This window comes from Papio anubis, chromosome 18 (assembly GCF_008728515.1).
Source record: "Papio anubis isolate 15944 chromosome 18, Panubis1.0, whole genome shotgun sequence".
Lineage (NCBI taxonomy): Eukaryota > Metazoa > Chordata > Mammalia > Primates > Cercopithecidae > Papio > Papio anubis.
Window position 1 is genome coordinate 41,191,137 of NC_044993.1, and position 60,948 is coordinate 41,252,084.

Consider the following 60,948-nt stretch of genomic DNA (forward strand, 5'->3'; position numbering starts at 1 on the left):
TCGGTCGCTGCTCTCCAGCCTTCTTGCTGCTTCTGTGAGTACTCCATTACCCTTCCAGTGCGTCACTTTTCTGAAGTTTGAAAGAGTCAGTTTCTGTTGTTTGCACACCTGTAAGAGCACTGATTGCACACCCCTACTTGCCAGCCAATCCCACCTTGTTTAGTTACCTAAGGGCCCCTGGCAAAGACCAGACTTAATGGGGTGTGCAGAATTAGAAGATAAAGAATATGTTGAATGAGACTATCGCTCCACTACCCAGATAATAGAAATCAGTCTCCGCATACTAATTTTTTTAAACAGACAGGGATTAGAGACCATCTATCCCAAACCCTCCATTTGTGGATGAAACCCAGAGGAAGCAGGTGAGTTGTTCAAGGTCACCCAGCTACATAATAGCAGCTTCTATAAGACCCGCTCTCTCAGCTTCTTAATTGCATTATTTATGTGGGCACCATGATGATGCGGCTGGAGTCAAACAAAAGAGAGGCATTAATTCAGCTCACCAAGCTGTGCCTAAATGCTCACAGAATGCTTTGCTAAAATCAATTTTGCCTTCAAACTTTAATCCTGGCCCAGAAGCATAACCCTGATTTACGAAATCTTAAAAACAAAGTTGTGAGATTTAAACATTAAAAAAAAAAAAAATTCAGATCTGCAGGATGGAGATGCCTCTTCTTGTGGTTACTGGAGTAAAGCACTGAAGCTTCTGAAGTTGGACCCGGGACATGCGTGGGTGAGAGGCAGCAGTGAACTGCCACCAGGAGAGCCTTACATGTCCATCTCTTCTAGAGTGAAACTGAGTTTTCGTCTTGTAAATGCTACAGATGATGCAAAAGTGGAACGATGATGTGCCTAACAGAAGTGCCTAATTCAAGTTGTTTTGTTTCAGTGAATCACTTAATCTTTGTTCATAGCATAGAGAGCATCAAGGCAGAAATGAAGACATATTTTCTGCTTTCTCAATTATACGATATGTTTCTTAGTGAAAAAAATACAAAAATTCATTCAAAAAAATGTTCAACCAATATATCACACACAGCACTTTAAGACATAAAGAGTAGGAAATTTTAGCTCCGTTATAGATCTAGAAATAAAGCAATAGAAGCCCCTCTCCTCAGGCTTTGTTCCATAGACCACAGTGTATTTATAATCCAGAGGTCAGCAAATTTTTTCTATACAGAGACAGATGATAAATATTTCAGGCAGTTAAAATTACTCAACTCTGCCATGGTGGCAGTATGTAAACAAATAGGAGTAAAAGTGTTCCAATAAAACTTTATTTAAAAAAACAGACTGTAGGCCAAATTTAGCCCATGGGCCACAGTTTGCCCAGCCTTCTATAGGTGATCAGAGTGCACAGTCCTAATCCTCTAACACCCACACATTCTATCATCACAGACTCTAAACTCAGCCTTGAGCACCTTTCAATTGGTAATATCATATCTCAGATCCAGAGGTGGTAATTACTGCCATAAGAGGCAACATCTCAGTTTTTCATAAACTGTTACAGAAGGGTAAACCTTTCCAACACATCCAAGACAATCTTTACTTACCAGGAGGCCAAAACCTCCCTCATTGCCCCCCTGAGTCCCACTGTGTAACATTGCAATTCAATTCTCAGAATCAGTATGCAACCACTCATCATCTTTGCAAGCATTTTTGCCCGAAAAGCCAGGCAGTAGTCTCACAGTGACAACACGAGAATAACTTGTCATTCTGGTAATGGTCTAACTGCATATAAGTGTCTGTCATAATGAAAATTAGTCTCTTCCGTTTCAATTTATTTTGTCAACAATCCAAATGAAGCCCGAATATATCTTCCAACACCGTTTCACACAGACCAAATAGGGAAGAGAACTTTAAAATGAACCTCATCATCATATGACTAAATATTTACATTAAAAAAGATTTTCTCTTCTGGAAGACATCCCAGCTCTACTGTTCTCCCCTGCCAGTACACCTGCAGCTTTTTGTAACTAATTAAGGAACTCCAGAAAACACATTCAAAAGGGCCTCCGAAAACAGATGCACTCTCCATTAATTAAACAAGCCAGAGCAATCACCCAGGCTTGTAATTGGAAAATGTGCTTCTTTCCTGCATTTTAAGGCAATCACATTTATTTGCAAATGTTTTTGATGGTTTCTCAAAAGAGAAAGCCGGCTAGCAGCAGGCTCTGGCTCTCTCTAGCAGGCAAGGCAGATGTTTGGGAAAGGTTGGAGGTATGAGGCAAAGTCACCCAGGTTCTCTAATTAGTTCTTCTCCCTCCAGAAGACTGTGCTAATGAGATAAGGAAGTTTAAGTGCTAAAAAAAGAAAGAAAGCCTGCCAAGGCTGCTTAACAGTACAAAGATGGTCCCATGCCATATACTCTTTAGGGCTCTAATTGGTGTATGCATTGATCTAAGTGTGTGCAGAGTTAGCCCCCTCTTAGCTAAGCTTACACGGTCTGCAGAGGCAGCACTGGGAGCAGGAGGAAGGTGGAGAAAGCCATCAGTGGGCGATTTAAGAAAACACAATAGCCTGGAGTCTCTCCTATACTCTTGTCCTCGGGTTCCAAGCAGTGTTTTAGGGAAACCCCAGTCTTTTTTTATTCTTTAAGTTCTGGGGTACATGTGCAGAACGTGCAGGTTTGTTACATAGGTATACACGTGCCATGGTGGCTTGCTGCACCCAGCAACCCATCATCTACATTAGATATTTCTCCTAATGCTAGCCCTCCCCTGGCCCCCCACCCCCCGACAGGCCCCGGTGTGTGATGTTCTCCTCCCTGTGTCCATGTGTCCTCATTGTTCCCCTCCCACTTATGAGTGAGAACATGCGGTGTTTGGAAACCCCAGTCTTAAGTAAAATTCTCTTATGGTAGGGTTACCCTAGTACATCAGCATCCCGATTAGGGATTTCAGATGCCATGCCTCCAGTGGCCACTAGTAAGGTTGTTAAACAACTGCTTCTCAGCAACATGCCTACTCGTCTATACTTCCTTCTGTGATGTGGGGCTGAGACTCTACAAATGAATTCCCTCTTTGCCAGATGGCTTCCTGTTAGGAGCCGCTGATGTGGAGGGCACTTGAGGGAGATTGGAAAGTTGGAGGAGGGATAAAGAACTTGCTCTTTTCTGTTTTGCTCTGTCCTGTTGGCATCACTTTGGTGATGGCCCTCCACTGCAGCAGCAAGATATAACAGCACCAGCTGGCAGCATACCCTTCTGAGTTCTCAGTCCCACATCCATAGGGCCCCTTCTCCAAGAATCTAGGTTCCAAAAACCCCATCTTTGTAACTTTGTTTCTCAAGCCCTGTCTTAGTCTAATCAGGCTGCTATAACAAAATATCTTAGACTAGGTAATTTAGAAATAATATAAATGTATTTATGACAGTTCTGGAGACTGAGAAGTCCAACATCAAGATGCTGGTTGATTTGGTGTCTGGTGAGGGCTCACTCTCTGCTTCCAAGATGGCATCTTGTTGCTGTGTCTTCTGGAAGGGACAAACACTATGCCTTCATGTGGCAGAAGGCACAGAAAGGCAAAAAGGGATGAACTCTCTCCCTGAAGCCCTTTTATAAGGGCACTAATCCCATCTATAAGGGTGGAACCCTCTAACCTAATCATCCCCTAAGGGCCCCACCTCAGTATCATCACTTTGGGGGTTAAGTTCCAACATATGAATTTTGGAAGGACACATACGTTTAAACCATAGCAAGCACTAAGGATACTGTATCTTTCTGCAGATACTGCATTTTGTTTGTTTGTTTGTTTGTTTGTTTTTTGAGACGGAGTCTTGCTCTGTCGCCCAGGCTGGAGTGCAGTGGCGCAATCTCGGCTCACATACCTCCGTGTTCCCTTTTTGCCTTTAGGTCCCTTTGAAAGAGATAATTTAATTTAGAGAAAACTAATACAACCTTTTTTCCCTGACTTGACTCTGACCGATCCAATATTTAATATCAAGAGTGATCCCAGAAAATGGTCTTCAGATAGCATTCTGGGATTGCTTTTGTCATGAACTTGGCCTTAAATGCAGTTGTGGAGTGTTTGAGAAATGGGATGTTAGTAGTAGTAACCCATAGTAGGCAGTGACATCATGATTAATCAAATTATCACCCACAATTGATCATGATGGATTGCCTACTGAAGCAATTGCCTAGGAGACCAAGTGGCTGCTGCACTTGACTGTTAAAGGTATGACAATGACTTCAAGGACTGTATAGAGGGACAGCTATATCTACCTGCACTGAAGAGACTAAGAAAATGACAAATTCAAGGCTTTAATGCTCACCTGAAGTCATGGTCAGAGAACCAGAGAGCTTTAATTATTATTTTTTATAACTGCAGATACTATCTCGACAAAAACCGAATGCAAAACCTAATTGTGAGTTACTGAATCACAACTTAAGTTGAACTGTCAGTCTCATATGTTAAGGCATTGATTAGGAAAGAGTGGGACCCTGGATATAAAATAAGGATATGTGGGTGGACTCAGATGACGCTGAAAACCCTCAGCCCCTGTCTTTCTGAGCCTCTTTTTCATAGAAAGCAGGAGCACCTCCTTCTGTGTCTAGGAAACTAATCTTCCTTTGCTTGAGGATCTTGTAACATTTCACCAGGGACCATGCAAGGTATGTCTATTCTTCTCAACACCCACCCAGTATTAGTTATCTATTGCCACACAACTAATTCCTGTAAAATTTAGTGGCCTAAATAAACAATAAACTTTTATTATCTCTCACAGTTTCTGTGAGTCTGGAATTCAGGCACAGCTTAGTTGGGAAATTCTGGATCAGGGTCTCTCATGAGGTTGCAGTCAGGGTGAAGTTTTCAAGAAAACCTTCAGCTGGGGATAACCCAACTGAAGGTTTGACTATGGGCGGGAAGATCTACTTTCAAGATGTCACTCATGACTGGGAAGTTGGTTCTGGCTGTTGGCAGGAGACCTCAGTTCCTCATCACATGGATCTCTCCACAGAGAACTTGAGTGTCCTCATAACATGGTGGCTGGTTTCCCAAGAGTGAGTGATCCAAGACAGCATACGGGGAAGCCACAGACCTATCCCCTAGCCACAGGTGATTGAACCAGGGTAGACACTGACCCATGAGGCATCCTGGTGGAAAAAGCTCAGCTAAAAAAGAGAAAATGGAATCAATGGAGTCTGTCAGATTATCTCTTAGGAATTTGATCTGGAATACATGCTGGACAGATCCTAAGTCCTAAGGGCTATAAGTAAGCTGAAGTTATGCAGAAGCAGGAGCCCTGAGGAGGAGAAAAATACACAGGGGAGCAGGAAACGGAGGCAGGAAGGATGTCAATAAAAGTAGGAAAGGTAAAGGCAAATATTAGGAGATGTTATATTACCTTAAAATAGTATGCCTGCAAACTCCAACTGAGGGGCCAAAATGATCCTGTCAGTAGAAAAGCCTCAGAACCTTCCCGTCCCTGAACTGTGCCTCACTTCGACTCTTTCATAACTCTCAGGACAAGTCGGAGTCTTAGCTTCCTTTTTTGCTGTGTGCATCCTGATAGCAAGGCCTCATTGCTGTTTCTTTGCAAGCTTCTATTTCTTACAACTAAGGCAGCCAAGTGAGCCAAATGATTATTTTAATCAAATAATGCGCCTCAGAGTTTACATAGCTCTCTCACAGCCCATTGACATCAAATTCTTACAAGACCCCAGAGAGGGAGCACAGTAACTGCTCCATTCCACAGATGAGGTAATTGAGGCTCATAAGGATTAAAGTAACTGGCCAAGTTCACCCAAATAGTAAGGTAAACCAGGGCGGAGCTCAAATCCAGTTCTACTTCCTTGCCAATGTTCTTTCCCATGTCACCATATAACTACTATCATATATATATATATACACACACATATACACACACACAAACGAACTAGGGAAGATGCATTCAGCCACCAAGTCACCCTTTATGCACTGAGCACCATTCTAAGAGTTCAGACACAGCAGGGAGTGAAACGAAGACCTTTGTCTCATGGAGATTCCATTCGTAAGTGTAGTCATGTGAAGCAAACCACAAACATAAAATGAATTCTGAAAGCCCATCATGAAATCTGCCCCATTGTCCTGGAGCGTCAGCACTTCAGGGTATGTATGTGATTATTATTACTATATGCAGGCATACCCCGGGAGATTGCGGGCTCAGTTCCAGAATGGCACACTAAAGCAAATGTCGCAATAAAGTGAGTCACAGAAATTTTTTTGTTTCCCAGTGCATATAGGAGTTATGTTTACCCTATGCTGTAGTCTAATAAGAGAACAATGCCATTATGTCTCAAAAAATCAATGTGTATACCTTAATTTTAAAAATACATTATGGTTAAAAATTGTGAATGATCATGTGGGCCTTCAATGAGTCATAATTTTTTTTTTTTTTCTTAGTCAGAGTTTTGCTCTTGTTCCCCAGCCTGTAGTGCAATGATGTGACCTCGGCTCACTGCAACCTCCACCTCCCGGGTTCAAGCAATTCTCCTGCCTCAGCCTTACACATAGCTGAGATTACAGGCACCTACCACCATGCCCGGCTAATTTTTTGTATTTTTAGTAGAGACAGGTTTCACAATGTTGGTCAGGCTGGTCTCGAACTCCTGACCTCAGGTGATCTGCCCACCTCAGCCTCCCAAGTGCTGGGAGCTTTCTTTTTTGCTATGTGCATCCTGATAGCAAGGCTTCATTGCTGTTTCTTTGCAAGCTTCTATTTCTTACAACTAAGGCAGCCAAATGAGCCATAGCTTTTAATCAAATAATGCGCCTCAGAGTTTACATAGCTCTCTCACAGCCCATTGGCATCAAATTCTTACAAGACTCCAGAGAGGGAGGACAGTAACTGCTCCATTCCACAGATGAGGTAATTGAGGCTCATAAGGATTAAAGTAACTGGCCAAGTTCATCCAAATAGTAAGGTAAATCAGGAGATCGCACCACTGCACTTCAGTCTGGTGACAGAGCAAAATACTGCCTCAAAAAAAAAAATTGTATCCAATCCTGTCAAATCCTGTCATGGCTTTATCAACTAAATGTATGTAATATTCTAAACACTGTTGTCATTTCAACAATTTTCACAGCATTATTGCAAGGAGTAGTTTCCATTTCAAGAAACCAGTTTCTTTGTTCATCCATAAGAAGCAACTCCTCACCCATTCAAGTTTTATGAGATTGCAGCAGTTCAATCACATCTTCAGGCTTCAATTCTAATTCTAATTATCTTACTATTTATACCACATCTGCAGTGACTTCTTTCACTGAAATCTTAAGCCCTTCGAAGCCATCCATGTGGGTTGAAATCAACTTCCTCCAAACTCCTGTTAATGTTGTGAATCACAAGTGTTTCTTGATGCCATCTAGAATGTTGAATCTCTTCCAGAAGATTTTCAGTTCACTTTGCCCAGATCCAACAGAGGAATCACTGTGTATGGCAGCTATAGCATTTAAAGTCAAAATTACCCCTTGATTTGTCAGTTGCAGAATTGTGTTGTCAGACATGAAAATCACATTAATCTCCTTGTGCACCTCCATCACAGCTCTTGGGTGACTAGGTGCATTGGTCAATTAGCAGTCATTTTTTTTTTACTATTATTTTGTAGAAACAGGGTCTCCCTATGTTGCCCATTCTGGTCTTGAACTCCTGGGCTCAAGTGATCCTTCCACCTTGGCCTCCCAAAATGCTGGAATTACAGGTATGAGCCACTGCACCCAGCCTTTTTGTTTTTTATTTATTGTTATTATTTGTAGTGAGCAATAAAATTTGAAAAGACTTTCTTCTGAGCAGTAGGTCTCAACAATAGGTTTAAAATATTCAGTAAACCACGCTATAAAGAGATGTGCTGCCATCCAGGCTATGTTGTTCCATTTATCAAGCATAAGCAGAAGTGATTTAAAATGTTTCTTAAGGGCCCAAGGATTCGGGGAATGGTAAATGAGCACTGGCCTCAACTTAAAGTCATCAGCTGCACTTGCCCCTAATAAGAGATTCAGCCTGTCCTTTGAAGCTTTGAAGCCAGGCACTGACTTCTCCTTTCTAGCTATGAAAGATGGCGCCTTCTTCCATCTGATCTTTTTCCTTTTTCTGAAGGCCATTTCATCTATATTGAAAATCTGTTGTTCAGTGTAGCCACTTTCATCATTGATCTTAGCTAGATCTTCTAGATAACTTGCTGCAGCTTCTCCAACAGCACTTGCTGCTTCACCTTGCACTTTTATATTATGGAGATGGCATCTTTTTTAAACCTCATGAACCAGGCTCTGCTAGCTTCCAACTTTTATTCTGTAGCTTCCTCACCCCTCTCAACCTTTAGAGAATTGAGGAGAGTTAGGGCCTTACTCTGGATTAGGCTTTGGCTTAAGGGAATGTTGTGGCTGGTTTTATCTTCTATCCAGATTACTAAAACTTTCTTCATATCAGCAATAAGGCTGTTTCACTTTCTTATTATTCATGCATTCGATGGAGCGGCATTTTTAATTTCCTTCAAGAACTTTTCTTCTGCATTCACAGACCTAGCTTTTGGCCCATCTCAGCTTTCAACGTACCTTCCTCACTAAGCTCAGTTATCTCCAGCTTTTAATTGAAAGTGAGAGACACGAGATTCCTCTTTTCACTAGAACACTTAGAGGCTATTGTAGTGTTATTAATTGGCCTAATTTCAATATTGTTGTGTCTCAGGGAATAGAGAGGCCCAAGGAGAAGAGAGACAGGAGAATGGCTGATTGGTGAGTCGGAACACACTCACTTATCAAAGTTCTTCATCTCATCTGGGTGCAGTTTATGGAGCCTTAAAACCATTACAATAGTAACATCAAGGATCACTGATCATAGATCACCATAACAGATACAATAATAATGGAAACATTTGAATTATTATGAGAATTACTCAAATGTAACACAAAGCCAAAGCAAGTACATGCTGTTGGGAAAATGGCACTGATAGACTTGCTCAACCCAGGGTTGCCACAAACCTTTAATCTGTAAAAAAAATGCAGTATTTTGGGCGTAACAAAATGAGGCATGGCTGTATAATTTTATTTATTTATACACAGAATAATTATAGTTGTCAGTATATCTAACTGTCAGACAGTTTGGACAATTCAAACCAGACTTAATTTATAAGGTATAAAACTTCAAGTTACTTAACCTTGTGCCTCTGTGGCTTCATCTGAAGAACTGGAATAATAATAGTACCTGTCTCACAGTGCTGTTATGAAGATTCAATGAATGGAAATATGTAAAGTACTTAGAACAGCATCCAATACATGGTAAGTATGTGCATTATTAAGTATTAGGATGATATGTTTTTATGAATATTATTAAAAATATTATTATAGAAGTTTCAAAAGCAAACCTTGTTTCGATAAACTTAGGAAAACCTTGATTTTCCTTAAAGTGATGTTTTCATCAAGGAGGCAAAAGAAGAAACTGGGACCGTGAGTCCAGGCAGACCTGGCCTTGCTTGTCACTTGCTGTGTGTCTTTAGGTAAGATGCTTTAACTCTCTGAACCCCAGTCATCTTATCTACAAAACGGAGAGGAATAACATCCCATCCTCTGGTTTGTTGTGAGAAATGAGCAGTACATTGCAGTTAGTATTGTGACAGGTAATAATAAGCACTGAATCAGCAATACCCATTGCTGTTGACATCATCATTATGTCGTTGTTACCTGCGAACTCTAGTGGGTGGAATTAAGCAGATTTAATTTTGAAAATATGCAGATTTCACTAGGATAGTAAAAACTGTGGCCTGTTATACCATTGGATATTTATTATTTGCCTCCAGTCCTGATATGGCAACTTTGAAGAATGTCTGGCCCATAGGAGAAGCTAAGAGGTTTTTTAATTAGTTAATTCTAACATTAAGTAAGTAATATATTGCCTTGAAAGGAAAACATTCAAGACTTCTTCTTTCTTTCTCTTTATCCTCTTCTTCAGTTGCCCAAGGAGAAGGAATTTCCATGGTCTAGTCAGTTTTGTGAACACTTATTGGGCTGAAGGTTGAAGGCACCGTGTTAGGAGGTCTGTGCATACAAGAGAGTAAGGAAACAGAGTGAGTCCCTGATGGATAAGACTCAGCCGCCCATCTTACCTCCTGCCTCTTCTCCCACATGGCACCAGCCCTGGCATAGCACTAAGCCAGCCTGGTACCAGATGCTGGAAATTGGTGCTTCCATTCTCACAATTCCACTCTCTGATTACAGTCTTCTGGTTCTGGAAGGGGTGGAATGGATCAGTCTTTCCTCTTCAGGTCTTGACCACATAGGCAGAACAGATCTGGCACTCAACTACATTTTTTTCTTTTCTTTTCTTTTCTTTCTTTTTTTTTTTTTTTTTTTTTTTTTTGACAGGGTTTTGCTCTGTCGCTCAGGCTGGAGTGCAGTGCACTGGCATGATCTCAGCTCACTGCAACCTCCACCTCCCGGGTTCAAGCAATCCTCCCACCTCTGCCTCCCAAATAGCTGGGACTACAGGCGTGCCTTAGCACGCCCAGGTAATTTTTGTTTTTTCATTTTTTTCTAGAGCTGGGGTTTCACCATGTTGCCCAGGCTGGTCTCAAACTCCTGAGCTCAGGTGATCCACCCACTTCAGCTTCCCAAAGTGCTGGGATTACAGACATGAGCCACCATGCCTGGCCCACACCCAGTTAATTTTTGTATTTTTAGTAGAGATGGGGTTTCACCAGGCTGGCCACGCTGGTCTCAAACTCCTGGCCTCAAGTGATCCACTCGCCTAGGCCTCCCAAAGTGCTGGGAGTACAGGCACTCGCCACCGCGCCTGGCCACACTCAACTACATTTCATGGAAGGGTAAGTGTAAGGGTTAGTCCATGCCATGGGGTCCAGCACCAGAGTCCTCGGCATTTGGAAGCAAGTGCTAGTTTCCCATTTGTCCTAGTTCCTTTCTCCCAGGGTCTTGGTCAGAAAGAATGGGTAAAATTTTGGTTTTCCTGGGTTCTTAGCCAAACCATACCTTAATACCATCTTCTGCCCAGATTTCTGACAGAAAAAATAAATAGACGAATATAAGACACAGTCCCTGCCCTCAAGGGACTTACACTCTAATTAGGGAAGAAGAACTAATGCCAAGGACAGGCACTCTCCAGTGCTCTCTTCTGCTGCAGGCGCTGAGAGGATCACATGTTCAAGGAAGTGCCTCTATAAGATGGTGTAGACTCTGGTCCCTGAGTGTCTGTGTGGGGAAGAACCCCTTGCTCGCACACATTGCCTACTTAACATAGGCAAAAAATACACTTTTGCTGAATCAACCCACTGAGATTTCAGAGTTGATAGTGCAGCACAGCTTAGACCACCCTGACTCTGTGGTTCAGGCTTAACTAACTCCAAAGACGTGATACTTGTTCAGTATCCATAAAAATCTCCTAAGAGGCTGTCAAGTAGTCCTTGTCCTAACCTCTTAAATTACATTATTCCAGAATCCTAGGGGCTATGGATCCTGATGAAACCGGTCCTAATGACAAAAACCTAGCACCCATGATGCAAAACAAACCCTCCAAGTCACCAAAACAGAAAAGCAGGTAACAAAATTGTATTTTGGGAAGACATCTCTTGCTCTGACATGAAGATAGATTAGGGGAGGTGGGACTAGAGGAGTGAGAAACAAGAGGCTAGGAAGGATGAAGTTATGGGAAAGAAGAGGCCAAAAAAGGATGCTAGAGGAATAGGAAGAATCATGGCAGATGGGGAGAAGGGGAACTTTGAGATGCCAGGCATCTGTGTGAACTCAGGTTTTTCTTTTGCCCATATACTATCACATAGTCTTTTATGGAATCTCTTCCCATTTATTGGAAATTCAGAAAGCATCCAATTTCCTGCTTAGGTAGATTCTGCTAACTGGCGTGAACCATAGGAACACAGAAAAACTCCCTTCTGAGACGAAAATTTCCAACACAGAAAAATACCTGTCCACTTTCCTAACCATTTCTCTGTGGACCTGGGTGGGTGAAACACATCAATTCTGCAGGGAAGAACTTTGAGAATAGAAGTCATATGTTAGGATGGTGAAGGAAAAAGTTAGGAGTGGCTGCCTGATGGCTTTGTGAAGCCTCCTGAATCAGTTACCTCCAATTAATTTACATGACAAAGAAACAAACTTCTATGTTCTCAAAGAATTCTTAGGTTTCCAGTTCTATATGATTAAACCTAATCCTCACTGGTACTATGGGCTTGCCTACTTCCTCCCCTCTTCCTCCCATCTTTATTGGGAAGAAAATAGAGCATGTGCAGTAACTTTCCAGCTCACACAGCTAATAGGCAGCAAAAAATCTTTAACCCAGGTATTTCTGACTCTGAGCTTGAGTTCTTTCCACGGTACCAAGACATGTTCTGATTCGCATTTTGATAAACGTAGCATGGTACGCCTGGTAGGAATGTCAGCATAAAGTACCAAAAGCAGGGAAGGCTTCTGGGGTCAGTGAGTAGCTTCCCTGGAGCTACACTTTGTTACAAAAACAGAGGGGGCTGTCTTAAACCAAATTCTTTCAAATATAAGTAATAAAATCTCAGCTCAAACTAGACTAAGCAAAATGAAAATTAATTGGTTCAAAGAACAGGGAAAGGTGGGGATTTGCTAGCTTTGTGCACAGGTGGATCTAGGGATATCCCAATATTTTTATTTTTCTATTTTATTTTTCTATCTCTATCCATTTGCCTTTCTTCACTCAATGGGTTGATTTCATTCTCTCCCAGAGTAGTCAGTCTTTCTCCATAAGGCAGAGGGAAATTATCTTTAATTGACTCAAATTCACATTCTCCCAGCTTAACATGCCAAGCCAGAGAGCATGCATCTCTGTCTATGTCCCTATAATAGTGCTATTGAAGACTATGATTGACACTATCTACTCCTGGAATGATCGCTATGGCTGTGAAAGGAGGTACCAAGATTATCTAGTTACCATAGAATGGATAGTCTTGGGGCAAAAGATAGAAACTGACATTTCCATTGGAATAAAATGGAGGAAGAATGGTTCCCTAAGGAAAAAACAAAAGAACAAGAAAAACAACATATGTTCATCCCAGGAGCTACTAAATGTTTTTAAGCATGAGAGTAGCAGGATGAAACATGAAACAAGGGAGAAACAAAAAAAAATAAATAAACACAGACCCACTAGGCAGATGGGTTGGTGAGTTAAAGGAGGTGGCTGTATAATCAGAAAGGGAGTGATACAGGACTTAACCTGAGGGAGAATAATAGAAAAAAAAAGTACCAGCCCCATAATGCATTTCCAGCTCTGAGGGAATAACAATGTCTAGACTTACTTTCCCACCATCAACAATTAGGAAACACTACAAAATATCTGAAAAAAACAGTTTTCAAATATTAGACAAATAGCAACGAAAGACTGTAGTTACTGGCTGGGCATGGTGGCTCACACCTGTAATCTCAGCACTTTGGGAGGTTGAGGCGGGCAGATCACTTGGGCCCAGGAGTTCGAGACTAGTCTTGGCGCATACTTGTAGTTGCAGCTAGTCAAGAAGATGAGGCAAGAGAATCGTTTGATCCTGGCAGGCAGAGGTTGTGATAAGCCAAGATGGTACCATTACACTCCAACCAGGGCAACATATCAAGCCTCTGTCTCCAAAAAGTAAAATATAGAATAAAACAAAATTAGACTGTGGTTCCTGAGAAAAGGGAAATGAATAAGGTGAAAAATAAGGTGAGGTCCATGATCACTCCTGCTTTCTGTCTAGGGTCAATTTCTGGTGGCACAGGGAAAGGAAACCTAAATAAAACACAGTAGATATTGTTGAATTGAGGACATAGAGGTTGGAGTTTAATGAGGTTAAGATAGCTAAAATGTATGATGCAGAATGTGAAGGAGGAAGAATGAGTCATTTTATCATGGAGCTATCATAAAACAAGCTCCAAACATCTGCATGAGGATTCCTCTGAGTCTTTGGCCAGATATCAAACTGCATATGGTGAGACTGCATATGGGGGAAGGACAAACTCTGAGGAAAGAATAATTACCAAAGAGATATAAGCCAGATAATTCCCATAGCTCATTCTGGGCCCAGAATTATTCAAGTTCTCACCAGCAATAGTGGACAGACCTCACTGAATTCATGAGGTCTTTAATAGAGGGCCAAAAATGATTAGGTGTTATTAATAGTGCTAAACCAATCCTAGAAGAAAGCCAGGTAGACAAGGAAGCACAAAAAAGTTCTGAAAGAAGCATTTTAAAACAAGCCTCAAAAGAATCAAACTAACTTCCTGCCTTAACTGCCTGCCAGAACAAAGTCCAACACTCTTTAACAGATCATAGCAAAATGTAGTACTTAATGATGCAAAATTTACAGTGTCTAGTATTCAGCACAAAACAACTAGACATGTGTAGCAGTAAGAAAATGTGATTGACTCAAAATAAGGAAAAAGGCCAGGCATCCAGAGGCTCACTCCTGTATTCCCAGCACTTTGGAAGACTGACACAAGTAGACTGCTTGAGCCCAGGGGTTTAAGACAAGCCTGAGCAACATAGTGAGGCCTCCTCTCTACAAAAAATTAACAAAACTACCAAGCCATCATGGTGTATGCCTGTAGTCCTAGCTACCCGGGAAGCTGAGGTGGGAAGACTGCTTGAGCCCAGGAGGCTGAGGCTGCACTAAGCCAAGATCATGCCACTGCACTCCAGCCTGAATGAAAGAGCAGGACACTATCTCAAAAATAAATAAATAATATTTTTCAATTTAAAACTAAAATTTAAGAAAAAAAATTAATCAATGGAAACAGATCTAGAAATGACAAAACTTACGTAATTAACAAACAAAGGTGGTAAAAGAGCTTTTATAAATGTATTCAAAATGCTTAACTAGTTAAAAGAAAAGCACAAGCATAAGGAAGAGAAAAGTGGAAGTTACTGTTTTAAGTAGAAATATCAGAAATGAAAAACACAACAGTTCAAGAGAAACTTTCACTGGATAGGAATAACTGGATATTAGATATTGCAGAAGAAAATATGTAATTGAAGAAGTAACAATAGCAATTAGCCAAAATAAGGCACAAAACAAAATAAAAAACTATAAAAATGAACTGTCTTAATATCCCATGGAACAAAATCAAACAGTTTAATAGACATATAATTGGAGTCCCAGAGAAAGAGGTATATAAAGAAGCATAAGAAAACTTTGGAAGAAATACTGCCAACTTTTTTTTTTTTGCAAATTTGATGAAAATCAGAAAAGACAGATCCAAGAAGCTCAACAAACCTCAAACAAAATAAATATAAAGCAAAGCACATCAAGGCATATCTTAATCAAATTCCTGAAAGCCAGAGGGGAAAAAATGACTCATCGTGTACAGAGGAACAAAGATGAAAATGACTTCAGACCTCTCATCAGAAATCCAGAAAGGAGGTAACATCTTTAAAATACTAAGAGAAAAAAATAATTATCAACTTAGGATTCTATATACAGTAAAAATATATCTCAAAAATGAAGGCAGGCCCAGCACAGTGGATCAAACCTGTAATCCCAGCACTTTGGAGGCCAAGGTGGACGGATCAGTTGAGGTCAGGCATTTGAGACCAGCCTGGCCAACATGGTGAAATCCCTGTCTCTACTAAAAAACACAAAAATTAGCTGAGTGTGGTGGCAGGAATCTGTAATTCTAGCTACTCAGGAGGCTGAGGCAGGAGAATCGCTTGAACTCTGGAGGTGGAGGTTGTACTGAGCTGAGATCATGCCACTGCATTCCAGCCTAGATGACAGAGCGAGATTCCATCTAAAGAAAAAAAAAAGGAAGACAAATAAAAACATTTTCAGAAAAGCAAAAGCTAAGGATAATTCATCACTAGCATATCTACACTACAAAAAATATTAAAGGGGTCACTTCCAAGATGGCAGAATAGGAAGAGCTCCGGTCTGCAGCTCCCAGTGAGGTTGACGCAGAAGACGGGTGATTTCTGCATTTCCAACTGAGGTACCTGGTTCATCTAACTGGGACTGGTTGGACAGTGGGTGCTGCCCATGGAGAGTGAGCCAAAGCAGGGCAGGGTGTTGCCTCACCCAGGAAGTGCAAGGGGTCTGGGGATTTCCCTTTCCTAGCCAAGGCAAGCCGTGACATACTGTACCTGGGAAAACAGTACACTCCCACCACATACTGTGCTTTCCCCATGGTCTTAGCAAACAGCAACCAGGAGATTCCCTCCCATGCCTGGCTCAGTGGGTCCCACGTCCACAGAGCCTTACTCACTGCTAACGCAGTAGTCTGAGATCCACCTGTTAGGCTGCAGCCTGGCATGGGGAAGGGCATCTGCCATTGCTGAGACTTGAGTAGGTAAACAAAGTGACTGGGAAAGCTTGAACTGCATGGAGCCCACTGCAGCTCAGCAAGGCCTATGGGCTCTATAGACTCCACTTCTGTGGGCAGGGCATAGCTGAACAAAAGGCAGCAGAAAACTTCTGCAGACTTAAACATCCCTGTCTGACAGCTCTGAAGAGACCAGTGGTTCCCCCAGCACAACATTTGAGCTCTCAGAACAGACAGACTTTCTCCTCAAGTGGGTCCCTGAGCCCTGTGTAGCCTGGCTGGGAGACACCTCCCAGTAGGGGCCAACAGACATCTCATACAGGTGGGTGCCCCTCTGGGATGAAGCTTCCAGAGGAAAGATCAGGCAGCAATATTTGTTGTTCTGCAATATTTGCTGTTCTGCAACCTCCACTGGTGATACCCAGGCAAACAGGGTCTGGAGTGGAACTTCAGCAAACTCCAACAGACCTGCAGCTGAGGGGCCTGACTGTTAGAAGGAAAACTAACAAACAGAAAGGAACAGCATCAACATCAAGAAAAAGGACATCCACACCAAAATCCCATCTGTAGGTCACCAACATCAAAGACCAAAGGTAGATAAAACCAAAAAGATAGGGAGAAACCAGAGCAGATAAGATGAAAATTCCAAAAACCAGAGGGCCCCTTCTCCTCCAAAGGATCTCAGCTCCTTGCCAGCAATGGAACAAAGCTGGATGGAGAATGACTTTGACAAGCTGACAGAAGTAGGCTTCAGAAGGTCAGTAATAACAAACTTCTCCAAGCTAAAGGAGGATGCTCGAATCCGTTGCAAGGAAGCTAAAAAACCTTGAAAAAAGATTAGATGTATGGCTAACTAGAATAAACAGTGTAGAGAAGATCTTAAATGACCTGATGGAGCTAAAAACCATAGCACGAGAACTTCCTGATGTATGCACAAGCTTCAATAGCAGATTTGATCAAGAGGAAGAAAGGATACCACTGATTGAAGATCAAATTAATGAAATAAAGCAAGAAGACAAGATAAGAGAAAAAAGAATGAAAAGAAATGAACAAAGCCTCCAAGACTATGTGAAAAGACCAAATCTACATTTGCCTGGTGTACCTGAATGTGATGGGGAGAATGGAACCAAGTTAGAAAACATTCTTCAGGATATTATCCAGGAGAACTTCCCCAACTTAGAAAGGCAGGCCAACATTCAAATTCAGGAAATACAGAGAACACCACAAAGATACTCCTCTACAAGAGCAACCCCAAGATACACAATTGTCAGATTCACCAAGGTTGAAATGAAGGAAAAAATGTTAACAGCAGCCAGAGAGAAAGGTCAGGTTACCCACAAAGAGAAGCCCATCAGACTAACAGTGGATCTCTCAGCAGAAATCCTACAAGCCAGAAGAGAGTGGGGTCCAATATTCAACATTCTTAAAGAAAAGAATTTTCAATCCAGAATTTAATATCCAGCCAATTTAAGCTTCATAAGTGAAGGAGAAATAAAATTCTTTATAGATGAGCAAATGCTGATTTTGTCACCATCAGGCCTGCCTTCCAAGAGCTCCTGAAGGAAGCACTAAACATAGAAAGGAAAAACCAGTATCAGCCACTGTAAAAACATGCCAAATTATAAAGACCATTGATGCTATGAATAAACTGCATCAATTAATGGGCAAAATAACCAGCTAACATCATAATGACAGGATCAAATTCACACATAACAATATTAACCTTAAATGTAAATGGGCTAAATACCCCAATTAAAAGACACGAACCAGGCTGGGTACGGTGACTCATGCCTGTAATCCCAGCACTTTGGGAGGCCGAGGCGGGCAGATCACGAGGTCAGGAGATCAAGACCATCCTGGCTGACATGGTGAAACCCCATCTCTATTAAAAATATAACAAATTAGCCAGGCGTGGTGGCAGCCACCTGTAGTCCCAGCTGCTCAGGAGGCTGAGGCAGGAGAATGGTGTGAACCTGGGAGGCGGAGCTTGCAGTGAGCTGAGATCATGCCACTGCACTCCAGCATGGGCAATAGAGTGAGACTCCATCTCAAACAAACAAACAAAAAAAAGACACAGACTGGCAAATCGGATAAAGAGCCAAGACCCATCAGTGTGCTGCATTCAGGGGACCCATCTCACATGCAGAGACACACATAGGCTCAAAATAAAGGGATGGAGGAAGATCTACCAAGCAAATGGAAAGAACAAAAAGCAGGGGTTGCAATCCTAGTCTCTGATAAAACAGATTTTATACCAACAAGGATCAAAAGAGACAAAGAAGATCATTACATAATGGTAAAGGGATCAATTCAGCAAGAAGAGCTAACTATCCTAAATATATATGCATCCAATACAGGAGCACCCATATTCATAAAGCAAATCCCTAGAGACCTAAAAAAAGACTTAGACTCCCACACAATAATAATGGGAGACTTTAACACTCCACTGTCAATATTAGATCAACAAGACAGAAGGTTAACAAGGATATCCAGGACTTGAATTCAGCTCTGCAGCAAGCAGACCTAATAGACGTTTACAGAACTCTCCACCCCAAATCAACAGACTATACATTCTTCTCAGCACCACATCACACTTTTTCTAAAATTGATCACATAATTGGAAGTAAAGCATTCCTCAGCAAATGTAAAACAACAGAAATCACAACAAATTGTCTCACAGACCACAGTGCAATCAAATTAGAACTCAGGATTAAGAAACCCACCCAAAACTGCACAACTACATGGAAACTGAACAACCTGCTCCTGAATGACTACTGGGTAAATAACAAAATGAAGGCAGAAACAAAGATGTTCTTTGAAACCAATGAGAACAAAGACACAACATACCAGAATCTCTGGGACACATTTAAAGCAGTGTGTAGAGGGAAATTTATAGCACTAAACGCCCACAAGCAAAAGTAGGAAAGATCTAAAATCAAAACACTAACATCACAATTAAAAGAACTAGAGAAGCAAGAGCAAACACATTCAAAAGCTAGCAGAAAGCAAGAAATAACTAAGATCAGAGCAGAACTGAAGGAGATAGAGACACAATACCCCTTCAAAAACTCAGTGAATCCAGGAGCTGGTTCTCTGAAAAGATCAACAAAATGGATAGACTGCTAGCAAAACTAATAAAGAAGAAAAGACAGAAGAATCAAATAGAAACAATAAAAAATGTTAAAGGGGGTATCACCACCCAACCAACAGAAATACAAACTGCCATCAGAGAATACTATAAACACCTCTACATGAATAAACTAGAAAATCTAGAAGAAATTGATAAATTCCTGGATACATATACCCTCCCAAGACTAAACCAGGAAGAAGTTGAATCTCTGAATAGATCAATAACAGGTTCTGAAATTGAGGCAATAATTAAGAGCCTACAAACCAAAAAAAGTTCAGGACCAGACAGATTCACAGCCAAATTCTACAAGAGGTACAAAGAGGAGCTGGTACCATTCCTTCTGAAACTATTCCAATCAATAGAAAAAGAGGGAATCCTCCCTAACTCGTTCTATGAGGCCAGCATCATCCTGATACCAAAGCCTGGCAGAGACACAACAAAAAAAGAGAATTTTAGGCCAATATCCCTGATGAACATCGATGTGAAAATCCTCAGTGAAATACCGGCAAACCGAATCCAGCAGCACATCAAAAAGCTTATCCACCATGATCAAGTCGGCTTCATCCCTGGGATGCAAGACTGGTTCAACATACTCAAATCAATAAATGTAATCCATCGCATAAACAGAACCAAAGACAAAATCCACATGATTATCTCAATAGATGCAGAAAAGGCCTTCGACAAAATTCAACAGCCTTCATGCTAAAAACTCTCAATAAACTAGGTATTGATGGAACATATCTCAAAATAATAAGAGCTATTTATGACAAACCCACAGACAGCATCATACTGAATGGGCAAAAACTGGAAGCATTCCATTTGAAAACCAGCACAAGACAAGGATGCCCTCTCTCACCACTCCTATTCAACATAGTGTTGGAAGTTCTGGCCAGTGCAATTAGACAAGAGAAAGAAATAAAGGGTATTCAGTTAGGAAAAGAGGGTGCCAAATTGTCCCCGTTTGCAGATGACATGATTGTATATTTAGAAAACCCCATGATCTCAGCTCAAAATCTCCTTAAGCTGATAAGCAACTTCAGCAAAGCCTCAGGATACAAAATCAATGTGCAAAAATCATAAGCATTCCTATACACCAATAACAGACAGAAAGCCAAATCATGAGTGAACTCCCATTCACAATTGCTACAAAGAGAATAAAGTACCTGGGAATACAACTTACAAGGGATGTGAAGGACCTCTTCAAGGAGAACTACAAACCTCTGCTCAACGAAATAAAAGAGGTCACAAACAAGTGGAAGAACATTCCATGCTCATGGATGGGAAGAATCAATATATGAAAATGGCCATGCTGCCCAAGGTATGTATACATTTCAAGGTATTTATAGATTCAATTCCATCCCCATGAAGCTACCAATGACTTTCTTCACAGAATTGGAAAAAATGACTTGAAAGTTCATATGGAACCAAAAAAGAGTCCACATAGCCAAGACAATCCTAAGCAAAAAGAACAAAGCTGGAGGCATCACACTACCTGACTTCAAACTATACTATAATGCTATAGTAACCAAAACAGCATGGAACTGGTACCAAAACAGATATGTAGACCAACAGAACAGGACAGAGGCCTCAGAAATAACATGACACATCTACAACCATCTGATCTTTGACAAATCTGAAAAAAATAAGAAATGGGGAAAAGATTCCCTATTTAATAAATGGTGTTGGGAAAACTGGCTAGCCATGTGTAGAAAGCTGAAACTGGATCCCTTCCTTACACCTTATACAAAAATTAACTCAAGATAGATTAAAAACTTAAATGTAAGACCTAAAACCATAAAAACCCAGAAGAAAACCTAGTCAATACCATTAAGGATATAGGCATGGGCAAGGACTTCATCACTAAAACACCAAAAGCAATGGCAACAAAAGCTAAAATTGACAAATGGGATCCAATTAAACTAAAGAGCTTCTGCACAGCAAAAGAAACTACCATCAGAGTGAACAGGCAACCTACAGAATGGGAGAAAAATTTTGCAATCTACCCATCTGACAAAGGGCTAATATCCAGAATCTACAAAGAACTTAAGCAAATTTACAAGAAAAAAACAACCCCATCAAAAAGTGGGCAAAGGATATGAACAGACGCTTCTCAAAAGAAGACATTTATGCAGCCAACAGACACATGAAAAAATGCTCATCATCACTGGTCATCAGAGAAATGCAAATCAAAACCACAATGAGATACCATCTCACACCAGTTAGAATGGTGATCATTAAAAAGTCAGGAAACAACAGATGCTGGAGAGGCTGTGGAGAAATAGGAACACTTTTACACTGTTGGTGGGAGTGTAAACTAGTTCAACCATTGTGGAAGACAATGTGGCAATTCCTCAAGGATCTAGAACTAGAATTACCATTTGACCCAGCCATCCCATTACTGGGTATATACCCAAAGGATTATAAATCATGCTGCTATAAAGACACACGCACACATATGTTTATTGCGGCACTATTCACAATAGCAAAGACTTGGAACCAACCCAAATGTCCATCAGTGATAGACTGGATTAAGAAAATGTGGCATATATACACCATGGAAGACTATGCAGCCATAAAAAAGGATGAGTTCACGTCCTTTGTAGGGACATGGATGAAGCTGGAAACCATCATTCTGAGCAAACTATCGCAAGGACAGAAAATCAAACACCGTATGTTCTCACTTATAGGTGGGAATTGAACAACGAGAACACTTGGACACAGGGTGGGGATCATCACACACTGGGCCTGTCATGGGGTGGGAGAAAGGGGGAGGGATAGCATTAGGAGACATTCCTAACATAAATGACGAGTTAACGGGTGCAGCACACCAACATGGCACATGTATACATATGTAACAAACTTGCACATTGTGCACATGTACTCTAGAACTTAAAGTATAATAAAAAAATAAATAAATAAGTAAATAAATAAAAAGAAAATGTGGCATATATACACCATGGGATACTATGCAGCCATAAAAAAGGATGAGTTCATGTCCTTTGCAGGGACATGGATGAAGCTGGAAACCATCATTCTCAGCAAACTATCACAAGGACAGAAAACCAAACACCACATGTTCTCACTCATAGACGAGAAGTGAACAATGAGAAAACATTGACACAGGGTAGGGAACATCACACGCCGGGGCCTGTCAGGGGGTGGGGGGCTGGGGACAGGATAGCATTTGGAGAAATGCCTAGGGTAAATGATGAGTTGATGGGTGCAGCAAACCAACACGGCACATGTATACCTATGTAACAAATCTGCATGTTGTGCACAGGTATCCTAGAACTTAAAGTATGATTTAAAAAAAAATATATATATATATATATATATATAAAATTCTATTATAAAGATGCATGCACATATATGTTCCTTGCAGCACTATTCACAATAGCAAAAACATGAAATCAACCAAAACACCCATCAATGATAGACTGGATGGAGAAAATGTGGTACATATACACCATGGAATACTATGCAGCCATAAAAAGGTATGTGATCATGTCCTTTGCAGGGACATGGATGGAACTGGGAGCCATCATCCTCAGCAAACTAACACAGGAACAGAAAACCACCCACCACATGTTCTCACTTATAAGGGGCAGCTGAACAATGAGAACACATGGACACAGGGAGGGAAACGACACACATTGGGGCCTGTTGAGAGTCGGGGGAGAGACAGCATCAGGATAAATAGCTAATGCATGTGGGGCTTAATACCTAGGTGATGGGTGGATAGGTGCAGCAAACCACCATTGCACATGTTTACCTGTGTAACAAACCTGCACCTCCTGCACATGTATCCTGGAACTTAAAACAAACTTTTTAAAAGTCAAAAAAAAAAAAAAAAAATTAAAGGAAGTGCTTCAAGCAGTGGAAAATTATTGAAATAAAAGTTTGCATATAAAAAAAAGAATAAAAAGTGCTAGAAATGGTAAATATATGGGTAAATATGAAAGACTTTCTTTTCACTTGTAAGTTTTATTAAAGATAATTGACTGAAGCAAAAATTATAACAATATATTTGGGGATTTGTAACATATAAGACATAAAGTATGTGCACAAAGTATGAGAGGGAGAGATTGAAGTATATTATTGTAAAACTCTTATATTGTGCATTAAATGATATAATATTTGAAGCTAGTCTGTGATATTGATGTATTATTTATTTATTTATTTTGAGACAGAGTCTCACTTTGTTGCCCAAGCTGGAGTACAGCGGTGTGATCTCAGCTCACTGTAGCCTCTGCCTTATGGGTTCAAGCGATTCTCCTGCCTCAACCTCCCAAGTAGCTGGTACCACAGGTGCACGCCACCATGCTGAGCTAATTTTTTTTCTTTTTTTAGTAGAAATAGTGTTTCACTATTTTGGCCAGGTTGGTCTCAAACTCCTGGCCTCAAGTGATCCACCTAACTCACCCTCTCAAAGTGCTGGGATTACAGATGTCAGCCACTGTGCCCTGCTATTGATACACATTTTAAGCCCTAGAGTAACTACAAGAAAGCTGTTTAAAACATATTTAGTTAATAAGACATTAGCAGATAAAATGGAATAGAAAAACGCTCAATCCAAAAGAAGGCTGTGTTGGCTATTCTTGCATTACTATAAAGAAACACCTAAGACTGGATAATTTACAAAGAAAAGAGATTTAATTGGTTCATAGTTCTGTAGGCTGTACAGGAAGCATGGTGCTGGGCATCTGCTCAGTTTCTGGTGAGACCTCAGGAAGTTTTTACTCATGTTCAAAGGCGAAGCAGAAGCAGACATATCACATTACCAGAGCAGGAAAAAGAAAGAGTTGGAGTGGAGGGAGTGGCTACACACTTTTAAGCAACCATATCTTGTAAGAACTCACTCACTATTGCAAGGATAGCACCAAACCATGAGGTGTCCACCCCCATGACTGAAACATCTCTCACCAGGCCCAACCTCCAACATTGGGGATTAAAATTCAACATGAGATTTAGAGGGGACAACATCCAAACCATATCAAAGGCCAAAAAACAGAGATGGATAAAGAGTAAAGAGCAGATGAAGGAAATAAAGAACAAATGTCAGACAATGAGGTAGATCTAAGAAATAAAAAATGAAAAAAAAATTTAAATAAAAAAATCAAGATGGCAGACTTAAATCCAACTTTTTTGTTTATTATATTAAATGTAAATGATCTAAATATTTTAATTAAAAGGCAGATACCAAATTAGATTTTTTAAAGCATGACCCATTGGTCATGCTTCATATTGAATTCAAAATTCTATATATATAGTGTGTGTGTGTATATATATATATATACACACACACTATATACTGAATTCAAAAAACTCACTTTAAATTTTAAAACGCAAATAAGTATAAAAATATAGAAAAAGATATATGATGCAAACATTAAAGATACTAAAGCTGGAGGCCAGGTGTGGTGGCTCACACCTGTAATCCCAATACTTTGGGAGGCCAAGGCAGGGAGGATTGTTTGAACCTAGGAGGTTGAGGCCAGCCTAAGCAACATGGTGAGACCTCATCGCTATAAAAAAATTGTAAAAATTAGCCAGGCACATGGATGTGTGCCTGTCATCCCAGCTACTCAGCAGGCTGAGGTGGGAAAATTACTTAAGCCCAGGAGGTCAAAGTGCAGTGAACTATGTTTGTACTACTGTACTCCAGCCTAGGTGACAGAGTGAGACTCTGTGTCAAAAAAAAAAAAAAGGTAATAAAGCTGGAATGGGTATATTAATATCAAACAATCAAACAATGCAAACTTTACTAATATGATTTTTAAAACAAATAAAATAATTCATAATTATAGCTGGATATTTCGACACTCTTGTCTCAATAACTGAAAGAATAAGTAGACAGTAAATCAGTGAGGCTACAAAACACTTAACACAGTCAATCAACTGAACATAATTAACATTTATAGACTACTCCACTGAATAATTGTGGAATACACATTCCCTTTCAGGGCATATGGAAATTTCAACAACACAGAATATATGCTAGGTCATAAAACAAGTTCCAATAAATATTAAAGAACTGAAATTATGCAGATTATGTTCTCTGACTGCAATGGAATTAAATTAGAAATCAATAACAATAAAATATCTGGAATCCCTCAAATATTTAAAAATTTAAAAACATATTTCTAAATAATAAATGAGTAAAGAAATAAATTACAATATTAACAAGTAAATATTTTAAAGTTAATGAAAATTAGAGCTGGGCACAGTGGTATGTGCCTATATTCCCAGTTACCTGGGAGGCCAACATGGAAGAATTGCTTGAGGTCAGGAGTTAGAGTCTGGCAGTACACTATGATTGCCCTTGTGGATAGCCACTGCACTCCAGCCTGGGCAACACAGCCAAGACCTCATCTCTAAAAAACAAAATAAAATAAAATAAAAAACTTTAAAACTTAATGAAAATGAAACCAAAACATATGAATATTTGGGAAATACAGCTAAAATAGTACTTAGAAGAAAATTTATAGTTTACAATGAATAGTTTAAGAATCCACCTAAGAATCAGGAACTTCATATTTGCCACAGTATTGAAGATACAAATGCATTAAAATAATTATAAATCTATTTTGATGGGCACACAATATATAAAGGGGTAGTTTATAATATAAATGACATTAAAATGTGGGGTAGAGCTGTAAAGATTACTTTTTGTATGCAATCAAGATTAAGTTGGTATCGATTCAAAATAGATTGTTTTATATTTAGAATATTTTATGTAATCCCCCGATAACAATGAAGAAAATGGTTATAGAATATACACCAAAAGGAATCAAAACTTATCATTAAAATGTATATTCTGCTGTTGTTGATGGAGTGTTCATACATTTCATAGTTCATAAGTATGATGATTGGGTTTTCACACTCATGTATGAGATGTGCCTCTCTAAAACTTTCTTACAACATTGGCACATTACCCCATCTGATGTGTTACGGGTGCATGTGTGTGTGTGTGCATATATATATAATATCTCCATATCAAAAATGGATAGAACTGACAGATCAATAAGGAAATAAAGGGCATGAGCAACACTACAAACCAATTGGACCTAACAGACATATACAGAACACTCCATCAACAATAGCAGAATATACATTTTTCTCAAGTGTACATAGAACATGGTCCAGGGTAAACCACATGCTAGGCAAAAAAAAAAAAGAAGTCTTAATAAATTTTAAAAGATTTAACTCATATCAAGTATCCTTACTGATCACAATGGAATGAAACAAATCAATAGCAAAAGGAAAACTGGAAAATGCATAAATATGTGGAAATTTACACACTCTTAAACAATAAATGAGCTACAGAGAAAATCAGAAGGGAAATTTTAAAGTATGTTCACACACAAAAAGAGAAAATATCTTGATACAACAGAAAATGAAAACACAATATACCAAAACTTATGAAATGTAACAGAAGCAGTGCTAAAGGTGAAATTTATAGCTATAAATGCTAATGTTAAAAAGGAAAGATCTAAAATCAATGATCTGATTTTTAAACCTTAAGGAACTAGAAAAAAAAAAAAAAAAAAGAACAAACTAAACCCAAAGCTAGCAGAAGGAAGGAAATAATAAAGATTAGAGCAGAGATAAGTGAAAATAGAGAATAGAAAAACAATAGAGAAAATCAATAAAACCAAAAGTTGATTCTTAAAAGAAAATCAATAAAATTGATGCATCTTTATCTAGATTGACTAAAAAAAAAATAGAGAAGATTCTAATTGCTAAACTCAAAAGTAAAAATCACTAATAATTTTTATTTGATTACACATTGAAATATTTTGAATATAGAGGGTTAAATAGAATACACCATTTAAAAAATTTTAAACTGTTAAAACTAATAAACTAAACCAACAAACTAATTCAGCAAAGTTGCAGGATACAAAATCAACACACAAAAATTAGTTGCATTTCTATATATTAACAATGAACAATCAGAAAAGGAAATTAAGAAAGTAATCCTATTTATAACAGCAACAAAAATAATAAAATACTTAGAAATAAATTTAACCAAGGAGCCAAAAGACTGAAAACTATAAAATATTACTAAAAGAAATTAAAGAAGATACAAATAAATAGAAATGAAGTCCATATTTATGATTGGAAGACTTAATATTGTTAAAATGTCTAGACTGACCAAAGCTATCCTCAGATTCAATGCAATCCCTATCAAAATCCCAATGACATTTTTTCATAAATATAAAAAAAATTGATATAAAATCTTAAAGGATCCCCAAGTAGCCAAACAATATTGAAAAGAAAAGCGCTCATATATCCTGACTTCAAAACATATTACAAAGCTACAATAACCAAAAAAGTATCTTACTGGCTGAAAGGCAGACATATAGACCAATGAAACAGAACAGAGATCCCAGAAATAAACCCTCCCATATACGGTTAAATGATTTTCTACAAGGGTTCCAAGACCAGATGTATTATTCCATTCTCATGCTGCTATGAAGAAATACTTGAGACTGGGTAATTTATAAAGGAAAAACGTTTAATTGGCTCACAATTCCACAGGGCTGGGGAGGCCTCAGGAAACTTACAATCCTGTAAGGGGAGGTAAACATGTCCTTCTTCACATGGCAGCAGAAGCGAGAAGTGCAAAGTGAAGCAGGGGAAATCTCCTTATAAAACCACCAGATCTCCTGAGAACTGACTCACTATCAGCAGAACAACATGGGGGTAACGACCCTAATGATTCAATTACCTCCCACCAGGTGGGGATTATGGGAACTACAACTCGAGATGAGATTTTGGTGGGGAAACACAGCCAAGCCATATCACCACACAATGGAGAAAGGACAGTCTTTTCAACAAATGGTACTGGAAAAACTGGACATCCACATGCAAAGGAAAACTGGACATCCACATCCTTACCTAAAACCATTTGCAAAAATTAACTTGAAATGGATCAAAGACCTAAATATAAACCTTAAAACTAGAAAACCAGAAGAAAACACAGAGAAAGCTTTTTGACTGGATTTGCCAACAATTTCTTGGATATGAGGCCAAAGCAGAGATCACAAAAGAAAAAAATAGATAAATTAGACCTCATCAAAAGTAAAAACTTTTGTGCATAAAAAGACACTATCAACGGTGTGAAAAAGCAACCCATAAAATGAGAGAAAACGTTTGCAAATCATATATCTATCTGGTGTTAATGTCTAGAACATATAAATAACTCTGTATTGTATATGTATATATATGTATATATCTTTAAATTTTCTATCTATTATGATATCTTGACATCTTTAAAACACACCTTCCTAGCCGGAGAGAGATTTCCTAACTAGTCAATTCTTTAAGATAGCAGTGTTCCAGGATGCCTTTGACACACAAACTAACCATTTTAGAGCCATGCCTCCCTGTCAGGGTTGTATATTCCAAGAGGCAATATTCCTCTGACTTAATCACCCCAGGACCAGGTGTCAGACAACCAGGACCACTCCTAGAGCCCAAAGCCCACTGAAAGTGTTTAAATTAACCAGGCCTAAACTGTTCACCCTTTCCACCTTTGTCTTTCCCATGGGAACCCCAACAAAGGCTCTGGCCTAATGGTTTTCCCTTGGCCTGTCTTCTGCCTCCTGATCACCCTGGTGTCTTTCCCATGTGACCCTGCATGGTGCACTATGCCAATTCTCCTGTCTCTAGGTGTTGTAAATATAATAACTTTTCATTTATCCTGAGCCTCTCCTGTCTCCTCTTGTGGCCCCACCGTACTGACTATATCACAAAAGAACACAAAACAAACTCCTATGACTCCACAATCCCCCAAAAAAGAACCCGATTAAAAAGCAGGCAAAGATGCAAGCCTTGGAAGTTCAACCAGGCCTGCATGAGTACACTCAGACAATTGCAAAGCGGTTCCACTCTTCTCACCTTGGGGTTCACTCCCATTCCCACTATGTCCCCTGTCAGCAGGAAGAAGCCAGAGTGATCAACGGCCTTTTCCCATCTTCATAGCCTACACCTTAAGATTAAATCCCTCCAAAAGGAGGGATTGAAACTGCCTTTGCAAAATTTTGACTGAGACAGTGAAAGAGATCTAATTTAACTGACTCCATCTTGCTTCTAGCCTCCAAGTTGTCCTCATTCATTCTTAGGCATAGGCTGAACTAACTTTGGGAGAAACTTAGTTTATAGTTTAAACAAAGATGGTAACAGCCCTTTCCCAAAGCAGACCTCCTTCTTGCCTGGAGACTTCATTGCCTTTGTAGGACTAACATTAGCCATAAGATTAGAAATTATGGTCTAAGAGTCATGCAGCTGGAAGCTATAAGATTCTGACCCTCCCTAAACTGCTCCTGACATCAGTGCTTGAGATATTTTGCAGACCCTGCACTTAATGGATCAGTTGGCACCACCCAGATCAATAAACGCATTCATCTGATCTTGTGGCCCCTATCCAGGAACTGACTCAGCACAAGAAGACAGCTTCGACTCCCTATGATTTCATCCCTGACCAATCAGCACTCCTGGCTCACTGGCCTCCCCCCACCCACCAAGTTATCGTTAAAAACTCAGCTCCCCGAATGCTCAGGGAGACTGATTTGAGTATTAATAGAACTCCAGTCTCCCTCAAAAAAAGGAGGGGTAGTGCAAAGAACTTCAGCAGATATTTCTCCAAAGGAAATACACAAATGACCAATGAGCACGTGAAAAGATGTTCAACATCACTAATCATTAGGAAAATGAAAATCAAAATCATAATGACATATTGCTTCACATCTATTAGGATGACTGTTATCAAAAATAATAAGTGTTGGTGAGGATGTGAAAAAATCGGAATGCTTCTGTATTACTGGTGGGAATGTAAAATGGTACAGCTACTCTGTAAAAATAGTATGGTAATTTCTCAAAAAAATAATCATTTTAGATTACTCATTTAAGTGGAACAATACATTATTTGTCTTTTATGACTGGTTTATTTCACTTGGCATAATATCTTCAAGGGTTATCCATGTTGTAGCATGTGTCAGAACTTTATTCCTTTTTAAGGCTGAATAATATTGCATTGTATGTATATAGCACATTTTCTTTATTCATTCATCCATTAATGGATATTTGGTTTGCTTCCACCTCTATGCTATTGTGAATACTACTGCTGTGACCATGGATATGCAAATATTTATTCAAGACATGCTTTCAATTCTTTTGGAAATATCCCCAGAAGTGGGATTTAGTGGGTCATGGTGGTCCTATTTTTCATTTTTTGAGAAACCATCATACTGTTTTCAATAGCAGTTGTACCATTTTACACTACCACCAATGGTGCACAAAAGTTCACAAAAGTTCCCATGCTTGTTATTTCTGTTTTTTAAAATAACAGCTGTCCTAATGGGTGTGAGGTAATATCACACTGTGATTTAGATTTATATTTCTCTGATATTTAGTGATATTGAATATATTTTCATGTGCTTATTAGCCATTTGTATGTCATCTTTGGAAAGATATTATTCAGATACTTTGCCCATTTTTTAATTGGGTCATTTGGTTTTCTGTTGAGCTGTAGAAGTTTTTTTTACATTCTGGATATCAGATATATGATCTGCAAATATTTTCTCCTATTTGTAGGTTGCCTTTTCACTTTGTTGATTGCATCCTTCAATGCACAGAAGTTTTGATGTGGTGCCACTTGTCTATATATTATTTGGTGGTAGTACCTCTGCATTTAGGGTCATATCTGAGAAATTATTACCAAATTTAACATCATGAAGCTTTTCTCTTATGCTTTTTTCAAGGGTTTTTAGAGTTTTAGGTCTTACACTTAGGTCTTTGATTCATTTTGAGTTAATTTTTGTATAATTTTTGTAAGAAAAGCATCCAGACAACTTTTTATAGAGAAATTTCACCTAAGAGTGGAATTGCTGGGTCATATTATAACAAGTAATTTTTAAGAAAGTTAAAAATATGAACTATAAATATGTGTAAGCTTATTCCAGAATTTACATGTAAATGGGAAAGACATAAAATAACCAAAACAAATTTTTAAAAGGATACAATAGAAAGGTTTCAAGACTCAGATTTACTGTGAAGCTACAGTAATCAAGGTGGTACCACAATGGCATCAGGAGAATCATAAAGGTTAAAAAGATGAAATAGAAAGTTCAGATGTACACTCTCACACATGTCAACTGATTTTTAACAAAGGTGCCAAGGTAATTTCTTTTCAGTAAGTGGTGCTGGAACAACTGCATATCATATAGGTGGCAAAAATGAGTGTTGATCCTTACCTCACACCATTCACAAAAGAATTAACTTAAAATTGATTAGAGACCTATATGTAAAAGTTAGCACTATTCAGTTTCTCAAAGAAAATATTGAAGATTTTGAAGTAGACAAAAATATTTTAGATAGGACATAAACCATTTTAAATTTTTTGATAAATTGGGCTTCAAGACTTCATCAAAAAACACTACTGCTTTTTTCGGGGGATGGGGTGGTTGAAGAGAGCACAGTTTCACTCTCTCACCCAGCGTAGAGTGCAGTGACACAATCATAGCTCACTGTAGCCTCAAACTCCTGGGCTCAAGCAGTCCTCCCACCTCAGCCTTTTGAGTAGCTGAGACTACAAGCACATGCCACCATGTGAGCCACCATGTCCAGCCAACTCTCACTTTTCTAATGATATCATAACAAAATGAAAAAGAAAGCCACAGAGTGGGAGAAAACATTCACAATACCTATATTTGAAAAGGGGGTTGTGTCCAGCTGTAGTAAAAACTCTTACAACTCAATAATAAGAGACAAAAAAATTAAAAATGAACAAAAAATGTAAACCCTTTACCAAAAAGATTTGTATAAATTGCCAATAAGTACATGAAAAATATTCAACATCATTAGTCATCAGAAAAATACAAATTAAAATCAAATGAGAAGATACCATAACACATCCAGCAGAATTATTAATACTAAAAAGACTGACAATACCAAGCATTGGTAAGGATATGGAGCAAGTAGAGCCCTCATACATTGCTAATAGGACTATGAAATTTAAAAGCACTTTGTGAAAGAGTTTGGCATTTTCTTTACTCATTCTACTATGACCTAGCAAGTCCATTCTTAGAGGTATTTTTAAGAGAAATCAAAGTATGTGTCCACGTAAGATTGTGAACAGGAAACATTCATGGCATCTTTACCTATATTAGCCCAAAACTGGAAACAACTCAAATGTTCACCAACAGATAAATTAATAAACAAATTGTGGTATATCTAGACAATGGAAACTCGTCAGCAAAAACAAAGACCAGCCTGGGCGACATGGTGAGATCCTGTCTCTACAAATAAATAATATAATAATAATAACTTATGAATTGTTTCTGAAATTTTTATTTAGTATTTTTAAGCCATGGTTGACTACAGGTAACTGAAACTGTGAAAAGCAAAAGTGCATAAAACGGGGAACTATTATACACACAATTTGGATGAATCTCAGAAACATTATGCTGAGAGAAAGAAGTCAGAAACAAAATTGCTTAAGAATACGTACTGTATGATTGTACTTAAAGAAAACTCAAAAAACAGCAAATCTAATCTTTAGTGTCAGGAAGCAGATGAGTAGAGAATAAGGAAGCCTTTGGAGTAATAGAAGTGTTCTATATATTGAATGAGGTGGCAGTGCACCTCTACGTGAATATATCCGTCAACATTCATAGATCTGTACACCAAACAAAAGATGCATTTTATTGTATGTATACGATGACTTCAAAAGGTTTGTGGGGAAAAAAATGGAATTAAAAGATAAAAATAGAGCCCAATCCAAAGTCCCAAGAGTACGGAGCAAGATGGCTGACTAGAGATGCCTGGCATTTGTCCTACCAACAAGAAATCCCAAGGCAACAAATAAACAATTAAAATTTCAATGGAGTGTCAACAAGAGAGTGCTGGAGTACAGCAGGGGAGTGGAGATACACCTGTGGTAGCTGGAAGCCCAGAAGGGCAGTGTGGAGGCACCTGGCCTCTGAAGCCCCATCTCCCCAAAGTGGATCAGATCCGCCTAGAATCAGAAGACCTTCCTGTTCCAGGGGAAAAGTAAACAGAATATGCCCAGCAGCTTCTATTGCCACCACAAATAACTACAGTTCTTACTGCAGGAGAATCCCACAGTCCTTGAAAGGCTCCCACTGAGCCCAGTTTGGAGAGCTTCCAGGAGTTCACATAGCACATTGCCACAGATTAGGAGCACAAAGTGTGCATTCCCCACCCTTCACCAATCCCCTGTGAGCCAAGTTTCTGCAGCACAGCACCTAGACCAGAGCCTCCTCTGAAATGCACCCTGCTCTAGAGGCCAGTAGACTGCACTTCTCCAGCACTAGGGCTCCATCTTCATTATGCCAAGCCCAGTCATGTGGCTGAACACCACAACCTCAGTTACATGAAAGTTTGGCCCAAGACCAACTGTGACTCTGGTTTTGCACAGCAGGGAAAACAACTCCCAACACCACGCTTCCAGCCACAGGAACAGACTGCCAGTCCTGCCTAGGGCAAACCTGCCTCTGAGCCAGCCAAACTGCTGCACACCCTCCCCCAGGCAGAAGAGTCCCCTGGGTCTCTGAGCAGCTTACATGCCCCCAGGCCAGTGGAATGGTTATACATCCATGCTTAGGACCTGAGAAACAGCTCTACAACACCATTAAACCCCACAGATACTCCCTGTGCCCCCAATAAGGGCCTAAGAAACAGTCCCACAGGCCACCTCCGGTGGGCACACCCCCAGGCCTACCAAACCGCCAAGAGTCCACAACCCAGGCCTAAGAAATAGCCCCATGGACCATGACCAGGCAGACATGCTCTCAACCCAAATAAGGAGCCCCATGCCCGTATCCCAGGCCTACAAAACAGCCCCATGAGCCACTCTCCACAGAAATGCTCCCAGGCCAGCTGAGCAGCTGTGTGCCTATGTCCTGGACCTGAGAAATAGTCCTATGGGCCTCCCTCAGCAGACATGCACCCAGGCCAGCTGAGCAGCCATGCAACTGCATTCCAGACCTGAGAAATAGCCCTGCAGGCACCTCCTAGCAGGCATACCCCCAGGTCGACTGAACAACTGTATGCCCCATATTCCTGGCCAGAATAACAGCCCCATGGCCCTAATCCCAGGAAGCCAGGCTCCAAGTTGGCCAGCCCACCATGTGCACACAACCCCAACCTGAGAAACCCCTGTGAGCCCACCCCCTGGCAAAGTCACACCACTGTCACCACAAACTCTCAGTACAGACCACTGAGAAACTCCAAATGCCACTAGTATTACTTACAGCTGAGGAAACTACACAAAGACTACACTACTGCATCCAACTAGAATAAAGACCAATGCACCCCACCAAACTGACACCTCAAGACCCATTCATACAAATAAGGATTTCCCTACAAAACCTACTCCATAAAATTGGAACAGGTGGCTTTTCTAACAGATGCATAGAAATCAACATAGGGACACATCAAACATGAAAAAGCAAGGAAATACAGCACCTCCAAAGGAAAACAATAACTCAGTAACAGAATGTAATCATAAGAAAATATATAAAATACCAGAAAAATAATTCAAAACAATAATCCTAAGAAAATTCAGTGAGATACAAAAGAATACAGATAGACAATTCAATGAAATCAGAAAAACAATTCACGGTTTTAATGAGAAATTCAACAGAGATAGATATCATAAAAAAATAACTGAACAAAACCTAGAGCTGAAGAACTCAATGAATGAAATAAAAAGTACATTTGAGAGCTTAAACAACACACTGGACCAAGCAGAATATGGAATTTATGAACTTGAAGACAGGTCTTTTGACATAACATAAGCAAACCAAAAAAACAAACAAACAAACAAACAAACAAAAATTTTAAAGAATGAAGAAAGCCTACAATATTTAAGAGACATCATTAAGTGAATAAATATTAGTATTAATATTATGGGCATTCCAGGAGAAGAGAAAGGAAAAAGTGAGGAAAACATGTTTAGTGAAATAATAGGGCCAGGTGTGGTGGCTCACACCTGTAGTCCCAGCACTTTGGGAGGTCAAGGCAGGTCGATTGATTGAGGTCAGGAGTTTGAAACCAGCCTGGGCAACATGGCAAAAATCTGTCTCTCCAAAATTGCAAAAGTTAGCCAGAAGTGGCAGCACATGCCTGTAGTCCCATCTATTTGGGGGTGAAGTGAGAGGATCTGAGCTCAGGAGGCAGAGGTTGCAGTAAGCCAAGATCATCCCCCTGCACTCCAGTGTGGGTCGTGGAGCAAGAATGAGAAACAGAGAAAGAAAAGAGAGAGAGAGAGAGAGAGAGGAAGGAAGGAAGGAAGGAAGGAAGGAAGGAAGGAAGGAAGGAAGGAAGGAAGGAAGGAGGAGGGAGGGAGGGAGGGAAGGAAGAGGAAAGAAAGAAGGAAGAAAGAGAGAGAGAAAGGAAGGAAGGAAGGAAGGAAGAGAAAAGAGAGATGGAAGAAGGGAAGGAAGAGAAAGAAAGAAAAAGAAAGAGAGGTGGAAAGGGAAGGGAGGAAAGAAGAAAGGAAGGGAGAAAAAGAAAGAATGAATGAATGAAAGAGAAAGAAAGAAAGAAAGAAAGAAAGAAAGAAAGAAAGAAAGAAAGAAAGAAAGAAAGAAAGACAGACAGACAGACAGACAGAAAGAAAGACAGACAGACAGACAGAAAGAAAGAAAGAAAGAAAAGAAGAAAAAGAAAGAAAGAAAGAAAAAGAAAAAAGAAAGAGAAAGAAGGAAGGGAAGGAAGGAAGGAAGGAAAGAAGGAAGGAAGGAAGGAAAGAGAAAGAAAGAGAGAAAGAAAGAAGAAGGGAAGGAAGGAAAGAGAAAGAAAGAAAAAAGAAAGAAGAGAGAAAGAAAGACGAGATAAAGTGGGAAAGGGAAGGAGTGAAAGAAGAAAGGAAGGGAGAAAAAGAAAGAATGAATGAATGAAAGAGAAAGAAATAAATAAAGAAAAAGAAAGAAAGAAAGAAAGAAAGAAAGAAGGAAGGAAGGAAGGAAGGAAGGAAGGACAGAAAAAGAAAGAATGGGAAATAATAGCAGAAATCTTCCCAGTTCTTGGGAAAGAGATGGATATCCAGGTCCAGAAGCTAAAAGAATCCTGAATACCTTCAACTGAAACAAGACCTTTCTGAGGCACATTATATTCAAATGTCAAAACTCAAAGATGAAGAAGGAATTCTAAAATCAGCAAGAGAAAATCAAGTCATATATAAGGGAATCCTAATTAGACTAACAGTGTGAATTTCTCAGCTGAAACCTTACAAGCCAGGAGAGAATGGGATGATATATTCAAAGTACTAAAACAAAAATACTTGCAATTCAAGACTATTATACCCAGCAAAGCTTTCCTTCGAAAAATGAGAAATAAAATATTTCACAGACAAGCAAAAACTAAGGGAATGGAATTCATCACCACTAGACTGGCCTTAGGAAAAAATATTCAAGGGAATATTAAATCTGGAAGTGAAAAGATGATAACCACCAACATGAAAACATGAGAACATATAAAACTCACTGGTAGACCTAATACAGAAAAGAAAAAGAAAAAAGAATCAAACTTTATCATTACAGAAAATTACCCAACCAAAAATATAAACAACAGAGGAAGTAAGGAACAGAGGATATACAAGACTATCAAAAAACAATCAAAATTATAGGAGTAAGTCTTCACCTATCAATAATAACCCTAAATATAAACAAATAAAATTCTCCATTTATAAGATACAGGCTGGTTGAGTAGATTTTAAAAAGAGACCCAAATATATGCTCCCTACAAGAAACTCAACTCACGTGTAAAGACACATATACAGACTAAAAATGAAGGGATGGAAAAAGATATTCTGTGCAACGGAAACCAAAGTGAGCAGAAGTAGCTGTGCTTACATCAGACAAAACAGACTTCAAATTAAAAGTTATTTTAAAAGAAAAGGAAAGACATTCTATATTAATAAAGGGATCAATTCAGCTAGAGAATATAAAAATTGTAGATATATCTGAACCCAACAGCAGAGCACCTACACATATAAAGCAAATATTATTAGATTAAAGGGAGAGATAAATTCCAATACAATAATAGTTGGGGACTTTAGCACCCCATTCTCAGCACTAGACAGATCATCTACACAGAAAAACAACAAGGAAATATAACATTTAAACTGTACAATAGACCAAATGGACATAACAGACATTTAAAGAACATTTCTCCCAACAGCTCTAGATAAACATTCTTTTTATCAGCATATGGAACATTCTCTGGGATTAACCATATATTAGGACACAAAGTAGTCTCCAATTTAAAAAAAAAAAATTCAAGACCAGGCATGGCGGCTCATGTCTGTAATCCTAGGACTTTGGGAGGCCAAGGCAGGCAGATCACAAGGTCAGGAGATCAAGACCATCCTGGCTAACATGGTGAAATCCCGTCTCTACTAAAAATACAAAAAATTAGCCGGGCATGGTGGCGTGTGCCTGCAGTTCCAGCTGCTCAGGAGGCTGAGGCAGGAGAATCGGTTGAACCCTGGAGACAGAGGTTGCAGTGAGCCAGGATCATGCCACTGCACTCTAGCCTGGGTGACAGAGTGAGACTCTGTCTCAAAAAAAAAAAAAAAATCAAAATTATATCAAGTATTTTACCTGACCACAATGGAATAAAATTAGGCATCAATAATAAAAGGAACATTTGAAACTATAGATATACATGAATATTAAATAATATGGTTCTGAATGACCAATGGGTGAAGAAAGAAATTAAGAATGAAATTTTAAAAATTCTCTGCAATAAAAATAGAAACTCAACAACAAAATCTATGGGATTCATAATTTCCTAACACCTTAAAAGCAGTATTATAAGGCAGGTTTATAGCAATAAGTGCCTACATCAAAAAACTGAAAAGATCTCAAATAAACAACTTAATGCCCAGCTGCAGTGGCTCATGCCTATAACCCAAGCTCTTTGGGAAGCTGAGTGAAAGGATTGCTTGAGCCCAGGAGCTCAAGACTAGCCTGGGCAACATAGGGCAACAGAGCAAGACCCTGTCTTGAAAACAAACAAACAAACAAAAACAAAAACAATCTAATCATGTACATCAAGGAGCTAAAAAAGCAAGAACAAACCAAACCAAAATTAGAAGAAATGAAATAATAAAGATAAGAGAGGAAATAAACAAAATTGAGACTAAAAAAAATAAAAGATCAATTAAACAAAAAACTGTTTTTTTGAAAAGATAAAATCAACAAACCATTAGGAGACTAAGAAAAAAAGAGAGAACACTCAAATAAATAAAATTAGAAATGAAAAGGGAGATATCACAACATATACCACAGAAATACAAAGTATCATTAGAGGCTACCATGATGATACACTAATAAATTCAAAAACCAAGAGGAATTGGATGAATTCTTGGACACATATCACCTACCAAGATTGAACCAAGAAGAAATAGAAAGCCTGAACAGACCAATAGCAAGTATTGATATTGAATCAGGAATAAAAAGTAGTGATTTCACTACCAAATTCTGCAAAATCTTTAAAAAAGAATTAATATCAAATATTTTTAAACTAGTCCAAAAAATTGAAGAAGAGAGAATTTTTCTTAACTCATTCTACCAGGACAATATAACTCTGATACCAAAACTAGAAAAGGACATAACAACAACAACAAAAAAAACTACAGACCAACATCCCTGATAAATATAGACACAAAAATCCTCAACAAAATACTATCAAACCAAACCCAACAATACATCCGAAAGTTAATACACCATGACCAACCTGGATTTATCCCAGGAAAACAAGGATGGTCCAACATATGCAAATCAATAAACATCATACATCACACCAATAGAATGAAGGGCAAAGCCATATCATCATCTCAATATATGCAGAAAAAGCTCATGACAAAATTCAATATCTCTTTAATTTTTTTTTGTTTGTTTTTATTTTTATTTATTTATTTATTTATTTTTAGATGGAGTCTTGCTCTGTCGCCCAGGCTGGAGTACAGTGGTGCAATCTTGGCTCACTGCAACCTCCACCTCCCAGGTTCAAACAATTCTCTTGCCTCAGCCTCCTGAGTAGCTGGGATTACAGGTGTGCGTCAAAATGCCCCGCTAATTTTTGTATTTTTAGTAAAAACGGGGTTTCATCATGTTGGCCAGGCTGGTCTTGAATTCCTGACCTTGTGATCCATCCACCTCAGCCTCCCAAAGTGCCGGGATTACAGGCGTGAGCCACCACACCCGGCCAATATCTCTTTATAATAATAAACTCGTAATAAGTTAGTTATAGAAGGAAAGTACCACAAATAATAAAGTTCATTATGACAAATCCAGTACTGAATGGTAAAAGACTGAAAGCTTTTCTTCTAAGAATTGGAACAAGACAAGGATGCTCACTCTCACCACTCTTATTCAGCTTGGCACTGGAAGTCCCACCCAGAGCAATTAGGCAAGAGAAAGAAAGAAAGGATGTCCAAACTGGAAAAAAGGGTGTCAAGTTGTCCCTGTTTGCATATAACGTGATCTTATATATGAAAAACCTAGACCCTACTAAAAAAGTCCAGAACTGATCAACAAATTCAGTAAAGTTGCAGATACAAAATTAATATTTAAAAATCAGCAACATTTATATACATAAACAACAAACTAGCTGAAAAAGAAATAAAGAAGGCAATCTCATTTATAACAACTACAAAAAAATTGGAATACCTGGGAATGAACTTAACCAACAGGTAAAAACCTTCACAAGGAAAATCACAAAACACTGATGGAATTGAAGAGGATATGAGCAAATGAAAAAACATCCCATGCTCATGGATTGAAAAAGTAATATTGTTAAAATGACGACACTATCCAAAGCAATCTACAGACTTAATGCAATCCCTATCAAAATACCAATAACATTCTTCATAGAAATTTTTTTTTAAATCTGAAAATCTGTATAGAACCACAAAAGACGCAAAATAGCCAAAACAATCCTGAACAAAAAGAACAAGGTTGGAGATGTATTATCAGACCTCAAAATATAGCACAAGGCTGTAGCAACCAAAACAGCATGGTACTGGCATGAAAATAGACACATAGACCATTGCAACAGAATAGAGAACTCGGAAATGAATCCATGTGTCTACAGCCAGTTGATTTTTGACAAAGGTGTCTAAAATACTTATCGGGAAAAGGACAGTCACTTCAATAAATGCTGCTGGGAAAACTGGATATCCACATGCAGAAGAATGAAACTAGATCCCCACTTCTCACCCTATAAAAAAATTAACTTAAAATGGTTCAAAGACCTAAATGTAAGACCCGAAATGATAAAACTTCTGGAAAAAAAAAAACATAGGAGAAATGCTTTAGGACATTGGTCTAAGAAAATATTTTATAGATAAGACTCAAAGCACAGACAACAAAAGCAAAATATATAAATGTGATTACACTAAACTAAAAAAGTTTCTGCATAGCAAAGGAAACAATCAACAGAGTGAAAAGACAACAGAATAGGAGAAAATGTTAGCAAACTACTCATCTGACAGCATCTTAATATCTAGAATATACAAGGAACTCAAACATCTCAACAGCAAAATAACAAAAAAAAAATGGACAAATGATCTGCATAGATGTTTCTCAAAGGAAAATGTACAAATGGCCAACAAATATACTTTAAAATGCTCAACATCACTAATCATCAGGGAAATCCCAATCTAAGTCACAACGAGGTATCATCTCACCCCAGTTAGGATGGCTATTACCATAAAGACAAAAAATAACAAATGCTAGTATGGATGTAGAGAAAAGAGAATTCATACACTGTTGGTGGGAATGTAAACTACTACAGTCATTATGGAAAACATTATGGAGGCTCCCCAGAAAACTACAAATAGAGCTATTATATAATCCAGCAATCCCACTACTGGGAATTTATCCAAAGAAAAGGAAATCATTATATCATAGAGACATTTGCACCCTCATGTTTATTACAACACCATTCATAACAGCCAAGATATGGAATCAGCATAGATGTCCAACAACAGATGAATGGATAAAGGTAATGAGGTACATATAATATACACAGTGAAATGCTATTCGACTATAAAAAAGAATGAAATACTGTCATTTGCAGCAAATAGATGGAACTGCAGGATTGTACGTTAAGTGAAATAAGCCAGGAACAGAAAGTTAAACACCACATGTTCTCACTCATATGTGGAAGCTAAAAGACAAAAATGTTGATCTCATAAAAGTAAAAAGTAAAACAGAGGATACTAGAGTCTGAGAAGGGTAGAAGAAAGGGAGGACAGGGAGAGATTTGTCAAAGGACACAAAATTCCAGCTAGACAGCAGGAATAAATTCTAATGTTCTATACCACTGTACAATGACTACAGTTAGAGATATATAGATGATAGATAGATAGATAGATAGATAGATAGATAGATAGATAGATAGATAGATAGATAGATAGATTTTTTTTTTCCCAAACAGTTAGAAGGAAGATATTGAACATTCCCAACACGAAGGAATGATATATATTTGAGTGATGGATACACAAACTACCCTGATCTGATCACTATATATTACATGTATGGAAACATCACTATGTACTCCATGAATTTGTACAATTATTATTTGTCAATTAAAATGTAAAATAATGTAAATCTAAAAAAATTAAACTGTAAACTGTATTTCTCAACAAAAGCTCCATCAAGTTCAAGACACTTTTGTGTGCAATACCAGCTAAATTTTAGTCCATCCCTAAAGATCTAAGAGTCCTAGGAATTGAACCATGTCAATGCAGTATTTTTTACATTATTAACTGAAAACAATGTGTCCCCTTTAAAGATTTTTTGAGATTAGGAAACAAAAAAATCAAAAGGAGCCAAATCAGGACTGTAAGGTGGATGCCTGATGATTTCCCATTGAAACTGTCACAAAATTGCCCTTGCTGGATGAGAGGAATGAGCAGGGGCATTGTTGTGGTGAAGGACTCTCTGGTGAGGCTTTATCAAGCATATTTCTGCTAGCTAACTTTCTCCAAGCATTCTCATAATAAGCATAAGTTATCATTCTTTGCCCCCAGAAAGACAATAAGGAAAATGTGTCATGCATCCAAAAAACTGCTGCCATGACCTTTGTTCTCGACCAGGCTGCTTTTGTTTTGACTGGGCCACTTCCACCTCTTAATAGCCATTGCTTTGATTGTGATTTGTCTTTAGGATTGGACTGGTAAAGCCATGTTTCATCTCCTGTCAGAATGGCTGTTATGAAAAAGATAAAAGGTAACAAGCATAGGTGAGGATGTGGAGTTATGAGAACCCCTGCACACTGTTGGTGGAAATGTAAACTAGTATGGTGGAAAACAGCATGGAGGCTCCCAGAAAAATTAAAAATAGAACAACTATATGATCCAGCAATCCTGCTATTAGTTATAAATCCAAAGAAAATGAAATCAGTATATCACAGAGATATCTGCACTTCCGTGTTCATTGCAGCATTATTACCATAGCCAAAATATAAAATCTATGTAAGCATCCATCAGTGAATGAATGGATAAAGAAAATGTGGCATATATATGCAATGGAATACTATACATCCTTATAAAAGAAGGCTATCTTGTCATTTGTGACAACGTAGATGAACCTAGAGAACATTATGCTAAGTGAAATAAGCCAGGCACAGAAAGGTAAACACTGCATGATCTCACTTAGGATGTGGAATAAAAAAAAAATTGAACTCTTAGAAGCAGAGAGTAGACTGGTGGTTATCAGGGGCTGGAGATGAAGAGGAAACAATGAAGAGATATTGGTTAAAGGACCTAAAATTTCATTTAGACAGGAGGAATAAATTCTGGAGATCTATTGTGCAGCATGGTGACTATAGTAAATAATGTATTCTATACTTGAAAATTGCTAAAAGAGTAAATTCTAAATGTTCTCATAAAAATAAGTATGTGGGGTGATGCATATGTTAGTTTGATTTAATTATTCCACAAAGTATACATATATCAAAGTTTCATGATGTATACCATAAATCTACACAATTTGTCATTTTTTTATTAAAATAATAATAGTAATAATAATAAATTCTATGTAGCAACAACCCCTAGACTAAGGAAACAAGAGCCCCTCAGCTTTGCCCCCAACCAGCTGAGCAGCCTTAGTTAAGGATGTAGCTTCTCTTTGGCTACCCCTGGTCTCGTTTTCTGCAAGCTTGAGACAATCACCGAAAGCCCTGGTGGCTTTCGAAAGGGCAGTTTAATGGCATGATGAGGGCAGGAGCCAGGCCAAAGAGGATTTTGAAGGGAGCTTCTGAAGGATAAACTGTTTAGTGTTTCTTGACTAAGTTGGTGATTACAAGATGTAGTTCAGAGTAATCAAGAGGACAATGATCTAAGCCTTTTGCTGATTGTTAAGGGCCAAGGGATCCTAAGGGCTTGGCATCTGGCCCCATTCGCCTGCATTTTCTCTTCTCTCATTTTCCAATGATCTTACCAGGACAGCTTTCTCTCTCTACGTGTGTGCCTGCACAAAGGGCTGCCTTATTAAATAGTAACTCTCATTCTTAGAGTCCATGTCCTTTCCCCCGGTCCTGTTTCCTCTTTCCCTCTGTAATGTGAAGGACTGTGCAATTCAATCTATTTTGGAATTAGAAGTTTGGAGCAGTTTGATACAATCACACTGTATCAAATCATTTTGAAATGAATGTTCATTCAGACCTGTAATGAGGCATGTGGCAGGTTGAGAGGGCACACGTGTAAGGGACCATGCCAACACACACTCATCATCCCAGAAACACAATCAGGCCTAGCTCAGCATTTCCCATATGTCAGTCATTTGAATATACCTTCATTATTTGTAAGAATATTTTGCTATATTCACTGATCACCCAACTAATTTTTTTTTTTTTTTTTTTTTTTTTTTTTTGAGATGGATTCTCTCTCTGTCACCCAGGCTGGAGTGCAGTGGTGCGATCTCAGCTCACTGCAGCCTCTGCCTCCTGGGTTCCAACAATTATCCTGCCTCAGCCTCCCAGGTAGCTGGGATTACAGGTACATGCCACCATGCCTGGCTAACTTTTTTGTATTTTTAGCAGAGACGGGGTTTCACCATGTTGGCCAGGCTGGTCTCAAACTCCTGCCCGCCTTGGCCTCCCAAAGTGCTAGGATTACAGGCGTGAGACACCACGCCTGGCCCACCCAACTAATTTTTAAATCAGTTACCTGTTTTTTAACTTAGCTCTTCATTAAAAAATAATAACCATGAAAAGAATGGGTTTGATGTGTTAATAGTATATTTTTTCTAATTTAAAATATACATAGTCATTCCTCAGAGGGCATTGGTTCCAGGGCACTCCTGACTCCCTGCAGACACTAAAATCTGCAGATGCACAAGTCCCTGTATAAAATGGTGTAGTATTTGCATATAACTTATGCACATCCTGCTATATATTTTAAATCATCTCTAGATTACTTATAATACCTAATATAAGTAAATGCTATATAAATATTATACTGTATTTTTTACAGTAATGACAAGATATAAAATCTGTACAGGCTGGGCATGGTGGCTCACACCTGTAATCCTAGCACTTTGGGAGGCCAAGGCAGGCAGATTGCTTGCATCCAGGAGTTCAAGACAGACCAGCCTGGGCAACATGGTGAAACCCCATCTCTACCAGAAGAAGTTACAAAAAATTAGCCAGGCTTGTTGACTCCCGCCTGTAGTCCCAGCTACTCGGGAAGCTGAGGTGAGAGGATCACCTGAGTCTAACAGGCGGAGGTTGCAGTGAGCCAAGATCGTGCTACTGCACTCTAGCCTGGGTGACACAGCAAGATCCTGTCTCAAAAATTAATTAATTAATCTAAATAAAATTAGTACAGTGCAATTCCTGGTTGGTTGAAGCCACAGATGCAGAACTCACAAATATAGAGAGGGCCAACTGTATACATCATGCTCATCCGTTAACCTCATTTTCTGTACCACCGGTGTATATACCACACTTGCAAAACACCATTAGAACTCACCACTGCACTCCAAGGTGATCATTGGGAAGGCATGTGCTCCTCCCAGGCCTCAACATTGCAGTAACACTTGTCCACCTAGATCCCATTTTTTCAATAGGAGCCTTCACTGTATATACTTAATCTGGATTAAGGTCATTTTTTGGGAGGGAGGGAGGCTTATATTGGTTTGCTGGGACAGCCACAACAAATTACTACAGACTGGGTGACTTAAGCAACAGAAATTTATTTTCCTCCAGTTCTGGGGGCTGGAAGGCCAAAATCAGCCAGACCGGTTTCTTCTGAGGCCTCTCTCCTTGGCTCGTGGATGCCATCTTCTCCCTGTGTCCTCATGTGGCCTTTCCTCTGCGCTTCTCAGCGTCCTAATCTCTTCTTATGGGAACAGCAGTCGTATCGCATTAGGGCTCACCCACATGACCTCATTTGCCTTAATCACCTCCTTAAAGGCCCTGTGTCCAAACACAGTCCCATTTTGAGGTACTGGGGGTTAGGACTTCCACAAACAGATTTTGGAAAGACACGAGTTAGCCCATCACAGGGCTTAAGTGCAGGATGAGAGAGGATGGTGAATTCAATATGAGGGCCATGGTTGGAAGAATCAGGCTGCAGGGGATTACAAAGGAAAAGTCAAAGTTTGAAAGTAAAATGAGGGGGGGAAAAGGCAAAAAATAAGAATCAGGTTTAAACACCTGAAGACATTGCTCATTCTAATTTACAAGTCACTGGATGAAAAAACAAAAGAAAAAAGAGGATATCACTCATGACCAAGAAGTGCTTATGGCAGGGTGCCGAGGCTCACGCCTGTAATCCCAGCACTTTGGGAGGCTGAGGCAGGCGGATCACGAGGTCAGCAGATTGAGGCCATCCTGGCTAACAAGGTGAAACCCCGTCTCTACTAAAAATAGAAAAAATTAGCTGGGCGTGGTGGTGGGTGCGTGTAGTCCCAGCTACTGGCGAAGCCGAGGCAGGAGAATGGTATGAACCCGGCAGGCGGAGCTTGCAGTGAGCTGAAATCGCGCCACTGTACTCCATCTTGGGTGACAGAGCGAGACTCTGTCTCAAAAAAAAAAAAAAAAAAAAAAAGTGCTTATATATAAAAAATCGATGAGTCTCTAGAATATCCCAAATCCAATCAAAACAACCACAGTGTTGTCTGGTTGCGAATGGATCTAGAAAGATATAAACAGGCTGGGCACGGTAGCTCACGCCTATAATCCCAGCACTTTGAGAGGATTACTTGAGCCCAGGAGTTCCAGACCAGCCTGGGCAACAAGGTGAGACCCTATCTTTACCAAAAAAAAAAAAAAAAATCAAAAAATTAGCTGAGCATGGTGGTGTGCACCCATAGTCCCAGCTTCTTGGGAGGTTGAGGCAGGAGGACCTTTTAATCCCAGGAGGGTCCAGGCTGCAGTGAGCCGTGTTTGTGCCACTGCACTACAGCCTGGATGACAGAGCAAGACCCTTTCTCAATTTTTTTTAAAAGAAAGACATAAACAACTGACAGAACAATCTTTGTCCAAAGGGAATGTGTGTAGGGCAACTTAGGAAGATGGGGCAGAAACACAGGAGTCTGTGTGGTCTTAGACACTGTCCAGGATCAGGGAGCAGAGGGTGTAGGGAACTGACCTAGGCACTTACCTTAGAGTAGAGCTGGAAGCTCAGGGGATGCCGCCGACCATGAGGATGGTGTGGTCCACCTGGCTGTGCCTCCCAGAAAGGGCTGCTGACAAGGAGGAAATGTGCCCGTCAAGGAGCACAGGAGTCTGAGCTCGATCTGTTACATGTCTCATGGTTTCTCCACCCACCTCCTGTAAGCATGGCTGGCAACGTAGTAATTAGGGCTGACCCCAAATATTCCAGCTCTTCTCTCCTCCCAAGAACCTACTAGGATTGCATTTCCACTCCTTTGAAATTAGTTGAGTCCATGTGACTTGCTTTCCATGTGACTTGCTTTTGTCAATGAAAAGGGAATGGAACAACATGGGTCTCTTCTAGGGAGAAAGAGACAGTGAGGGATTTGCTACAGTTCTTTTCCTTCCTGTGTAATGGTTGAAATGGAGACTCTATCAGCCTGGATCCCAGGGCACAACGATGAAAGGAGTCCCTCTGCTGACCTCTGCTAAACGTACAGAATGAGCAAGAAATACAGTTTTGTTGTGTGAAGCTGCTGAGGTTTGGAGATTATTTGTTACTGGAGCAGAACCTAGCCCATCCAGGCTGATAGTTAGTGTAAGCCAGTGCTACTGAGTCTGCTCATGTCAGTATTGAGAAAAGAAAAGCAGAATTTCTGTTTCGTTTGTTTGTTTGTTTGTTTGGAGACAGTCTCATTCTGTTGCCCAGGCTGGAGTGCAATAGTGCGATCTCAGCTTACTGTAACCTCTGCCTCCTGGGTTCAGACGATTCTCTAACCTCTGCCTCCCAAGTAGCGGGACTACAGGCACATGCCACCATACTTGGCTAATTTTTGCATTTATAGTAGAGATGGGATTTCACCATGTTGGCCAAGCAGGTCTTGAACTCCTAACCTCAAGTGATAGGCCCGCCTCAGCCTTCCAAAGTGTTGGGATTACAAACGTGAGCCACCACCCCTGGCCTGAGCCACTGCACCTGGCAGAATTTCTTTTTTTTTTTTTTTAATTTTTTATTATTATTATACTTTAAGTTCTAGGGTACACGTGCATAACGTGCAGGTTTGTTACATATATAAACTTGTGCCATGTTGGTGTGCTGCACCTATCAACTCGTCAGCACCCATCAACTCGTCATTTACATCAGGTATAACTCCCAATGCAATCCCTCCCCCCTCCCCCCTCCCCATAATTTCTAAACCAACAAAGCTTAGAACGAAACCCTGAGACAAAGTGATCAGTCTTAACTGGCTAACTAGCCTCCTTCTTTTCAACTTGCCCCTGTTGCCCTTTGAAATATTTTATTGAGCTTGATTCCAGCAACAAACTGTGGGTCCACCCCCTTATGTTCTATATTACCCCACACAAACCAGCTGTCTATGGGCCATGTCCAAGCTACCGACATGTTCACTTAGCATGCTTAAAATGTTTAATTAGTTAAAACTGGAGGATTTTATATAAAAATCTAGATTCCTGGCTGCTCAGAAGAAATTAGACTATCCAGCCCCCTTGGTCCTATATTCTTACATGACTTGAAGCAAAATCACAGCTACCCACTTCAGACGGGAGCTGGGCACACCAAGATGCCACAGTCTCCACAGTTCCCTGTTGCTTAATCTCTGTCCGCTTCATTCACTTCCTGCCTCAACTCTGAGAGCATCTGATTCTGCGACCTCTGTGTCTGCTTCACCCTTACCCCCGCCCCCGCCCACACACACACACACACACACACTCTTCCAGTCACTCCATCCAGCGTGTATTCTCCCAGACATTCTTTTCCACTCCTTTCTGCCTTTACGTTCCGTTTCCTCTGCCTGGAATGCCCCTCATCATCTCTACTCACTGAAATAAGCCTGTGCATTCATTCACCAACACCCAGCTCAACTGTCACCTTCTGAGGCAGCAGACGCCTGGCTTGGCATCCATCTCCCCTCCCTGCATGGCCCAGTCTTCCCTGGAGACAGAGATGGTCGTGTATGTGAGTCCTGGAAAGTGAGATGGAAGCATAAGTGTGTGGTGGATGTCACGGAAGGCCACCTAAGGGAAACATCTCTCCTGGGAACTGGTGTGCACGCCGCCTGCCTCCTCCCTCAGTCTAGCCTCTGGAGCAGAGAACACACCCTCTCCATTACTCCTGCCTCCTTGAAGATGCTTCTCAAATGTCACCTCTCAATTAGATCTTTTCTTTTCTTTTTGTTCTTTTTTTTCTGAACTCTGTTGCCCAGGCTGGAGTGCAGTGGCACAATCATAGCTCACTGCAGCCTCAAACTCCTGGGCTCAAATGATCCTCCCTTCTCAGACTCCCAAGTATCTGGGACCACAGGTGTGCACCACCACCCTGGCTAATTGTTTTTATTTGTGGGGACAATATCTCACTATGTTGCCCAGGCTGGTTTTGAACTCCTGAGCTCAAGCAATCCTCCTGCCTTGACCTCCCAAAGTGCTGGAATTACAGGTGTGAGCCACTCAGCCCGTCCTCAATGAGATCTTTTCTAACTGCCTTACTTAAAATATTGACACCCCTCCCTTCCCAACTCTCCCGACCATTCTTTCCCTGCCTTTCCCCCAATGTGGTCTACTTTTTAATATACTCTATAATGTACGTATTTAGATTTGGTATTTACTGCCTGCTCCCCACTGGAATATCAAGCTCACAAGGGCAGGGAATTGTCTCCTTCCTTTTTTTTTTTGGTCTTTTTTATCACCTGTGTATTCCAAGCACCTAGAAAGAACCCATGATAGACATTAATAAGTATCCTGAATGAATAATAGACCTCAGCCATTCCACGCCATTTGAAACCCAGACATTTTTAAGGTTCAGTGTTACTCCCACTTTCCATAAAAACCAAGTCCTATAGGCTGCCTCTGCATCATATCACTTCTCTGATCAATTTTATCCTCTCTATGTTCCCAAACATTACCTGCGTTTCAGGCTCTGTCATCTCCCTCTAGCTATGGCATCAGCATTCTATCTTTCCTTTCTTTTTTTTTTTTTTTTTTTTTTTTTGAGATGGAGTTTCGCTCTTGTTGCCCAGGCTGGAATGCAGTGGTGCCATCTCGGCTCACTGCAACCTCTGCCTCCCGGGTTCAAGTGATTCTCCTGCCTCAGCCTCCTGAGTAGCTGGGATTACAGGCACACACCACCATGCCCAGCTAATTTTTGTATTTTTAGTAGAGATGGGATCTCACTATGTTGGCCAGGCTGTTCTCAAACTCCTGACCTCAAGTGATCCACCTGCCTCAGCCTCTCAAACTGCTGTCTCTCTGTTCTCAATCCTTTCCCCTCCAACCCACCCTACAGAGAGAGGACCTCACTGTGTTAATGTCCTGCTTAAAACCTTTCTTTGGCAGGCGGGCATGGTGGCTCACACCTGTAGTACCCTGGGAGACTGAGGCAGGAGGATGGCTTGAGCCCAGGAGTTTGAGTTCAGCCTGGGCAATATAGTGAGACCCTGTCTCAGAAAAAACAAATTTATGAGTTTCAAGTCAAGGCTAAATAGGAAAAAAAAAAAAAAAAAAAAAAGCTTAACCAGCCTCTCTATGGCCCCCATGGCCTTCTCACAAAATCCACTCTCCAATGGCCCCCAAGCCTTAAGTGGTCTGGTCCCACTTCCTGCTGTGCCTGCTCATCCTCGCACCACCCTCCCCAACATTCCTCAGGCCTGCAGAACATCTTACTGCTGGCCACAGAGCTCTCCTGCAGACATTTACATCTTCTGCTCTTTCCACTCCCTGCATGATCTCCCTGCATCTTTTTTTTTTTTTTTTTTTTAAGGGTCTTGCTATGTTGCCTGGGCTGGTCTTGAACACCTGGCTTCCAGATATCCTCCCACCTCCGCCTTCTTAGTAGCTCAGATTACAGGCATGAGCCGCACTATTCAGGTTCCCCTGCCTCTCACCAGGCTTGTTCCTATCTTCCTTGGGGACTTCCTCCAGGAAGCCTTCCTTAGCTTCACCCCAAGCTGGGTGAGCTGCCTCATATCTGTGTTCACATATCAGCTTGTGCTGACCTCGGTCAGCTTTTCTGACTTTGCCATGAGATCATGTGAGCCTTGAGGACTGGAGTTTTGTCTTATTTTATAATCCCAGTGAGGCTGGGTGCAGTGGTGTGCATCAGTAAACCCAGGTTCTGCAGTGAGCTATGCAGTGAGCTATGATAGTATCTGTGAATAGCCACTACACTCTAGGTTGGGCAACAGAGCAAGACCCCCATCTTGAGAAAATAAAAACAGGCCAGGCACAGTAGTTCACATCCATGATCCCAGGACTTTGGGAGGCCGAGGTGGATGGATCACCTGAGCTCAGGAGTTTGAGACCAGCTTGGCCAGCATGGCAAAACCCCATCTCTACTGAAAATATAAAAATTAGCTTGGCACAGTGGTACATGCCTGTAACCCTAGCTACTCAGGAGGCTGAGGCTGGAGAATTGCTTGGACCTGGGAGGCAGAGGTTGCTGTGAGCTGAGATCGTGCCACTGCACTCCGGCTTGGGTGACACAGCAAGACTCCATCTCAAAAAAAAAAAAAGTAAATAATAAATAACAAAAAAAATTAAATTTATTATTTAAATGTTTTAAATAACAAATGATAATCCCAGTAAGGATACATCATCTAAATAGTAGGCACTTAGTAAATAAGAAGGGAAGGAAAGCAGGAAGAAGGGAAGGGGGAAAGCAGAAAAGAAGAAAGAAAGGTCTCAGATGCTCAGTTCTCTTTCTGGGCACATGGTGGGGCTGCACCTCTCCACCCACTTGAGCGCGTGCTCGGCCATGTGATCTGCTTTGGCCCATGAAATATGAGTGAAAGTGACATGTGTCACTTTTAGGCAGAAGCAGATAGGTCAGTCCGTGGTCCCCATCCTCTTTTTACTGTCTGCTGGGTCACAGAAGCATGTGCTGAGATGGAGTCTCTGTCACCCGAGGCCTCTGAGTGACTAAGACAAGCAGAGGCCCTGGTGGACCTGCAGTGGACACACAGCATGGGGTGAGGAAGACACTCTGTTCTTTTGAAGTGCTGAGAGTTTAGGGTTTATTGTTAACCTAGCACAATCACGTCTCTTCTCTTTTTTTTTTTTTTTTTTTTTTTTGAGAAGGAGTTTCCTCTTGTTCCTCAGGCTGGAGTGCAGTGGCATGATCTCAGATCACTATAACCTCCACGTCCCAGGTTCCAGCGATTCTCCTGCCTCAGCCTCCTGAGTAGCTGGGATTACAGGCACCCACCACCATGCCTGGCTAATTTTCTGCATCTTTAGTAGAGATGGGGTTTCACCATGTTGGCCAGGCTGGTCTCAAACTCCTGACCTCAGGTGATCCACTCGCCCCAGCCTCCCAAAGTACTGGGATTACGGGCGTGAACCACCATGCCTGGCCACATCTCTTCTTTTCTTTTTTAATTTCATCTTTTATTTTAGATGCAGAGGATATACGTGCAGGTTTGTTACATGGGTATATTGCACGATGCTGAAGTTTAAGGTACGGTTGATTCTGTTGTCACCTAGGAAATAAGCATAGGACCCAAAAAGTAGTTTTCCAACCCTTGCCTCTCCCTCCCTCTACCCTTTAGAGTCCCCAGTGTCTATTGTTTCCTTCTTTATGTCCTATGTACCCAATATTTTGCTCCCACTTGTAAGTGAGAACATGGGGTATTTGGTTTTCTGTTTCTACATTAATTCAAGTGCAGTTGGTTTGAGGTATCGGGGAAAATCACATCTTTTTACCCTTTTATTTGCTAAGAATATCAGACACTACCTTGTCTTTCCCACTGCTATACAATTTTAATTCCAATTGTGTGTTTTCCATGGATTCTTGCAAAGATGCTATAAGGCAAACAGGTTAAATATTATTATCTCCCACATACAAACTCAGAAAAAGAAACTGAATGACTGCCCGGGACTTGCCTGGGTAGGAGAGAAGGGAGCTAACACCAGAGCCCAGGTCCCTGGGTCCCCATCCAGGGCTTCCTGCTTCCAGTCAGTAAAACAGCACAGGTCTAAAGAGTCTAAAATCTGGGGATCCCCACCAGAAAGGGGTCCTTCTTTTATTACAAAGGAAATATATCCAAAGGTTAGAATCAGGCCAGGCTTGGTGGCTCACACCTGTAATTTCAACACTTTGGGAGGCCGAAGCAGGTTGATCACTTGAGGTCAGGAGTTCGAGACCAGCCTGGCCAACATGGTGAAATCCCCATCTCTGTTAAAAATACAAAAATTAGCCAGGAATGGTGGCACGTGCCTGTAAATCCTAGTTACTCAGTAGGCTGAGGCAGGAGAGTCGCTTGAACCTGGGAGGCAGAGGTAGCAGTGAGCCGAGACTGCACCACTGTACTCCAACCTGGGCGACAGAGTGAGGCCCCCGTCTCAAAAAAAAAAAAAAGAAAAAGTGTTGGAATCATGGACTTTAAAGCCAGACTGCCCAAGTTGGCTCCAGCTCCAGCCCTCACTACCCAGAGCTCATGAGCATAGCTCCCTCTCTCTCAAGTTCCGTTCCTCCAGGCCTGTAACACTGGGAATAATAATAGTACCTACTTCTTACTCTTGTGAGTTTTAAATAAACAAATCCATGAAGAAGACTTGGCATGGCGTCTGGCATATAATAAAGGCTCACTGAGATTTCTCTATGACTGCCCTATTATCACAGTGCTTTCCATTTAGACAGTCGCCTTCCAGGACGGTAATGCCAGGCTGCTGCCACAAGGTGGCACTGTTGTCTCCAGCCACCCTTCCTGAGCAGCTTAAGTTTCATTTCTCAAAATGCCAAGTTGAGTCAGGACGGAAGGAGAATCCAGAAAAAGATGACAGAGTCCGAGAACTCCAGCCAAAAACGTGTCCTCTTTGTCACATCAAAAGTGATGAAACTGCTTCCTTCTTTTATCTCTGCTCTTTCTTGTAGCTGGATCCCCACACCTCGGAATAGGCTGAAGCAGCTGGTAAAATTGGGCTGCCCAGCCCCAACCCCACACTACGGGCATAACTGGGCAGGGGGTACTAGTGGAAGGTGATTGAATCCACTGCTGTAGAGAAGGGCTTCTCGGGCTGTAGCACGCTTACGCCTCACCTGGGCACCTTGTGAAAATGCAGATTCTGATTCCGCTGGTTTAGGATGGGGTCTGGCACTGTGCATTTCTTTTTTGTTTGTTTTTGTTTTTGTTCTTTATTTTTATTTATTTATTTTTTTTTGAGACGGAGTCTTGCTCTGTCGCCCAGGCTGGAGTGCAGTGGCCGGATCTCAGCTCACTGCAAGCTCCGCCTCCCGGGTTCACGCCATTCTCCTGCCTCAGCCTCCCGAGTAGCTGGGACTACAGGCGTCTGCCACATCGCCCGGCTAGTTTTTTTTTGTTGTTGTTATTTTTTTTAGTAGAGACGGGGTTTCACCATGTTAGCCAGGATGGTGTTTTTGTTCTTTGAGACGGAGTCTTCGCTCTGTAGCCCAAGCTGGAGTGCAGTGGTGCGAGCTCGCCTTACCGCAACCTCCACCTCCGGGGGCTCAAGCGATTCTCGTGCCTCAGCCTTCCGAGTAGCTGGGACTACAGGCGAGTATCACCACGCCCAACTAATTTTTTGTACTTCAGTAGAGACGGGGTTTCACCATGTTGCCCAGGGTGGTCTTGAACACCTGAGCTCAGGAGATCCGCCCGCCTCAGCCTCCCATTACAGGGGTGAGCCACCGCGCCCAGCCAGCACTGTGCATTTCTGACAAGCTCTTGGGTGGGGTCTGTGCTGCGCTTCCGGGCTCCATACTCTGAGGACCTGGCCCATTTGTGGCAAATGGAATTGGCGACCTCTTGGAAGTCAAGGCTGCAGTGAGCCAAGTTCCTCCTGCATGCCGGTTCACCCAGCCGCACAACAGCCCTGTGAAACCAGTGTCATTGTTCCCGTTGTATGGATGATAAACAAAAACATTAAGTAACTGTCCCAAGGTTGTAACAGCTAATTATTAGCAGAGCCGGAACTCAAACACAATACACTTCTGCTAGATCAAATGTTATTGTTTTATGTTGAATTAAAGTAAACATGGCCCAGCTTTCCCTCCCTGACTTCCCAAGACAAAGAGAAAAGGTCTCGGAGGCAGCAGAGAGTGGAAAGGAGGGCAGCTCCTGGAGCCAAACCTCCCGGACTCACAATCTGCCAGTCAGGAGCTGTGTGACCCTGACGAGTTGCTCAGCCTCTCTGTGCCTTACTTTCTTCATCTCAAAGTAGTGAATAATAATGGCACCTACTTCGGGGAGTTAGGCAGAAAAAGATGACAGCATGATCAATTAAGTGATTAACTGAATAAGCGGGGCACAGGGTGAGTGCCCTTGCAAGCTTTTATGTTATAGAGCAAAAAAGGTCAGGCTTGGGGCTGTGGGTGCTTACCAACTTTCTTTCAGTTCCTTCCAAAATCCCTACCATCTGTGGGCACCCTTCCACTGAATGCCTTTTCAAAAATTGTGGTATTAAAAAAACATAAAATATATAATCTTTACCACTTTCAACTGTACAGTTTGGTAACGTTAAGTATATTCACATTGTTACGAATGTATTTTAATACTTATGTAATTTTTTTTTTTTTTTTTTGAGATGAATTCTCACTCTGTCACCAGGCCGGAGTGCAGTGGCACGATCTCAGCTCACTGCAACCTCCACCTCCTGGGTTCAAGCGATTCTTGTGCCTCAACCTCCTGAGTAGCTGGGATTATAGGCACCTGGCCACCACACCCAGCTAATTTCTTTTGTATTTTCAGTCAAGACAGGGTTTCACCATGTTGGCCAGGATGATCTCGATCTCCTGACCTTGTGATCCACCCGCCTCGGCCTCCCAAAGTGCTAAGATTACAGGCGTGAGCCACCACGCCCAGCCCTGTGTTGCCTATTTTAGAAATTAATTTAAAAATCATTATGCCCTCATGCTACCTGACTTCAAACTATACTACAAGGCTATTGATACCAAAACAGATATATAGACCAATGGAACAGAACAGAGGCCTCAGAAATAATACCACACATCTATAACCATCTAATCTTCAACAAACCTGCAAGCAATGGGGAAAGTATTCCCTATTTAATAAATGGTGCTGGGAAAACTGGCTAGCCATATGCAGAAGACTGAAACTGGATCCCTTCCTTACACCTTATACAAAAATTAACTCAAGATGGACTAAAGACTTAAATGTAAAACCTAAAACCATAAAAACCCTGGAAGAAAACCTAGGCAATACCATTCAGGACATAGGCATGGGCAAAGACTTCATGACTAAAATACCAAAAGCAATTGCAACAAAAGCCAAAATTGACAAATGGGAGCTAATTAAACTAAAAAGCTTCTGTACAGCAAAAGAAACTATCATCAGAATGAACACGCAACCAACAGCATGGGGGAAAATTTTTGCAATCTATCCATCTGGCAAAGGTCTAATATCCATAATCTATAAGGAACTGAAACAAATTTATAAGAAAAAACAAACAACCCTATTAAAAATTGGACAAAGGATATGAACAGACATTTCTCAAAAGAAAACATTTTAAAACATATTTTAAAAAGCTCATCATCACTGGTCATTAGAGAAATGCAAATCAAAACCACAATGAGATACCATCTCACACCAGTTAGAATGGTGATCATTAAAAAGTCGGGAAACAACAGATGCTGGAGAGGATGTGGAGAAATAGGAACACTTTTACACTGTTGGTGAGAGTGTAAATTAGTTCAACCATTGTGGAAGACAGTGTGGTGATTCCTCAAGGATCTAGAACCAGAAATACCATTTGACCCAAGCAATCCCATTACCGGGTATATACCCAAAGGATTATAAATCATTCTGCCATAAAGACACATGCACACGTATGTTTATTGCAGCACTATTTACAATAGCAAAAACTTGGAACCATCCCAAATACCCATCAATGATAGACTGGATAAAGAAAATGTGGCACGTATACACCATGGAATACTATGCAGCCATAAAAAAAAGTCAGATCATGTCCTTTGCAGAGACATGGATAAAGTTGGAAACCATCATTCTCAGCAAACTAACACAGGAACAGAAAACCAAACACTGCATGTGCTCACTCATAAGTGGGAGTTGAGCAATGAGAACACATGGACACAGGGAGGGGAACATCACACACCCGGGCCTGTCAGGCAGTGGGGGGTAAGGGGAGGGAGAGTATTAGGACAAACACCTAATGTATGCAGGGCTTAAAACCTAGATGACAGGTTGATAGGTGCAGCAAACCACCATGGCACATGTATACCTGTGTAACAAACCTTCACGTCCTGCACATGTATCTCAGAACTTAAAGTCAAATTAGAAAAAAAAATCATTATGCCCAAATACATCATTGATGTCTATTTCAGCTGAGTAAAGAGACTTGTTACACTGTGAAAGAGTTAGAAAAAAAGGGGAACATGTGCTTGAAATCAGACTGAACTGAATTCAAATCCCATCCCTGCCATTTACGGGCATTGGAAAAGTCAAGTAAGTTCTCTAAGCCTTTGTCTCCCCATTTTTTTTTTTTTCAAGACAGGGTCTTGCTCTGTTGCCCAGGCTGGAGAGTACAGTGACTCAATCTCGGGTCACTGCAGCCTCGACCTTCTGGGCTCCAGTGATCTTCACCCCTCAGCCTCCCAAGTAGCTGGGACTACAGGCATGCACCACCATGTCTGGCTAGTTTTTGTATTTTTGGTAGAGACAGGGTTTCGCCATGTTGCCCAGGCTTCCCTGTTCTTCAAAATGCACATGAAAATGATGCCCATCAAAGCATTCCTGGGAGCATTAAATGAGAATTCTTGTAAAGCAAGGAGCACAGAATCTAGCCCAAGAGCGCTGTGAGTTCACAGTGACTCTTATTTTGCACTGCACTTGGAAGAATGTTGGACAAAGCGCGTGCCTTGGAAGCCAGAGCAAGAGTTCTCAACCTATGGAGCACCAGGAACACCTGGGGTTCCTGTTAAAAATATCCATGCCAGGAGTTCCACTCCAAACCCAGTAAGCCACAATCTAATAGGGTGGATGGAACCTGAGCCACTGTATTTTAACACTCTGCCCCCACCTTTTTTTTTTTTTTTTTTTTTTGAGGTCGAGTCTCCTTCTATCGCCCAGGCTAGAGTGCAGTGTCCGATCTCCGCTCACCACAACCTCCACCTTCCGGGTTCAAGTGATTCTCTTTCCTCGGCCTCCCGGGTAGCTGGGACTACAGGCGCGTGCCACCATGTCTGGCTAATTTTTGTATTTTTAGTAGAGACAGGGTTTCACTGTGTTGGCCAGGCTGGTCTCAAACTCCTGACCTCGTGATCCGCCCCCCCCAACCAGTCTCCCAAAGTGCTGGGATTACAGGCGTGAGACACCGCACCGGCCCACCCTGCCCCTTTAATTCGGGCACATCAAAGCTGAGAACAGCTAAGTGGAGATGCCCTGTGCCCTTGGGTGTCACTTCTGGGCCTTGGGAGGTGGCAGACCCAGGCAGACTGACATGCTAAGGTTGTCGTTCTAGATGCTGAGAAGTTCTGAAGTCATCACCAGACAGTGCTAAGAAAGACAGCTTTGGGGAGTAATTTCCCTCATGTCACCTGAGGGCGGGGGTAGGGATGGAGGAAGTCGCCCTCCCCACTCTGACATCTGATCACCTTCCTTCCACTTGAAGCAGCAAAAAGAAGGTGCAAAGTCCCCGTTGCGTTTTACTGAGCTTCTGATGCACTCCCCCACCTCCCCAGCTGCTCTCTCCACATTCGAGGAAGCAGCGCGGGTAGCAGCAGACCCAGTCGCCCCTGGTTGCCTGGAAGTGTCCTTCCGAGCTTTTTTGTCAGAGAGAAAAAGAAAGCCAAGCTCGGGGCTGTGGGTGCTTACCAACTTTCTTTCGGTTCCCTCCGAAATCCCTCCCATCTGTGGGAGGCTTTTTCTGCCAGTCACCCACGTGCATTTGGTTTGCATCCCAATTCGGCCTTGCCACCGGCTCCCAGAAGCTCTGCGTGCCGCGGGTGGCCACGGAGTCTCCCTCACGCTCGAGTGGAAAGAGCTGGGACGGCCTCGCAGGCTGCGCTGGCGCCGCGGGAACAGCAGGTGGCGCCACGGACTCAAGGAGCCCTGAACCGGGAGCAGTTCCTAGAGAGAGCAAGAGTGTCTGTGTTAGCAGGAGCTCAATAAATGCTTGATAGGTATGTGTGAGAGCTGAAACAGTTTCCCGCTGCACTCTGTGTGCAGGTCTAAGCAGCAAAGCTGGCAGGAGGGTGAAAAAGCGAATGTCCAGAGGTTGGAGTTGAACAATGGGAACACATGGACACAGGGAGGGGAACATCACACACCGGGTCCTGTCGGTGGGTGGGGGTAAGGGGAGGGGGAGTATTAGGACAAATACCTAATGCATGAGGAGTTTAAAACCTAGATGACGGGTTGATAGGTGCAGCAAACCACTATGGCACACGTATACCTATGTAACGAGCCTGCACGTTCTGTACATGTATCCCAGAACTTAAAAGTTAAAAAGTAACATAAAATTTTTGTTTTAAAAAAAGCGAGAGTCTCCGCAGGAAGGGCGGGGGACCCTCCGCCTTGCAGAAACGGGGAAGCCTGCCCCGGAAGCAGTGAAGGCCGCGCAGCAACAGGAGCGGAGGGGCCAGGACTCGGTCGCAAGCTCGGTGGTCTTAGACCCTACACGGGCTTCCCCAAAGACCTGCAGCTGCTAGCAACCCCAACCCCAGGGACAGAGTCCTGGGTCCTGAGGCACCAACTGAGAATTTCCCACGCTGAGTCATTTACATCCCCTTCATGATTTTGGACGTACCTACACGTCACCTGAAATATGACTCAGTTATTTTTTTCTTCAACTCACTTTTTAAAGTTAAATGTAGGCCAGGTACAGTGGCTCATGCCTGTAATCCCAACACTTTGGGAAGCCCAGGCTGGAGGATCTCTTCAGGTCAGAAATTTGAGAGCAACCTGGGCAACATAGCAAGACCTCATCTCTAAAAAAAAAAAAAAAAAATTCAGAGCAGGAGTGGAAGTTTATTTAAAAGGTTTTAGAACAGGAAAGGAAAGTACGCTTGGAAGAGACCCAAGCAGGGCACTGACGTCAAGGGCCCATACATTTTTTTTAATTAGCCAGGTGTAGTGGTGCACACCTGTAGTCCCAGCTACTCAGGAGGCTGAGGTAGGAGAATCGCCTGAGCCCAGGAGTTAGTTCAAGGCTGCAGTGAGCCGAGATCACACCACTGAACTCCAGCCTGGGCGACAGAGCAAGACTCTGTCTCTAAAATAAACAAACAAGAGTTATCTGTATTAAAAAATAAATAAATACATAAATAAGTAGAGCTAAATATAAGAGAAACAGTTTATTGCTATACTAACTAGAAGCCCAGTATTTCTCACCAAAACGAAGAGAACTATAAAAATAAATACACAACAGTCACGATTTCTTACCAGTCTGGCAGTTTACCGCTGAAAAGCAACTGGTATCTCATCAGTGCTGTGTTTTCCACACTTGAGGAAAACCAGGGATTCCAGCGCAGAAACCAACAGGAATTCGGAATGAAATGAGGTAACAGGTGGTGAAAGGAAAGTCAAGCAAAGTCCAAGAGGGAGGGGTCAAGTTTGTTTGGCTCCACACTGCCAAACAAAGGGAACCCTGACCAACATTCTGTGCCCGGCAGTGGATTCCAGGGCTTCTTGCAAGATACACATTCTTCCGGAAACTGCGAGTTATTTTTGACTGGTAAGCCCACCCCACCCCTGAGGTCCGATGCCAAGCTGATGGTATCACAGGGTCAGGTGGTCCCAAGAGGTCACCCGGCTGGCCTCCCATATCTGGTGACCGATCACCTGTCCCACAACCTTCCTGAGGGGTCTTCCTGCCTCTGCCCTAGTGCATTGCTGCTGTGGAGGGAGCTACAGGGAGGCAGGACCCAGGGCAGCTGGCCAGACAAGTGAGTACAGGGAATATGGAGGAGGTGGAGTGGCC

At 41.0% G+C, this 60,948-nt stretch overlaps 1 long non-coding RNA gene and 1 other non-coding gene across 3 annotated transcripts; one reads left to right on the forward strand and one right to left on the reverse strand.

Moving 5' to 3' along the window:
- The first annotated feature begins 26,220 nt into the window (after positions 1-26,220).
- LOC116271385 lies at positions 26,221-26,326 on the forward strand. The gene has a single exon (XR_004179943.1). It is a non-coding gene; the product is annotated as a small nucleolar RNA U13 (small nucleolar RNA).
- Positions 26,327-45,175: 18,849 nt separating this feature from the next.
- On the reverse strand, positions 45,176-60,697 carry LOC116271295. 2 transcript variants are annotated; one of them, XR_004179790.1, is made up of 4 exons: positions 60,411-60,697; positions 58,842-59,096; positions 47,030-47,111; positions 45,176-45,994 (listed from the first exon to the last, which is right to left on the reverse strand). It is a non-coding gene; the product is annotated as an uncharacterized LOC116271295 (long non-coding RNA). The 2 variants fall into 2 exon arrangements; XR_004179789.1 differs by having other exon boundaries at positions 47,030-47,114.
- Positions 60,698-60,948: the final 251 nt, after the last annotated feature.